Below are 53,982 nucleotides of genomic sequence, written 5' to 3'. Positions count from 1 at the left end.
CTTTAACCCATTTACATGTCCAAATCATTCTTGACCCATTTGAACTCAAAGTTGACCCAAAACCCTAGTTTTTGGCTTAGAATTCGATTGAGGAGTTCTTGGCCCCGTTTTTACACATAACCAACTCATTTGAACATAACCCACTCAATAATTTCACTTCATAACATCACTTTTGACCCAAAATGATTTTTGACCTAATTTTGAAGACTTGAAACCCTAATTTCTGAATTTTGGAGCTAAGAGACCAAGAGTGTTTAGATTTAGTTGATATACATGTTTAACAACTTGAAAAGATGAATTTGAGCTAGTAAACACTTACCAAAACCTCCACAAGCAATCAAACCCGAATATGACCTAATTGAAGCCTTTTTCTTGCACTTTGAAACTTGAATTCTTGATATGTAGTAAGAATAATGATATAGATTATGATTTTGTTAATATTTTAGCTTGAATCTTCATTAAATGTGTTTAGATCTTAGAGAGAGTGAAGAGATTGAGAATGTGTGTGTGTTTGCATTAACTAGAGAAAGAAAAAGGGAGGAAGAGAAGTAAATGAATGGATGAAATGAATGGGAGGGGATTGAATAGGGTTGGGTGAACCCACATGGGTCATGGGTTTGGGTAAGACCCATGGATAAGTTTCATTTTTTCCATTTGCTAGATAATTTAAATGTTTTCCAATTGTAAGCATCGATTAGCACGACTAATGACCTCGACTAGCACATAAGTCCAACATTTGAATGACGAATTGATCTATATGAACACATTACACTTAAATGAACTCCAATTTACACTTGAACTATATTGGCCTACTCAATAATTATTAAAATTGTACATGTGGTCAAACGGTCAAAGTTACAATTGTTATATCATTCCCCCGTTAAGGGAATTTCGTCCCGAAATTCGATAGAACCCTAATCACTAAACAAATGCGTGTAATTAGACCTCATTTGGTCTTCCCGCTCCCAAGTGAATTCGGCTCCACGTTTAGTTTGCCCTCGGACCTTGTCTATCGTATAACGTTTGTCCTCCAGTTTCTTGTCCTCACGCTCTAATATCTCTATCGGCTTTGCAACAAAATTGAGCTTCTTGTCCACTTGAATCTCGTTTATAGGTACGTGTAATGTAGGACCCGCCAAGCACTTCCCTAAGTTACAAATTTGGAACACATCATGCACACTGTTATGTTCTTGAGGTAGCTTTAATCGGTAAACCCCCCTTTTTTTTCCAATTGTAAGCATCGATTAGCATGACTAATGACCTCGACTAGCACATAAGTCCAACATTTGAACGACGAATTGATCTATATGAACACATTGCACTTAAATAAACTCCAATTTGCACTTGAACTATATTGGCCTACTCAATAATTATTAAAATAGTACATGTGGTCAAACGGTCAAAGTTACAATTATTACATTAGGCCTCATGTCACATTTATATCTAGCCTCTACTTAGGCTTAACGCCAAATCGATTACAACATACAGAATCCACCATCATATGATAACCGACCCAACACTTATATAAAGGTATGCAAATATACTCACCTCCTTCGTGAATCGAATCAACAACTCATAACAACAGCAAATGCACAATTTCAAGCTTTCAACCTATCATTATATCATAATTCGCATATAAGGCAATATTCATATTATTGACTAACTCAACTTAATCATTCTAACTTTTCACTGGCATTCCTAACTCAAAACCCATCTTGTTTTGTCATTGAGTTGTTTTCTTTTTCATTGTTTCAATAGATAACTCAACTCATCATTTTCATCATCATTTAAATCAACTAGTGAAAATCATCAATTTTTCAAATATTAAATTTGTATGCCAACACATACATATACTTAGTTAAACTCATGAAGCAACTCAATACAACTAGGTTTTTACAAGAATTTGGGGAAAATTATAAATTATTTAATTTCTAGCAAAAATCCCCAAATTGGGTTACTTCAAGAACCCTAAATTATCACAATAATCAACACTAGATTATAAAGATTGTTTCTTCTTGATTTCTTCTACTATTTTCCGTTTCTTCGTTGAATTGGTGTTCTTCCATACTATATAAAAGGAGATAAAATGGTTCAAACACATAACCTATCTCTACCTTATGAACTTTAAGCCAAAATCTACAACTTTATACTAGACAATTCCAAGTTTGATGCGGTTAAATTATTAAGATGTTAGTATTTCAATCACAATAATGACGGCCTTATTGTGCTTCCATACTAACAAGTTTATAAGTTAACGCTCCATCAACACTCTTTCGGGTCTCATATAAAATTACTAAACACCTAAGGTCAAGTCATGTTTAAGGTTTAAGTCTAGGCATTCACTCAACAAGGGAATACCTAAATCCCTTAAACATCGGCTCTGATACCACTTGAAAGGACTCAACCCAAGTGAAAGCGTAATTGTTGAAAACCAAATCTTTGTATCTTATACTTGGAAAAATACGGTCATTTTTCGCGAAAAATCAAAATGTTGCAATTCAAGAAAAGACACTTGGAATGTTTTTAAAATGATGTAAATAGACTACTATATAAGTTTCAGGACCCAAAATGGTCAAACGAAGGCTCGGAAAAAATTAAGGTTCGAAGACAGTAGAGCACGACCTTTGCATTTTGCAAGAGTCGTGCTTTGTGCATAGGCCGTTCTCTACTGTCTTCGAACCTTGATTTTTCTCGAACCTTCGTTTGACCTTTTTGGGTCCTGAAACTTATATAGTAGACTATTTACATCATTTTAAGAATATTCCAAGTGTCTTTTCTTGAATTGCAACATTTGAATTTTTCACAAAAAGTTGGCCGTATTTTTCTAAGTATAAGATATAAAGATTTGGTTTTCAATAATTACTCTTTCATTTGGGTTGAGTCTTTTCAACAAGTCATACGCCTGCACAATGCGACGGCGATGGTGGTAGTGGCACGGGGTGGTGGTGGGGGGCGATAGCAGCAACAGGTGGCGGCGGTGACGGGTGGAGGGACGGAAATGGTGGTAGAATGTAAAAGTAATTGACGTTATATGAGGTAGTGTAATTATTTTAAGAATTTAAAGATTTATGTTGTAAATTATTTCATTAAGGGTATTATAGATATATTAGGTAAAGATGTTTAAATTAATGAATAAATAAGGGGGTATTTTGGGTAGTTTAAATTGTAATTTGAGAAAAGGGAAGGAGGTTGATGTTTTATATAGTACTATAGATTATAGATATATATTAGAGATTTAGACAATGTTTTCGCGACCAGACCGGCCAGTTAGACTGATGTGGCCGGGAACCAGTAAGCATAATGGTCCAGTTATGATGTAAAAACGGTTCTGTACTCGAACAAGTGGTCGAACCGGAAACCGGCGGTCGAACCAGAAAACTAGTCGAACCGGTCATTGACTTTTAGTTAACTTTGGCTAAAAAGAGATTATAACTTGCGATGATGTCTACGGAATTGCACCACGTTACTCATACCTTTGACGGAGATGGAACACGTTGCGGGTGATGTATTTATATTCATATATTATAACTTTTTATATGTAGTATAGCTTATTAAACTTATAATGTCATTCGATTCTCTAATCCGGTCCAACCGATCCGACTGATCCAACCAGTGACCAATAAGGAGACCGGTTTGCATTTCGGTCCGGTTCTGGAAACATTGGATTTAGATATAGCAGATTTTCTATACTATTATATAAAAATTATACCACTTTTGTTGAAAAGTTAGAAAAAAAAATGCAACATGACCATTATATCCTATATGAAAAAATTTAAATTCTTAGTCCCTTATCTTTTAAAATATCTCTACTAGACCTAGATCAATTATTTAACATAATTTACATTTACATCAACATACATCACTCAACACTGCTACCATTACCAAGAGTCGCGCCATCACCACATGTCAACGACACCATCATACCGTGGTCACAAATACCATCGTCGCATTGCACAGATACCATGCTAATTATTATTAAAAAAAATTAAGTTAATAATGACTAAATGGTCATCTTTATGTTATGAGTCGAAATTTAAACGGTTTTATTTTTATGGTAGAGATGATGTTTTATATTTCTATTTATGAAAAGAATTTTCAGACTTATAAGAAGTTAATTAGAATCCAAGACATTTGTTTTTAAAAACAAAAATGTTAACCAAGTTTCAAACCTTGCTTGTTATATTATATTAGTATATTATAGTATATTAAATACATTATTATTATATATACTACAATAAAAATAAGTTACAATGTATAAGTTTTTTAAGCATGAAATGTACAAGCTCTTATAATACATACTAATTTTAATCAAATTTCGTTTTAACCCCTAAAATTTTATTTTTTTTTAACTTTTACCCGCATCAACTTTTTCGTTTTCATTTTCGTGACACAAAAGTTTAGGTTCTCACGTTTTTATAAAACGACTTTCACACAATTACGTTTTTACTTTTAAACATTTCGTCTTTGATTATTCTTCATCCGTCTTTTTATACATATAACATTTTCAATATACAATAACTTTTATCATCGTTACGTCTTATGTTCATGTTACATTTAAAACATTACTACAGTTATTGTTTATGTTTTTATACATCATAATATTCATTTACATTTTTTTTTACTATTATTGTTGCACGTTTAGTTGTTTTTTAAACAAATAAATTTCTATCTTTTAACTTTTACCCCACATAAAAATTTTTGTTTTCATTTTTCCTGACACTAAACTTTTGGGTTCTCATGTTTTCATCAAACAAATCGCACACAGTCACCGATTTACTTTTATGGATTTTGTTTTTGATCATTTTCTTCTGTCTTTATATATATATATATATAATGTTTTTAATATATAATAACTTTAATCATACTTACGTCTTACGTTCATGTTACATTTAAAACATTAATATACTTATTGTTTATGTTTTTATACAACTCATTATTTCTTTACAATATTTTTATTGGTATTATTACATGCTTAGTTGTCATTTCTAAAGTTTGAGTTCGAATATTTGATGTAATTTGCCAAAACTTAATTTTCTAAAAAATATCCTCCGCGGCAACGCACGGGTTCAATAAGTAGTTATATACTATGGCTATATTATTCTTATATTATATTTTATTATATTATATTAAATATATTATATTATATACCCTATATTAACTTAATTGGAATCATAAACAGTAGCCACTGATGAACAGTAACTCCCATTAATTGCTTTATATAGTAGTTTTAAAAAAATATAAATAAAAGCTACTTGATAGAATTGGCTAAAGCCTTTACTTATTTAGGTGAGGTTTTTAGTTTGAAACTGGCGGACGACATTAGTAATTTTTTACCTTTGCTTTTGACTTCTTTTTTTTAATAGAATAGACTTTTTAACTTTTAACTTTTTTTTTTCTAATATAAACTTTTGATATTTTATTTTATTCTTTTGCTTTTTAACTTTTAAAATATTTTGTTTATCTTTTAAAGTTTAACTACTTTACTTTTAAAAGGAAAATTGGTTTATCTTTTTAATTATATATGACAAATTTTTAAGCGTGACTTTCAAATAACACATATCTATGATTTGGTCTTGGTATTTTTCTGTTTTTAAAAACGCATCGTAACATACACATACAAGATAATTGAAGTCTTGTTAATGCGGGACATGTAAATTACTAGTTGTTATACAATATATTTAAGTTATATCGTATATGACATCAGATTAAATTATAGCGTATAGTATTATGTTATTTTACTAGTCTAATATCTATGCAGTATATATGTCATACAATTGAATATTTGTAAAGATTTTTTTTAGAAAAATATGATTCTCTTAAAATTATATGCATTTGGTATCTCCAACTTCTATATTATAATTTGATGTGCATATGTTAATCGTTCATATATGAACAATCAAGTTATACTTATAATTACCTACCTTCGTATGTGAATAGTTTCCACATGAACCTTACCCTATATATACCATATATATATATATATATATGGGAAAAGTAAAAATAAGGGGCAGAGAGTGGAATCATCAACAGTAGCCACTGAACCGTAACTCCTATTAGTTGCTTTATATAGTAGTTTTGAAAAACTTTAAACAAAAGCTACCTGATAGAATTGGCTAAAGCCCTTACTTATGTAGGTGAGGTCTTTAGTTCAAAACCAGCGGACGACATTAGTAAACTTTTACCTTCGTTTTTACTGAATTTCTTTTGTTGTAGCCATACAGCTTCCTCTATTGTTTTTATTTTTGTAGACTTTTTTGCTTTTGAATTCTTTTTTTTTTCTAATAAAATAGACTTTTTAACTTTTAACTTTTTTTTTTCTAACAGAAACTTTTGATATTTTATTTTATTTTTTTGCTTTTTAACTTTTAACATATTTTGTTTATCTTTTAAAGTTTAACTACTTTAATTTTAAAAGAAAAATTGGTTTATCTTTTTAATTATATATGAATCATGACTTTCGAATAACACATATCATAATTTGGCAATTATGATAATTAGTGACCAAATTTGGAGTGGTCACTTTTCGTCACTAAAGCTCCATCACTAATTATGTTTAGAGACCAAAAAATGTTAATTTTTTGGCCACTAATTTTGTTTAGTGACCATTTTTTTCTTAATGATAACTAAATAAAGTTATTAGTGACCAAATTTTAGTTGTCACTAAGCAAAATGGTCACTAATTTACATTTTTCTTGTAGTGTAATTTTCATCATAACATAATTAGATTTATAGAGAAAAGACATGTTAAAATATAACTGAAGCGTGCATGGTTTTAACATAGTACATACATATAGGGTAATGTTTAAATGAGAATGTGACTTAAAGAAAAAAAAAGTAGTTTATAATATTTTTTCACTTTTTTTTTTGCATCTTTTATTTTTAATAAAATTTATTTTTGAAAAAAATAGTAAAAAATACATACATGTTTAGTTATATACATTATACATGTGTAAATTGCATACCTTACATATTTATAAGATATAGATTGGTGTCCACGCAATGCGGCGGTGGTGAGGCGGCGACGGTGTGATTATTAACGTAAAAATAATTTCATTGCGGTCGGCGATGTGATAAATTTTTACGGTGGAATGTGAAAGGGGGAAGGAAGGAACGAATTCTGAATTAGTGTTTTTTTTGTTTGCTTCTACGTGAGGGAGAGATAGAGGTTGAGTTAATTTTAAGGGCATTTTAGTCATAGTCTATAAAATATAAATAAGTATGTATTAAGATGGAGGGTAAATTAGACATATCAGGTTTTTAAATTTAAGGGAGGGGATTGGGTTTGTTTTGTAAGGAAATATAGATATACACACATGAAAATAAATATAAAAAAAATTATACACGTGTAAGGAATTATATTGGCTTATAGCTTGTAATGTTCATTGACATAGATGATTTATACGGGTGAAACCTCGGTGGCAAGACAATTCTTTAATGAAGGGACTTGGGTTTGGTAACCCCAGGTTCAAATCTTGGAGGAGGCAAGGGTTACCTCTTTTAATCGTTGTGCCTTCAGGCGGATTAGTATGAGGTTTTCCTCTCACCGGGTATTTGATATAGGCATTTCTACTTTGAAAGAGCTTTCTAACGCGGACCCAGTTAAATCAACGTATGCTAGATCCCTCGCTGTCGAATCTCGACACAAAATTTCAAGCAAAATTCATTTTAAGAAAAAAGTATAAACTGGACGAAGTACATCATAGTAAATACTTGTTAGTGATATATCTTTTGCTATAATTATTATTATTATTATTATTTTACTATATTACTTCTCCTACTTTTCTTATATATACAATGATTATTTATTCATATAAACTATAATTAATGTGATATTCATCATATGTATTTTGATATTTATTTACGTATAATTGATCTAAAAAATAATGTCATATAATTATTTATTAATTAAAATAATTTATTAAATGAATGGATTTTTAAATTTATTAAATATCTACCAAAAAGTACTAAAAGTAGAACTTATCTCTTAATTGAAAATCACAATAATAAATTAAAGTACCACATATAATACGTAACTTTTATATATGGTATTAATATTAATTATTAATTTATAATAATATAAGTAAAAGAGGAAGTTGAGTTACACTTGTCACCCCTAAAATCTCTTTATAGGTCTAATACTTTCTCCTAATTACTCTAGAATTTATATTAATATTTGTAGAAAAAGTATTATTAATTTACACTTTTTTGTTTTCCATCAATAATAATTACACTTTTTAGCCTTGAGTTTTTATTTTATATTTATTTTTAGCCATCAACTTGAGACGATTTTAATCATTTAATTCATCATTTAATTTATTAAAAAAATTTCAACATATGAAATATTTTCTACAAAAAGTTATTTCAAAGATGAAATACAATATATGTATTCAATGTAATTTTGACTTTTATTGACTTTATAGATTTTTTAAATAAATCCTTTTTTTTAATCAAAACAGATCTTTTTAGATTTTAAAGATATATAATATTCTTAAAACTATTTCAATAAAGTATTATATATACAAGTTAAATTTTTATTAATTATCCTCATTCATATTATTCTTTTCCATCCTATCTTTAATAAACAAATCAAGTTAAGTAAATTTCTCAACAAAAGAAACATACGGGTTTCTTTTTTTGTTCGTGTTTATTTATTATTTGATATTTGTTATGTTATTGTTATTTTTCATTTTCTTTAATTTAGTTTGTTGTCAATTATAGTTTGATTGTGACTTCTTCTTCTACTACAAAAGAGTTTATTATTTTAAGTCTGTTTTGTTCATGTTATTTTTTTTTTTACCTGTTTTGTTGCTAATTATTTTGATATATATGTTGAAACTATCCGTTCAACAGACAGAGTTGAAAACTAGTATATTAATATATGTTGATTAACAAATAAGGTACATAATGTCACCATTTGATTTAAAGTCACAATTCAATATTTGTTTTCATCCACTAATTTAGGCTTTTTCAAAAAATATTTTCATGTCCTTTTTTATAATTATTGGTAGATGGTGTATATAAGGTATGTTAATCATATGTATAATGTCTAATATGTCTAATCATGAATAAACTCATAGTATCTCCAACTATTACTTATGACCATGTGCATACAAAACATGTGCATACAAAACATTAACTGCTTTCCATATATACTTGGAAAATACTAGGGGAATGAAAATACGGCAAGTTCGTGTGAATTTGACAGTTTAGTTATGACTAGTTAACATGTAATTTCTTAACCAAATGCTTAGGATATTAATCAATTCTACACAGTTTTATTCTACACAATAAATGCGTATAAATTTAAAAATTTCACATTTAAAAGTGTGGAAAATTAAAAGTGTTCACACTAATAAGTGTGTACAAAATTTACATTTTATACACTTATAAGTGTGAAGATCATTTCTCCGCGGGCGATTTCCTTGCACTTGTGTAAAAATCACCCGCGAAAAAATTATTTTTATAGTGCGTACAAATCATCTGCGAAGAAATGATCTTTACATTAATTAAAAGCGTGTACAAATCTAAGATTTTACACACTTATTAGTGTGTAAAAATTTTCTTCGCACTTTAAATGTGAAACTTGTAACTTTTTTCTCACTTTTTAGTGTACGTAGACTATTTGTATACATTTTTAAAGTGCGAATAACTGAGCAAATATTTTCGTATTTTTAAAAAGTGGTGCGTACAAACGATAAATTTTTTTGTAGTGATACAAATTTCAAGCGTTGCTATTTACGCAGGAACACGAGGAGCTGTTTGATGATCTTCCAAGCTCTACTATCATCGGTCGATCGTGATTGTTTGAGTGGTTGGGGAGGACATGTCATTTCATGTCTCTTCAATTGTAACGTGTGTTCTCCAGATCGCAGTTTTGTTATAAGTATTTGTTTCATTCAGTATCGTTTTACTTGTGCATGCAAACTACATTAATTATGGAGTTTAGATCTTGTCTAATAAAGAACTTCTTTCAGATATCTTATTTAAAATATGAAGAATATATATAAGCTGGTATAGGGTCAAATGCAAGAGGTTTGACTTTTTCATACCACGAAGCTTTCAATCTCTTTTGGTCCCGTTTCAAGTTCTTTGATAGTTTTGTTATATGAGGTTGGCGGTATATATTATTGTCATACAGTAGAAAATTTCCTTACAAGGAAATTATGGTAGACAAATTCATTATGGTAGAACAGTAATGTTACATGAAAACTGTCAAAAGCTATCCATTTAGCCTGGATTATTTTGGTGCAAAAGTTATACGTCTTTAAGCATCATCGTCGTGAGAGGCAAAACTTTTTTGTTTCTTTTGTGATCTTTAGGAGTTGAAAGTTACTTATCATGATGAATACCCTGGAAATGTGTTTTCCCTCTTCTTGTCATTCACGAGTTTTCTTGTGTTGAGGTATTTTCTGTAAAACCCGGAGTAAGTACATGCTAATCGGCTAACTGACTTATTGGTCCAATGTTCAACATGGCCGTATATGGACAAACATAAAAAATCACGACGTCAAAATCTCCATGATCAAAAATCTATTTCAATCCATGTTTTGCTCTTGAAGGCAACTCTATTTGAATAAATTAGTTGCAATTTTGGATCCACTGAGACTTGTTAGACACATATATGTTAACTTAAGTTGTAATTACTAAATTGAAATTTCATGATAAACTAGAGATTATGAAGAATGATATATAGACGGCATACAAACAAGGGACAACACCAACTTTTGATTTCAGAACTTAACAAATAATGAATAAATCAAATAGATTTAAGAATTAAGCAACAAATTTTTAAGCTATAACTGAGCTTTTACGACACACTTGTAAATGGATATATCTCATATCTAATGTTACAACTTCCACTAATAACTCTCCCACCTTGCTTCCCATCACAACAGCTCGGAAGTTCACTGATTGCAGAATCTAAACAATTCTTGCACTCATCTGGTGACAGGTCCCTAGTGCACTGAACCAGTCCATAAATCTTGTGTGAACCTTTTAGGTTGGTTTCACCAGCAGCGTACATTAACTTTGGGTCAGTGTAAGCCGTGACTGACAAATTGCTCAACAAGTTCTTGGTTGCCAAGTTAAATGATGTCGGGTCACTCACATTGTTCAAGTTCCACATGTATAACTTGACCTGATTATCTATTTGACCAAAGAAGTTAGTATTGGAATATTTCAAGAGACATTGGTCGTACCATATAGTCGCAGCCTTGTTGTTTGGACAACGCTTGCGAATTTCAGCACTAGCATTAACAACACAAGCCATGCAGTCTTTGCTTGATACGTCACCACGACACATAGAAAGACCAAATGCTTGAGCTTGGTATTGACCCACTGAGCTCATTCCAAAGCCGTTTGAAGGAGTTTTGTAGTACAAGTCACCAAGGAGTTTGGTGAGGCTTTGATCATATGGACTATAATGCGTAAAATTACCAGAATCGTTAGAACACAAATGGTAAAGAGGGTCAGCCCCTATAACCATTTGGACAAATAGAAAAAAGAAAAGGACACAGATGGTGAAGGATGACATCTTAATTGGATTGTTGAATGGAGATTGAGTATGATTTGTGAGTATGATTTTTGATACATCAGTGGTATTTATAAATATGGGGAGATAGAAATGAACCTATAAGCCAATACATGGTCAAATGTTACAGGTTTGACTTTTTCATATTATGGTTTGATTTTTTCATATTATGAAGGTTTCAGCCCTCTTTTGGTTCCATTTTCGAATTATAATATCATATGAATTAAGCCATAAGATTAAGTCAATTAGGTAGAAAAGTTTAACGCAAGTAACGCTATAATTATTATCTCATAGTTGGTTTGAAATTTACCAATAAAGGAATTTTTATACATAAAATTTTCCTTATTGTGATTACATTAATGCATGATAATAGTACCTGAAATTCAGAGACATTAAACTATGAAAACTGCACTAATGTCGATCATAACGTTGCATCATGAGAATGAACTAATGTGAAGAATAGCCAACAATTACAAAGGATCTTACTAAACTCAATCAACCAAATAGGAGAATCAATCGGCCCGATTAGGTGTTCCTTTTTATTATTAATTATTATTAAGAGTTCTTTTCATACATTGATCAAGATGAATTAAAGGAAAGGTACAATAAATTGTTCTCTTTCTACAACGGTAAAATTAGATACGAAAAATATATTGAGAGAATTTCTTGAGGAAAAAGATAAGCATAGCCACACATCTGTATATCTTCAACCTTAGTTGTGTATAAGCAAGAGCAAACCAGAACCTCCTTTCACATTATCTTTGTCCATCTTTAGTCCCTCTAGAATCTAGAAAGACATACTTGCACAACTCTTAACCCAGAAGTAAGAGGACTTATACAAATATAACCCAAAGTTTATATTAACCTTTTTAACACCCTCCCTTAATATAAACTTTGGTAAAAGAAAGAAGAAAGAAAAAACGATTACTGAAACAAATTTATAAGATTAAATTTGGAAAGTAGATATTCATGTTGAGCAACACACAAACTCTTTGTGAAAATGTCAGCAGCCTGCTCAGTGGTATCAATTTTAACAAGATTAATCATCCCTGAAGCAATCTTTTCCCTTACAACATGAATATCAATTTCAATGTGTTTTGTTCTTTCATGAAGAATAGGATTGTTTGCAATAAGAATTGCAGATTTGTTATCACATAAAACATCAACAGGTAGCAAGTTCTTTACTTTTAAGTCATGCAAAATACTCAAAATCCATATCACTTCACAAGTTACAGTGGCCAAGGCCCTATATTCAGCTTCAGTGGAAGACCTAGACACAGTATTTTGCTTTTTACTCTTCCATGATATTAAGGAATCTCCCAAAAAAATGCAAAATCCAGTAACAGACCTTCTAGAGGTGATACATTTACCCCAATCAGAATCTACATAAGCTTTGAGAGATAAAGTATTACCTTTAATTACATGAACACCTTTACCTGGATTCTTTTTCAAGTATCTCAGAATTCTGAATGCAAGTTTCAAGTGAGAAACCTTAGGAGCATGCATGTACTGACTAAGGCAGTGAACAGAATAACTAATGTCTGGTCTTGTAATAGTAAGATAGATAAGCTTGCCAATTAATTTCTGATAAATAGAAATGTTTTCAATAAAAGGATCATCAACATTCTCTCTATCAGAAAGAAGCAAGTTCATATCCATTGGAGTCTTCATAGGTTTAGAACCTAGTAATCCATATTCAAATAAAAGATCCATGCAATACTTCCTTTGTGTTAAACAAACACCTTTAGAAGTGTCAATTACTTCTATTCCCAAAAAATATTTCAATTTTCCTAAGTCTTTTATCATAAACTTAGAACTTAAAAACTGTTTAACATTGGTAACTTTATTAATATCATTGCCAGTGATAACAATGTCATCAACATAGATAAGTAAGGCAATAAACAAGGTATCATGACTTAAAGTAAAAAGTGAGTAATCACTCTTACTTTTTATGAATCCATATTCAATAAGAGCACTAGTAAGCTTATGATTCCATTGTCTAGGAGCTTGTTTCAATCCATAAAGAGACTTAACAAGCTTACAAACCCTAGTATCATCTTTAGAAAAATAACTAGGAGGCAATTCCATATAAGCATCTTCATTTAACTCACCATATAAGAATGCATTATTGATATCTAATTGAAACAAGGTCCAATTATTATGTACAACAATATTCACAAGACATCTAATAATTACCATTTTAACTACGGGAGAGAAAGTTTCTTCATAATCAACACCAGGCTTTTGGTTATAGCCTTTAGCTACCAGTCTGGCTTTATACCTTTCTACTTCCCCTGTAGATTTATATTTAACTTTATATACCCATTTACATCCAATAGGATTTCTACCAGAAGGTAACTCAGTTAAAAACCAAGTGTTATTCCTATATAATGCTTCCATTTCTAAATTCATTGCTTCAACCCATTTCTGATTTTTAGCAGCCTCATTATAAGAGGTAGGTTCTTTATGTTTGTTAATTTCAGATAGAAAGCAATATATTTCAGAACTCAAGTTAGAATAGTTTAAAACTCTTTCTATCCCATATTTCACTTTCCCATCTAACACATAATCATTAAGATTCCTAGGAACATTAGACTGTCTATTAGACCTCCTAGGTTGATGAGTGTTGTCCATACTTAAAGGTTCATTAGGAAAATCAGGATTACCTAAGAACCCTCCCTCAGGAATATCAAGGTTATCCCCACCATTAGACACCTCATTGATACATTCATTAGGTATTGCTGTGCCACCCAAATCTCTGGCAGCATCATTGCTACCAGTATCAATGGCTGCACTGCCATCACCTTCTATAATTCTTCAAGGTTATCCCAACCATTAGACACCTCATTGATACATTCATTAAGTATTGCTGTGCCACCCAAATCTCTGGCAGCATCATTGCTACCAGTATCAATGGCTGCACTGCCATCACCTTCTATAATTCTGTGATTGATGTCATCATTGGGACCAATGGAACCAACACTTCATCAACCCTGTCAAAGAAGGTAGTATAATCAATATCATAGCTTTCATTAAGAGTATTTAACTTAAAAGGAAACACATGTTCACAAAACTTTACATCCCTAGAGTAAAACATACTTTTATCTTCAAGACTAAAGAGTTTATACCCTTTCTTTGAATTTGAATAACCAATCAACACACACTTTTCTGCCCTTTTTGAAAATTTATCATCATTGTTCAAGACAGTTGCATAACATAAACAACCAAAGCTTCTTAAATGAGACAGAGATGGTTCAAAACCAAAAATAAGTTCATATGGACTTTTTCCATTAAGAACAGAAGATGGAGTTCTGTTAATCAAATAAGCAGCAGTCAACACACATTCAGGCCACATATACAAGGGAATACCTCCCTGAAACAAAAGGGATCTTGCCACATTTAAAAGGTGCCTGTGTTTTCTTTCAGCTATTCCATTTTGTTGTGGAGTGTAAGCACAAGATGTCTGATGTATTATACCATAAGAATTAAACAATGCAGTCAACTTTGCATTAACAAATTCAGTACCATTATCAGACCTAAATACTTTAACCACCTTTCCAAACTGAGTTTTAATAAAATTCATGAAGTATAAAATGTTTTCATATACTTCAGTTTTATTTTTGAGTAAAAAAACCCAAATTGCCTTAGAATAGTCATCAACCACAGTTAGAAAATATTTGAACCCTTCTCTGCTAACTTTCTTATATGGACCCCAAACATCAAGGTGAATTAAATCACCAATACACATAGATTTATGATCACTTATAGAAAAAGGTTCCCTAGTTTGTTTGGCTTTATGACAAGTATCACAATTATCAATTATATAATTATCAAGTTTCAGTTTATCTTTCAAAACCTTTAAAACACCATTTGCAGGGTGTCCAAGTCTAGAATGCCAAAGATCAGAAGACACATTGTAACACATTCCAAGGAAATTACTGCAGTTATTAACAAAAGTATCACTTACATCAAGCAAATATAGCCCTCCATGAACTCTACCAGTCCCCAAGTTTTTCATTGTTCTCAAGTCCTGAATATAACACATTTTTTCAGTAAATCCTACAAACAACTTACTATCTTTATTTGCCTTATGCACAGAAAACAAGTTCACAAAATAATCAGGAATGTATAAGACATCAAACAAAGTAATTTTATCTGTCAGTCTTACATCACCAATTTTTCTTATTAAAGCAGAAGTTCCATTTGGATGATTTACCCTTAAATTAAGAGATGTGACACAACAGAATTAATAAGTTTAGAATCACAACACATATGCTGATTTGCACCTGAATCATTAATCCAATCCTTTTTACTGGGTATATGATTAAATTGAATGTTTGAATTAAAAAAGGTAGAGGACATAAAAGCACCTGCCATATGTGCCTGCATACTTGCCCTTGATTCTTGACTATCAATAAAACTCATTAGTTTAGCAATTTGTTCATTAGTGAGAGGTAAACCAGTAGAGGAAGCATTAGCATTGCAAGTATTATTATCAGAAACTGCATGAGGTTTTTCATTCCAAGATCCATTTTTATCATTATAAGCATTGTTATTAGAGAAATTTTTATTTTGACTTTGAAAGACATTTTTCTTTTTATAATAGTTAGGATAACCAACAATTTTAAAGCATTTATCTATAGTATGACCTTTTAAACGACAAACAGGGTTAGCACATATCAAGTTATCATTTCTAACAAACTTCTTCTTCTGGTCATTATACTTAGAAACAAAAGCAGAATGCACAGGTTTAGCATGATTCATAGAAGTAGAATTTCTATGTGATTCTTCCCTAGACAACAAGGCATAAGCAGATTTCACATCAGGTAATGGATCTTTAGTGAGAATAGTACTTCTAACAGGCATATATGTTTCATCAAGACCCATAAGAAACTGCATTAACCTTATTAAGTCATGATGTGTTTTAAATTCTTTAGCAGCCTTACAAGTACACACAGGTAACTTCACCATAGCATCAAATTGTTTCCAGAATGTGTTTAACTTGTGATAATATTCTGACAAAGAAGAACCATTCTGACTTAGTGTGTTAATTTTGTGATGCAGATTGAACATAACAGAACTATCAACCTTGTCATAAGTTTCTTTTAAATCTCTCCAAACTTCACTAGCAACTCTTGAAAAAATCTGTCCCATATACAATTCTTGACTAACAGATCCTAAAATCCAAGAAAGAACCACAGAGTTGCATCTATCCCATTGTTTAGCAAGAACAGGATCACCATCATTTTTCTCACATGAACCATCTATGAAACCTACTTAATTTTTAGTTTCTAAAGCAAGCATCATAGCACATGACCACACATTGTAATTTTCAGTACCGGTCAATTTAAAAGACAAAATAGGAGCACCACTAGTATCAGTAGGATGAAGGTATAAAGGGTCACCAAAATCAAGAGCACTCACAGCAGTGGTCTTAGAACCACTACCAGTAGCAGTTTCATGAGCCATAATCAATCAGATAACAATCAAGTAAAGAACAAAAAATCACTTGATGAATCAAGTGTCTTACGTAGGTTCAATACTTTCTAGGAATTGCACTTGTAATGCAATTACTGCTCGTCACTTACCTTTTGAGTGCAATCATTTCTAGCAGATCAACTGATGAAATGGTTGCATGTCAATTGGATCCTAGCCATAATGAAATTAATTGTTTATTTTGTAAACGTTGGGTAATTAATTTCTTAAGGATTTATTATCGAAAATACCGATATATGAACTTAAATCGGTTTTGTAAATGGCAATAAATCCTTCACAAAACATACACCAATCGGCTTTCAGGTCGATGCTAGAAAGAGAAAACTTTCTGAAACCAATTTCAATGACTGTTTTGTCAATAGAGAATTGTTCTAAGAGTTGAAAAGAAAACCGATGTCATTTGAAACTCAGATACCGCTATTCCTGATGCGAATGCCACTGCTTTGCAGTTGGAAGCATAAACTACTCGGTACAATCGACATATTGAGGTTGCTTATTTGATGCTAGAAGCATGTCTCTTGAGCTTCAAAAAGCAATTCGGATTGCAAAATCCGTGATATGATCAAATAACTCAAGTCTATGTACGGAAAACAAGTTGGAGAAGAACTTACTTGAGCTAATTGAGTCAGTCCATAACTTGAACACGAGTATGGGAAACCGGTAAATGCTCATGTACTCAAGATGAAGAGTCACTTTGAGCATTATGGAAAGGTTTAAACTATGCGTACCTTCTGCCGATTCTTATTGGCATAAGAGATAATTGCATATTTTCATAGCATAGTTAGACTTCATATCAAGTTGATTGAGTATGAAGAAAACCTTTCAAGAAATCTGAGATACCCCAAGTTCTTATGATCAAGGGGGGAATGGTTTAGAAAGCAAAGCAACCATAAAGCTAAAGGCAAGAACTTAGGAAAGAGAAAACAAAGTGTTTAGTCTCAAAACCTTAAAAGACCCTTTAGAAAAAGGAGCATACGGCTAAAGACCAGGCTTGTCATCACTATGCTATAGTGAGACACTAGAAGAGGAATTGTCCTAAGTATCTAGTTGAGTTGAACAAGAAGAAGAAGCAAGTTGGTTTAACCAATTCTTCAAGTATCTTCTTAACTGAATTATAAGTGTTGATGAGATTCAAATGATGATTCAATAGCAAAAGAGTCAAGTTAACTTGGACTCTATCTGTCTTTGACATTGTCATCTTGTTTAATTTTGTCAAGAAACGCATTTAAAGACTTCCATGTGAAGATATCTTACTAATCAAATGATGAATCATTTGATAAATGTGTGTCTTTGGCATTATCATTAGCAAGAAACGCATTAAAAGTCTTCAATGTGAATAGATCTTACAAATCAAATGATGAATCGTTTGATAAATTCGTGTCTTACGAATTACCGTTAGCAAGAAAAGCATTGAAAAACTTCAACGTGAAGGGATCTTACAATCAAATGATGAATCATTTGACAAATGCATATCTTGTATTTTCGGAAAGATGACAAGTATATCTTTTCTGCATAAAACCGGAGAGGGCTAAGGAACTACTTGGACTAATACATATCGATGTATGTAGCCCTTTTAGACATATGTCAAGGAAAAATACTAGCTACTTCATTATTCTATGAATAATTTCAGTCGTCATGGTTATGTTTACTTGCTTAAACATAAACATGAAGTCTTTGAAACATTCAAAGAGTTTAAAAATGAAGTAGAAAATCAACTCGGTAAAACCATCAAGATTCTTCGTTCGGATCGAGGTGGTGAATACTTAAGCCAAGAGTTTAAGGGTTATCTTAAAGCATGTGGAATTGTCCAACAGCTTACTCCTCCATATACTCCTCAGCATAATGAAGTGTCTGAAAGGAGAAATCGAACCTTGTTAGACATGGTAAGATCAATGATGACTCGTATAACTCTCCCATTTTTGTTTTGGGATTATGCTCTAAAGACTGCTGTACGCATTCTCATTATGGTTCTAACCAAAAAGGTTGACAAGACATCATACGAATTATGGCATGGTGATGTCCCTAATTTGTCTTACTTAAGAGTCTGGGGATGTGAGGCACTTGTGAAACGCGATATGCCTGACAAACTTGAACCCAGAACTACTAAGTGCATCTTTGTCGGATACCCTAAGGAAACGATGGGTTACGACTTCTATGATCCCGCCAAAAACACTGTTCGTGTTACTCGATATGCTGAATTCTTTGAAAAAAAGTTAGTTCAAGAGAACAGTGGGAGGGTTGTAGAACTTGATGAGACTCAAGAGGAAGATGTGTCACCTTCTGAAGATACTAGAAATCATCAACTTGGGGGGGGGAGTGTTCAAAGTGATGAACCTCAAGTCGATGATAATGAAGCGATTCCACTTCGTAGGTCCGAAAGGACAAGACGTCCTACCGAAAGACTATGTCTGATGGTAGAAGAAGACGTTGTTGGAGATCTCGATGAACTTCTAAATTTCAAAGCTGCATTATCAGATCCAGAATCTGACAAATGGCTTGAAGCTACGAATGTGGAAATGAAATCCATGAAAGACAATCAAGTTTGGTGCTTGGTTGATCTTCCACAAAATGCTCAAACTGTTGGGTGTCAGTGGATCTTCAAGAAGAAAACTGACATGGATGAAAATGTACACACCTATAAAGCTCATCTCGTGGTGAAAGGTTATACTCAACATTTCGGTGTTGATTATGATGAAACCTTTTCTCCAGTCGCGGACATTAGAGCTATTAGGATTCTCTTAGCCATAGCTGCGTACTATGACTTTGAGATATGGCAAATGCATGTTAAGACGACCTTCTTAAATGGTTACTTAGATGAAGAAGTTTATATGGATCAACCGGAAGGCTTTATTGATCCAAAACATTCCAACAAAGTATGCAAGCTTCAAAGGTCCATTTATAGACTAAAGCAAGCATCAAGATGTTGGAATAAATGGTTTGATGAAGAAATCAAAAAGTTTGGTTTTGTTCAAAATCCCGATGAGCCATGTGTATATCGCAAAGCTAGTGGGAGTAATGTTACTTTCCTTGTCTTATATGTCAATGACATATTAATCATAGGAAAACACATTCCAATGTTGCAAGATGTTAAATCCCATCTTGGAAAGTGTTTTGCCATGAAAGATTTAGGTAAAACAGCATTTATTCTTGGAATCAAGATCTACCGAGATAGATTAAAGCGGTTGTTTAGACTAAGTCAAAGTGCTTATATTGATAAGGTCTTGAAGCGATTCAAGATGTAGGATTCTAAGCATGGTGTCGTTCCCATGCAAGAAAGACTTAACTTATCTAGCAAGAACAGTGCTTCTACACCTAATGAGGTGGAGCATATGCGAAAAATCCCTTATGTTTCGGTTGTGGGATCTGTTATGTATGCGATAAGATGCACTAGACCTGATATTGCGTTCACGCAAAATATAGTTAGCCACTATCAGCAAAATCCCACATAGGATCATTGAATTGCTGTAAAGAATATTCTTAAGTACATGTGTGCTACTAAAGAATTATTGTTGGTGTTTGGTTGAAATCCCGATCAAAAATTCAAATGGTAATAGAATTTGTGATGTTGGATTTCAGACTGATAAATGTGATTCAATGTATCAGTCGGGATACGTCTTCATTGTTTAAATGAAGGCACGGTGGAATGCTATGAGCTAAAAACCACAGTTGCCGTGTCTACAACAGAGTCTGAGTACATTGCCGCCTCAGAAGCCGCAATGGAAGCAGTCTGGATAAGGAAATTCATTAGCGGGCTTGACGTGATCCCCGCAAATGAATTACCCACTGATTTGTACTGAGATAATACCGGTGCATTAATCATTGCCAACGAACCCGGAGTTCAGAAAGGTGCTAGACATTATGCTAGACGATATCACTATGTTCGTGAGCAGATCGAACTAGGGGAGATCAATTTACTCAAAGTTCACACAGATTTTAACTTAGTTGATCCTTTCACAAAAGCTTTGTCTAGGCCTAAGCTTGAAAGGCATGCCGAGGGCATAGGACTTAAATTAGCTAGTTATTTCATGTAAATCTGTTGTTTCGGTATTTGGATAAGGGATGTTAAACAATTTATATTTTCATAATGAAATAAAGTATTTGATATGTTTGATTTCATTCAATATTAAATTGTGTCCTATATTTGCATGTTTAATCCTTGAATATTTTATTATTAAATATTCTAAATTATCCATTGTCGATTAATTATATGGGAATATAATTAAACAAAGACAAATGTGAGTGATTGGTTATATTCTTGAAATATGTAATGGATGGTTCCCACCAGACTCACATGATATCCATAGCGGATGCATATCGGACTACCTCACTAACGAATTATCACTTTATGGATCGACGTCATTAAGTGAAATTCGTAAATGGTTACTTTTATTGATCCTTTGACTTGAGATACAAGTAGGTCAGCATGTATGAATCGCACTTACTAGATGTAGTTCTAACTCACCTGAATAAGGGGGTACATAAAGGGCTATTTTCAGAAAGTGTCGTGAAGTATGATGACTGACACGTGTAGTCAATACAGGATTTGTTCCTTCAATTTAAAAGTTGAAGTATGATACCATTGGCGCCCTCATTAGGACTAATTAAAGATGTTTGCATGGCCGTGCCCAAATAAATCCAGATGGTTCTCGATTATATTTGGTAATCATTAATTAGTTATAAAATGAGAAACATAATCGTTAAATTATGAAATGACCTTGATCCATATTCATATTTAACAAAGGTATCGGAACAAAGGGATAATAAATGCCTTAACCGTTTAAAACTATACTTAAATGTTTTCGGGAGCATTGGCGTGTTGCTAGACGCTAACCAATGTTATTACCTTCATTCGTTACGAGCTCAAGTGGGAGCTGTTAGAATATGATCACGTAAAATGAATGTATGTCCGAAAAGTATTTAAGCCTACAGGATCACACCTCAACGTGAATGTAACTATAAATTTATTAATATATTAAATGTAATTTATTAATTAATTTGATCACAAAAAACTAACGGATGTCCGTTAAAAGAGTTAAAAGTTAACAGTACTTAACTAACGGACTTAACGGAGAAGAGTTGGAATTAGGAAACAATTAGGAGGCCCTCTAGAATGTTCCTAGAGGGGCTGGTCGAAATTGGACTAGGAGAGGGTTTTACAAACCCTAAACTTGGTCATCAAGTTTCCTAAGTCTATAAATAGATGCCCAATCTAATTGTTTTCTACACACAATTCATTAGGTTTTCTAAAACCCTAAAAATCTCTTCTCTCTCTCTCTTGGTTCGGTCGACTACAACAAAAGGAAAAGGGTTTTAGGTTTTTGTTTGGGTCGAAAATCAACGCTAGGAACAATGGGTTGTTCGGTTCGTGATCAAGTACTAGCATACATACATTCCAACGTTGTGTGTGCAATCGTAGAGTGGTTTAATTCAAACCTTCTTATTAAGGTTTCTTGCTTAACTATCTCCAATTTAAGGTACATATTCTATACTTTGGTTAATTAATTAAACTACATAGATTTTATCATCCGTTGCGCGCTTTGTGATTTGATTTGATAATAGTTATATAACCCAACATTACTCGTACAAAATTTGTAAACTAACATCAGCTCATGACTTAACTAGCTTCTATTAATTGTATATGAATTTTCTTTACGATTTTTTTCTCAGTTTTGTTGAAAATTCTATAAAAAAATTATAATTGTAGAAGGTACATACAGTTAAGGACTTCTCAATGTGTAGAGGGGGAAAATTTCATTCTGTACATATATTCAAATATTGGAGTTCAAAAAGATGGATATGTTTCCGAATGTTTTACGTACTTGCGTGTAAGATCTTGTCAGTCATTCAATATAGAGATACCTTGAGTATCGAAAGTACCTTTTTAGCTAATGTTGACTATGTATTATCTTCAAAGCTTATGAATAAAAGACAACATTCTTAATTAATATGTACTATGTTAGCTCACGTACAGTCAGCCTGCTTGACGAGAGCATGGGTTCTTTCACAAATACTACAATGCTAGCGTGGAGAATCTGTATTTGGCCTACATTTTATGTGATTTGGACCAAGAAACATAAAAGTGTTTAAGGCTAACTAATGTTGTCTTCCGGATTTAATAAACTAAAGAAGTACAAGTGCGGACCTATGGATGGTCCAGTTTTAATTTTCCGTCGTCAAGTAAAATAGTACACATGTTATGTCATATCCACATTTATATGTGATTGTCACATTAACTTGTTAGAAGTTTTGTCATTAATTGTTTTGGTACACACTGCGAAAGGTCTTGTGGTCATTATCTTCCAGATACACTTCACCTTGGTACTTTTAGGTAACGATAATGCTTCTCGTACCTACTTTTCTCCTTGTATGGAGGGACGATTTTTACATGCTTCTGCATTCTGCTATATGCTGCCATCAAAGGAATGAAAAACATGTTTTGGCTGTCTTTTTGCTCTCTAAAGTCAATATACTTTTCGTTTCATGTGTATCATGTGGATCATTATTGTTAATTAGCTAGGCCAAGTTTTTTTAGTTTTAGTCAGCTGTATATCAGTTTATACTTTGTGAAGTGATAGAGTCTGGTAGCGACTTTGTATTTATGATCTTTTGGTAACAAATTCTGCCTTTTATATATGAATAAAAACAAAAACAAATATAGTTGATTAATTACATACTTGAAAAGAAAATTAAAGCTTTTGTTACAATTAAGTATTTTAATAAACTTTTAATTATTATATGTTATAACTAGGTCTTTTACCTTGCGCGATGCGCGAAATATTATAAGTTATTGTTAGATTAGTTTAATTTAAACCCTTTGACGTAGACACACACGGTAACTAATATTTTGTTTAATTAGTTCAATGCGATTATTATCTATTTTGCAAACACATTAATAAAAACAAAACAATGTTAAATATGAATATAATAAATATATCAAATTATCAAAATGTTTTGAAGATACATACGAAGATGAGAAATAATGTTTACATGTAAATATAATTTAGATAAAAACGGAAAAAAGAAAATTAGATGATGCAAAATATACATAATTTAATATAAGCAAATAAATAAAGCTACATATATTTAAGAATGACTTTTTACTGAAACAAAAATATCCATATACATTTTTGTAGCAAAAACATAATTGCATATCAACGAAAAACCCATTTACACCAAATACTACATAACATTTACATTCTTCAATGTTTATGAAGCTAAAGGGATCATCTTACAACTTATCAAAGAAACAACTACCCTCATAAAAAGCTTCAAACTAAAATACTAAATCCATAAAAATTTGAAATAGTAAACCTTCTTTTCTTGTAGTTGTGCAACCCGAATTTACTCAAAATTCACTTAGAGGAAAATAAATAAATTATGAATCACGTAACAAAAGAGTTTTATATATGATATTAAAATATTAATATTATTAAAAGAGCTCACATAAAAATCAAAACATTTTATTAAAGAAAATGATGACAAAATTTATTGTTTTATGCATTAGTATACAAAATAAACTTTGTGCTAGTTGATCAATGGGAAACAATAATGTGTATGGCAAATCTTTTTTTAATATAATGAAAGAGTATACTTACCTTATAAAATTGAATCTAAATAATGAAATAAATATAGTTTCTTCTTTTTCACATATAAATATTGTGGAAAATTTATGGAGACGCCACGTAACATAAATCTTACGTGACAAATTTTTTAGAATAACTTTGAGTTTGAAGAATGCTTTAGAAGACTCGGTTTCCTATGGTTTTAATAATTATATAGATAGATGTGCACTCAGTTATTGAATTTAACGACAGCTATCGATTAAGACCTGTGTCTTTCGTACTTAAAAATAAGGATCTTGCTAAGACCACGTAATCGGCTGTTAGCTAGGTACCCAGGAAATACCAAACAAAAGCTCCTAGGAGCTAGAAAATAATTAACAGAACCTGTTAACATGGATCGGACCTTGTTGTATGAGTAGAACCTGTGTTTCACCGATTGAAGCGTGGATTGTTCATTTTGAATTTATTGAATTGGAAACCAAATTATAATATTGCAACAAACAAAGTCCATGATTCATATAAAATAGTCAGCTTTGAGAATAGTAAGCAGCAAAGGTTAATTAATAGCAAAAGATTACTTATTAAACTCTACTAGTGGAGATTTAAGTATCTTTTATGATATAAAACAAGATCGCTATCTAATTATATATGCATTTACCTCACTATCAACCTAGCTGCAATTATTTTTTAGATAGAAAAAGTTCTTCATTAATTAAGTATACATAGCACTAATTATTGTTATTAGTAATAAACTAATAATAATTAAATCTAATCACCCCATGTGAAAATAAAAAGTCAATACTATACAGTGAATAGTCGATCACTTTTATTTTATAAGTAGCCATGCCCAATGGCCTAGCTTGTGAATACAAACTCTCTTTGTGTCACATTTTCTATACCTTAATTAGTCTTGGGAGATTTCAGTTTTAAGATGGAGACGAAAATGGTGGTGGAGAAAGCTGATCAAACAGCATTTGAGGGAGATAGTGGAGGATATTATGTATGGTCAAGCTCAAAATCACCTTTGCTGAGCGATTTCAAGCTCGGAGCAGGAAAACTTCTTCTACGCCCTCTTGGCTTTGCTCTTCCTCACTATGCTGATTCCTCCAAAATCGGATTCGTTATCAAAGGTAAGGTTTTCACTTCAAGGCATAGTGTAACTTATACGAATGCTCTTAATTATTATCGAAAGATATGCGTAATTAACTTAAGGGTTGGATCAACTTGAAAACGTCTTGACTTTGAAGACAGATGTCAAGCATTCGATCTTCACTACCTATGTAAACATTATCTCTATCTTAGGATAGAGGTAAGACTACTATACATCGAGAGGCGGTGCCAAAAGGGGGCAAAGAGACCCTCTTATATGAATATTTAATTAAATTTTTTTTCTCTATCATGTGATAGAGGTAAGACTATTTTTGTATGTATGTTTGAATTTTTTTCTATGAATTTTAAATCTTGCTCCATGGATCTACCTCTTGGTTTCGTATCAACCTTGTCTACATCTCACCTTCTTATACCTCTATCAGAGAGGATCGGAACGCTTGTTACTTTACTTTTCTATAACTTGCGTAAGTAGTATCTGAACTTTCACGAATAATCATTTCTTTTTTTTGAATCTCAAACACAAATTCTACGTACGTATAGTAGTTGCTAAGTTAAGCTAGCATATATTTTGATACATACAAGTCAGATCATAATTACCATGAAATGAAAGATGAAATTTAGTTATTGAAAATAAATTTCTTAGCATTACTCATTTAAGTTTATCTAATAGGTACTTGCACAGTTGGGTTAGTGGCACCAAATAGTCCAGAAGAAAAAGTTTTGTTGATCAAAGAAGGGGATGCAATTCCACTTTCATCAGGGGTAATTTCATGGTGGTTTAACAGTGGCGATACTGATGTTGTCATTGTATTCTTGGGTGAAACCAACAAAGCTCTAGTCCCTGGTCAATTCACATACTATTTTGTTTCGGGAGTTCTAGGAATTTTAGCTGGATTTGGATCTGATATCGTAGGTAAAACTTTCGATCTTGACCCAAAAGAGTCAGAAAATGTTGTAAGCAGCCAACCCGGAGCATTACTTGTTAAACTAAAAAGCGGAATTAAATTTCCTGAACCAAGTAAACACACAAAAGAAAAACTATTCGCGACCCTTAATGAACCATTGTGTCACACTTCTTACATAGACGGCGGATCTGTGAATTCCTTGACAGGAAATAACTTTCCAATGCTTGGGACGATCGGTCTTAGTGCAAGGTTTGTGAAGTTAATTTACAATTCTATGTTGGCACCAAGTTATGTAGCAGATGGATCGGTCCAGATGAATTATGTTGTTAAGGGAAGCGGTAAGATTCGGGTTGTGGGAAGTGAAGGAAAGCCTATATTGGACAGTAAAGTTGAAGAAGGAGACTTGTTCATTGTTCCTCAGTTTTTTCCTAGTGCTTATACCGCAGATGATTGTGGAATGGAAGTATTTTCTATCATAACTTCTTCAAAGTGAGTCATATTTTTCCCTGCCACCCTTTCTAAACGGGAAGTGATATTCGTACAATTATATTTACCACATCGTATGAGTTATATAGCTAACTGTACAAGTTTATACTGCACAGTTTTGACAGATGTATCAAAATAAGTGGTACGAATATCACTTCCCTTTCTAAACAAGGGACAAAAGGGCCAATATCTCCCGAGATATTTAAATTTTGTCATGGTTTAATATTTTTGTTACATAAATTAGTTATATTTTTACCATAAAATTCAAAGAGTGATTTTTTGATATGAAATTATAAAAGATTTTTATGTAAGTGAATAACAGCCCTAAGAGTTGTTATAGAAAAATCCTTTTTAATTTATACTTCAATCATAATGAAATAACAAACACCTTTCTATGAATTAACAAATCTAGAAATTAAATATAAAAATTATATATGATCACCACGCGGATTTCACATTTATTTACTTCTTGTAATTAGTTATAAACTAAATTAAGTTCGTGTGCCTAATTATTTATATATCATTTTTCTAATATTGTAGACCTATTTTTGGACAACTGGCTGGAAATACTTCAATTTGGAAAGCATTAGCTCCGATAGTTTTACAGTCTACTTTAAACATTAATCAAAAATTAGAACATTTGAAGTGGAAGAACACAGTATCCATCATAATTGTTCCTGGATCCAAGTTAATAGATGAAAATGCATAAGGTTGGTCTTGCATATGTTGTGATCAACACTGATCAATAAGTCGAGAGCCAATATAACAAGCTCTATGTTGCTTTAACTTGGTATTAATTTGTTTATGTCTGTCACTCAACGTTTTGAGATCTTATTCTTATATATATTGTAAACTTGTGAAGTAAATTGATATGTTTTGTATTAACGTAAGTGTATTAATTTTATTAATTGTGCTTCTTTTTCTTTTGGGTAACAAAAGTATAGGCATATGAGTATTGATAGTTTGATACATACGGTTAAAATATGTAGAAGCCTAAACATGTCTAATTAAGATTCATATATGTTTTGGTTAATGAAAAAATAAAATAAAATAATAAACAACGTTGTATGTGAGAGGGACCTATTCACCTAGCAAATTATTGGTGATGTTGTAAAACTTTAGATAGACATGCTTTACTCTTTAGGTTAACTTCTCAACTTCATATAAGTCACTTTTTGGGACTAAATGAGTGTATACTTATTTAAACTTACGGTGCCATATATAGCACTACGCATGGAGCAACATCTACACGTTAAGGTTTCGATATTTAGGAGCTTGAGACAATATTAATATCTTTATACTATGTGATTGTAACATTCGTGATTTTTGACCTTATTTGACTTGTAATTAAACGTGATTAAATGTAAACGCTTTCTTGAATTTATACGAATTATGGAACGTTTTGACGTGTTTTAATATAACGTTGAGTTAATTGGGGAAACGGTTTCGTTTTAGCATTTAAATGTTTAACGAATAGCTATTGGTCGGAATTAGCGAAGCGGGAGCCTCCTTTTTGGACACCAAGGCCGGCCCCCTACTCCCACACCCACACACTCTTCTCTTCTCTTTTCCTTATCCTTCCCATATCTCTCCCTCTCCCCTATCATTCATTTCCTTCTCCTTCTTCATTTTTCCAAAATGCTCCATCACAAATTCATAATAAATACTAGTAATTTTGATTGTTGGTGGTTGAAATAACAAGATTTGGTAATGATAACATTAATAAACCTCAAAAATCCAAGACTTTCCTTGTGTTTCAAGAGTTCATCCACTTTTAGGGCTCTAAATCCGAAATTGAAGATGTAGGACGAATTGGTAAGTGTTTCATAGCTCAAAACATTCCTTTTACATTGTAGGTTACTTCCTTATTGTCAATCTAAACGTTTGGTGGTCCATATTGGCAAAATTTATGTGTTTTAGCTTAAAAACGTGTTTTTAATCAAATCGTTAGAAATTAGAAGTGGGTTTGTGAATTGGTGTGTTTTTATGTCATGGTTATACTTGAATTTGGTTGTGTTGAAGTTTAGTAACCGTATTTAGCTTCTAAGGTTGTCGATTTTTAGGTCAAAACCCGTTTTCTTGTTTTTCTTAACCTGCGGACGATGTTGATGAACTGACGGATGATCCGTGTTCATCTCATCATCCGGTGGATCATCCGCCAAATCGTCCGCCAATCCCCTGTCCTCCCTTAGCGTTTTCGTTCGGTTATCGGTCGACTTTCAATGATCCAAAGCTTGTTTATTAGTCTTATATCATCATTTTAAGGTCAACAAAACTGGTTAAACACATTTCTAAACACTTTGATTCTCAAGTCAAATTTTGGTGCTAAGTCATCGAACCGAATTTAACTAATACATTTCCCCTTGTCGCTTAAACGTTCTTGAATCACTTTTAAAGCATCCTCAGGATTGTGGCATAGTTTAGCTAGCTAAACCTTATCGATTGCGGATACCTTGCGATGATAAATTGTTGATTTAATAGGTTGTGATCGTTGTGCTCCCCGCTCACCCGCTTAAGCTCATTCTAATGACTTCTAGAGGCCAAGGTGAGTTTCGTAAACCCTCCCTACTCAATTGAGATTCGGGCTGAAAAGTGTACGTGCTTGTTATTGTTGTTTACTCGATTGATTGATTGTTTGATTAACGTATGGACTTGTTGCTCGATTAATTATGCTTCCGTTTATGAATACTTGTAGTTTGGGTAGTTATACATACATGGAAGACGGTTATACTTTCAATGAATAGGAGATGTGGTAGGAAGGCTGCGGGTGACCCTATATATAAGCATCAATGATTCCTTGAAATTAGAATCGTAAGAAGTGTATGTGCATTGTGTTGTTGATTGCTGGAAAACGTTTTGATAAGGATCAGGACATAGGATCTCGCATGATAACTTTTTCCCCTTAACGTATTATAGATTTGTATTTGTATGCATGTGATTGAGATAACGTGATTCCGCCATGTTGATGGCATATTCCCGCCATGTCGATGGCATAACGAGTAAGTCCACGATTAGTGGCATAACGTGATTCCGCCATGTCGATGGCATAATGAGTAAGTCCACGATTAGTGGCATAACGTGATTCCGCCATGTCGATGGCATAACGAGTAAGTCCACATTTGTGGCATAACGTTGTTGTTAACGATATTGTTTAACGTGTTTATTGTGTGTGATTGTTTAGTTGTAACGTAACGTTGATTGTAATGTTTTGTGATCATGCATTTGGAATATATGTAAGTCATGTCGTTGAAATATACGTAAGTCATGTCGTTATGATCACGCCTTTGAAATATGTGTAAGTCGTGCCGATATGTGTTAATTGAATGTAAACGTTGACTTGTTTTGATTTGTGATATCGTGAAACCTTCTAGGTTTTCCTTGGACGTGATTAGGTATTCTAATCCTCGTATATCATTAACGGTTGTTATCCCAACACACTTGATTCCTATTACTTACCCCTACGAACTCACCAACTTTATGTTGACGCGTGTTAGTACACTTTTCAGGTGACAGGTTAGCTCAAAGATGTATTGGATGATTGATTGCCTGATTTTGCTAGAATTGGATTTGGACTTGGACTTCTTGGATCCGTGATTCATTATTCCTGATTAGGGTTTATGCTTAGATGTGATCCGGTTGCTTGCACTACTAAATGGTTCGTATGGATTTACTTGATCCTTTTGTGCATTTAGTTTACTCTACATAACTTCCATGTCATGTTGTGCTTTTCTTGTGATACCCCATGATTCCGCCTTGTTGGGGTGTTACAGTGATATTGTAGTATAATAATTTCTATAATTTGTTGTACACGTAAAATATTTTGTGGCACACGTAAAATTATATTTTTATACTATATGTGAATTTACCTACATTTTATATGTAGAACATTTGGTTGGACATTGGTTGGATTGTTGGGTTGATACAAGAAGTCACAATTTGCTATCGATTTGTCGAAGTATTTACAGTTACTTTTGTGATCATCACCTCATGTACTCAGATTTTGATTCTATGGATCACTATATATATTCGGTATAACTTGTTTTGTTGTACTAGAAATGTTCTAAGCCTATGTATTTCATAATAGTAATTAATTATACATTTTAAACGACTCACATGTATTTATGTATGTAGTTTGTGTAATATGTGACTATAATGTGTCATTAATAGTGTTAAGGCGAGTTCCAACTTATAACTCTCCTGATATGTTTACGGAGAAAATTTGCAAACTCCATGATAGATAACCTTAAGAGAGAGTCAAGCTCTAATTAGAACAAAAGAGAAGAAGAGAGACATAAGTTTCCTTTAGTTTTTCTGCATACTAAGACTATCTTGAATGTTAAGGACGTCCTTAGGTGTTCTTTAGTTGTCACATCATATATTTACAAATCTTTAAAATCATTTAATTTTGATTTCAATCATACAAATGTCCTTGCATATTCTTATTTTATATACAAACAAAACAATAGTACTATGAATATCCTAAAGATATCTAAAAATATGTCATTAACTATGAACAAATAACCTTTACAAACAAGGACGAACATACTCAATAATATGAAATAGAAATGACAAGGAAGGATATGAAAATATATGCTCCCATTGAAAATAGCATAACAATATAAACTTACAATACAATTTAACAAACAATGCTACGTGCTCAACTAATTAGAAAAGGAAACACGAATAACTAATCTTAAGTGTAGGAGAACATGCGACATGAAAATAAAGTAAAGGTCTTTTGGACTGACTGGAATAATGATAGAATGCAATGAACGTTGGTTATGGAATGACAATGGTAATGGAATATGTAACCATTCCATCTACATGTTTGGTTGGTTATTGGAATGTAAAATTTAGGGGGAAAGGAATGGAATTCGTGGCAAATGACAAAAATACATATCTTTAATAAACAATCATCACTAAAAGAAATATTTAAACATGGAATACACTCGGATCAACATCAACAACATTATAGGCAATTGAATAAGTGATTAAACCAAAAAATACCCACTAGATACAGTTAGAGTAACCTCAAAAAACATTAAGGCAAATTAATATAAGATTAAATAAGAAAGTTTCATAAGATTCAAAAGACATATTTCAACAAAGTCATCATGTAAAAACAAACTCAAAACATTCCATCTAAACACGCAAAGTGACAAGCATTTAGGAAATACACATAGAGGCATATTACTTAAAATTAAAAATTAGTAAACACTTTTAAAACTTTAAGATGTCAAACATCATTGTTAAGCACGTCTTGTACCCATGCATGTTTGTCTTCATCATGAACCGTGTAAAAGATCACAATCAAGTCCTCATCCCGTGAAAGCATGCGCACAACTTTGTTTTATTCACGGGAACTCAAGCTATCTACTTTTTTCATCTTCGCGTGAAGCTTTTTACAAAGCTCCTCACGATCCTTATCGATTCCTAACAATGTTGTTAAACTTTTTGTTGCTTCCTCTATCTTGGAACCTACTATGTCAGCTGAATCTTTGAGGCTGTTAACTAGAGGTTCCCATGTATTGCTTCTTTTTCTCTTTCGGAGAATGCTAGACTCTTTTGTTAAAGGAGGACGAGTATAAGAAGTATTGTTTAGTGGTCAGTAATTATAGTTCATCCTTCATGACTTTCTTCTTATTCATTGTCCATTTCTGCTACAATATCAACAGCTGTTTGAGCAGCTGTTGCATTTGCACGATCCTTTCCAAACACCACAGTACCACACAAAGACGTGCTTGTGTGCCTATTGAGCTCGCTGATGATGGAATGGACTTGTGTGCTATGTGGGCTTTCTAATTGGACCATTTCCTGTCCCAACACTAGTCGTCTAGTCATATTTTCAAACAATCTTGGACTAAATTTCCCCCAACTTTGCAAAAGTGTATAGTTCCACTTCCAAATTAAGCAATACTTTAAACATCACTTCATGTCCATCCTGAAATTAACCTTGCCTACGAATTCCTTTATCTATTTAGGATTTATATATATATATATATCTATAAACCCTTAGGCCCGTCCTTATAAGGAACGGCGTCTAACCCACGTCTAACACTATTAATCAGTTTCTCTCTCCTCTAGACACACCCCTACTTATAACCCCCACTTCTTACCCATATCTAACACAATTCATCCACTATTATATTATTTCATTTTCATTTTTCACAAAACTAAACAAAGTCATTTTATTAAAATTAAAACACATTTTATTATTAAAAAACACATTACACGGATTAAAAAAAAAAACATTAGACAATGAAAATTCTGGAAACAAACATTAAACACATAAACCTAAGAATTAAAACACATTGAATTAAAAATACAAAGTAAAACTAGATATCCTTAAAATACGGCCCGTACTTCTCGATGAGGTTTTTGCGCGTAGCCCGTATTTGCTCCAGCTCGTCTTCATCTATGCCGGTAGGGATTGGCTGCTGCAAAAGTGCGAAAGCCACCCTGACCTTCTTGCGGAAGCGCTCATCCGCTCTCAGCTGACGTTCCTCCTCCACCTTCCTCCTATCCTCATCAATTTTTCTGGCCTGCTCTTCTTGCAACAGGAGCATTCGATCAAGGGTGTGCAAGGCCTGTTCTGACCCACTTGATCCACCACGGCTAGAAGTGGCATCCGAACCACTTGACATTTTCCGGCTAACATTACGACCTGGTGGTCTACGAATTGGGTCGTCTCCAAACAACCGGTCTTGAGCCACATCCGGGTTTCCACTCGACTGCCCCAAATCAACAAAATCACCCAAATCAACAAAATCATTCACGCCTCTTCTGGGAACACTATGATCTTGCCAAAAGGCGGGACAGTCTTTCAGCACATCATAACACGGCTCAAACTGATACTTGGGCGGTCCATAAACCGCCAAGTACTGAAGGTGAGCTTCGTTGTACACTTGCTTCTCATCTGCACCGCTCTGCCTTCCCTGTTCTTGCAGCCTCTTCATAATTGATCCAAATTTCTTAGTGGTACTTTTGATCTTGTTCCACTTCCTTGTAACTGGCTTTTGTTTCGTTCTCCATAAGGGGGGTTTTGGTTGTACCATTCGACCACTTTACGCCAAAACATACCCTCGTCTTGGCTAATACCAACTTGGGAGTCTTGTGAAGCATGTGTCTATGCCATGGACAACAAAACACATTCCTCTATTTTCCACTTCGCCTTCTCAGCTATAGCCACCCCTTTCTTTGTCACTCGTCTGGGCGGTGCAGGAACTTCTTCAACTTCTTCTTCTTCTTCCTCTGCAGATGCGACACTAGTTCGTGCCGGTTGTGAGGAAGTCTCACCTATAGGCCTCTGGTAGGACGAACCAGCAGCCTGAAATTGGTTAAATTGTTGCATCAACATGAACGCTTGAAGCTGTTCGTTAAACATGGGTGTACCTAATAAACTCGTAAATGATTGGTTTATTGGACCTAAGTTGCTAGAGCCCCCCCCCCCCCCCATATTAGACGACGACATGGAGGGGGAGATCCTACTGGTGGAACGGATCCCAAACCTAGCAGCGCATCAAATTCATCTAGTATATTTTGGGATGGGCCAGGGTTTTGGTTTTGGTTTGCAAGATTCTTATTTCTCCTAAGCATTTTGATTGATGAAGTGTGAAATGTTGAGAGAAAGATGTGTTTTTGATTGATGAAGTTTGAAGTAGTGATGAAATGGTAGTGGAATGGTGGTGTTTAAATAGAGGAAAAAAATATAAAAAAAATTTAAAAAGAAGGGGAGCGGGCTAGCAACGGCTAGTAGTTTACAAAATTCAAAAAAAAAGTTTGTTTTTTTTTTATTTTGGCTGCAATTGCAACTCGGGCCCCACACCAGACGTTCGACTGTGTTCGATTTCAGACGCACGCACCAGACGCCGAGCCAGACGCACTCCGTGCTAATAGCGTCGGACGCGTCTGGCTCCTAGTAGACGCCGGACGAAGCTCCTATAAGGACCGGTCTTATAAAGCATTTTGGGTTTAAGACATTAAGTAATTTTGCATTATCCCAAAAATACCCCTACCCTACACGCTCCTTTCTGCTAAACCATAACACACACAAAGACACATATTTCACACTATCCACCCACCGCCCTCCATCACCACGACCTTCCATCTCCACCACCGCTAGCAAGACCATGATCGCCACCGCTATCAAGACCATATTCGTCGTCCATCACCACCGCTTTCCCCCTTTACTGGTGATTCGTCTTTCTTCATAATCTTCTAATTTTGTTAACTATTTCAAAGTTCCTAATACAAGCTTTACTGGTGATTTTTCTTTCTTTTGAAATTTTTTTACATGTTTGAATATTCTGTGTGAAATGTTATTATCTTAAGACAAATCGATGAGGTTATTTCAACTCTTGGTTTTGGTACATTTAATTTTCAAATGTTTTTCTTGATTAATTATCTTAGGACAAATGTTGCTTATTGAAATCTAGAATTCAAGGTTACATGTCGCCTCCTTTATTTGATTATTAAAAGCCAACATATCATATCTTCTTTAGTTATGCCTTGCCTAACCATTATTGGGAATCAATATAAACATGGTGTCCCTATGAAAATCTCAATCTGTTGCATTGCATGGTTGTATCCCTAATGTGTGCCATTCCAAGGTTTTAATGAGATGAAACGTCACCGTTTCAGTTATTTCACCTTCTATTTCTTCTTTGCTTGATTGCATTTTGATTTCTTTTGTTAATGCTAGATTATAGTTTTAATTTGTTTCAGTGATATGTATGCAGCGTCAGTTGGGTTTTTAAAAAGTGGTGGTGTTATTGGGTGTATGCTTCATTGCTATTGTTGCACACGCAGATACGGGATATTCTAATAGTTCATTATAACGAGAGTCATAATGGCAAAGCTCAACCCAAGTACCTCTACGGACGGGGACATTGAAAACAGGGCTCATGGGGTGATGTTTTTGACTTTTTTAATAATTAGATACATAATTACATAGCTTTACATGATCGTTCTTCCCGCTAAGTAATAATATAGTTGTATAAATCTTAATGATATTTTGAAAATCTCTCCTATAATTCTATAAAGAAGTTAACGATTAATGAGAATTTATTGGGTGCAGATTACATCAGGGTTATACTTTATTTGGTGCCTTAGTGGGAATGAAAACACTATTGATTCTTCTTCACTACCAGTCATTATCATACAACCTCAAGCATTTGAAAGAATGGTGGGCTACATGTTGTTATATTGTTTCTCATTATAAGGATGCAATTAACGTTATGGAAATCGGGCTATTGTATACTTTTGTACAATATTGGGAGTCAGGTATATTTGTGTTTCATTTATTGTTTTTAGGATAGATATATAGATGGCAACTACCATGATCTATGTATTTTTTGGATTGATATATGCATGAACTACAATTGGTTATTATAAACTCTGATAATATTGTTATTTGGATGTCACTTATCATTCTTTTACATGTTGCTTATATGTCAACTAAATGGAACTAACATTATATGTAATGGTTGTGCAGTCAAGATTGGTCGACCTAAATGTCGTGTAACAAAGCGGTTTCATCCAGAGACGAAGCAAAGGTCTTTGTTATTTCTGGTACTTATGTTTCCGGTTTTGAAACAAACATTATTCCTCTATTTATACCTTCTAAAGTGAATTACTTAGCAGATATGATACATACATGGTGGCTTCTCTGAAACAATGTAACTAATAGAAATAGTGGTCATGCCTTATGGGACAAAAAATCTATTTAATCTGTTAAATATGATTGGTTTAGTTGTGCTTAAGGCCAAGTTGCTATAAATATTATTAACCAAATCTTATTTTGTCATGGAGTGTATTTGTTAGGCAGAATAAGTAGGGAAAATAATGTTTGGACCTTGGTGTATTAAAGGTATTATTAGTTTTACTCCATATGTTATAACCGCTATAGAGCTCGACATATTCCCTTTAGGCTATATAGATTTTATCTGCTTGACCTCCTAACAATGAGGCATAAAGTATGGTGATACCATTTCAACGATAAGCTACTTACTTTTAGGGGTTCTTTTTATAAGATATTTGTGTGTTGGGCAAGGTTATAAATTCAGGGTAACTTGTGAAATTTGTCGATGTGGTGAAACTGAAAGATTAAATGTTCAATATCTTTCAGTTTGTCTAAGTGAAATATGAGTTGATTTGGTAACGGGTCAGTGCATGTTTTGGCCAAAATGCTTTGTTTTTGCTACCATAAAAGGTAAAGGTAGAACATGTATATCATAATTATATATGCACCATACTTTATAACAAGCTATAGGCCTATAGTGAAAGGTTCACCTTATTGTTTTTTTCTCGATACATTTTAAGTATTTTGTTCTCTATAGATTTTTGATAATATATTGGCCGGTGGTCATATCTACTCATTTAGGCCGATACGAAATGCAGGTTATATTTTATGAGCCAGATTGGAATCCTCATGTGGACAAGCAGGCTCTATGGTGGGCACATATAATTGGTGTAGCAAACCCGAATTTCAGCATGGGTCGTCAAGGTAGAAATTACATACAAGTGATATGCTTGCTCTGTTTCTATATTGCTTGAGTGTAAAATTCCTTTATGTACAATGATGCAAATGTTGTCTAATAGAGGTAAACAGAGGTAGCCTCTTTTACAACTATAAGTGATCTTTCAAATTGATAAGCATGTAAAAATTCTGTTTCATAAAAGTATTGATCTTTTATTTGAGTTGAAAAGTGGAAATACATATTGAAATTTTATTCCCAGGCTATAGTGTAATGAATATCATCAAACACTTGATATGACTCAATATGGAATTAACTTCATTATCTCATAAGAACTTCAATTTCTACACTTGCATCTCAACTCTAAACTACTAACTCAACTCTCTTGAGTTGCGGGTGAGTTATAACTCCATAAGTTCACATATTGCTAAAGCCATCCATTTTTACTTTGAACTATTTATTTATTTACTTATTTCCTTCAATAAAATATATATAACATGATGAATGTTTGAAATATTTGTGAAGTTTAGAGGATCCATTTTATTTGGAAGTCTCTTTTTTTCCTTGACGGTAGACATCACCTACGTGAGTTTAGATTGTGATTTATAAACTTTGAAAGTAAGTCATGTAATGAGCTCACGAGAAGATAAATAAACTATAATATATCACGAAACGGTGGATGAACTACACGAAGATGAGTATTATGTTGTAACTAATCACCGTCAAGGTATCTCGCACGTTGTTAACTGTCGGCATTTTAGAGGTACCGCTGCAACGTGCGGGTACCCATCTAGTATATATATATATATATATAATATATATATATATATATATATATATATATTGTACGTGCCAAGGGAGGGTTGAATAAAGAACAAGCAATCAAAACAGTAAAGGGGATCAATCTCGATCATCCGATCAAGGCTCAGACCAAGCATCTTCCTCCTCCTTCTTCCTTCTTTTCCGGCAAGACGACGAACGCCGCCACCACCTCCTTCTCTGGCGACCGTCACCACCTCCTCCTTCCTTCTTCTTCAACAAGAAAACCGCTGCTACCACCTCTGGCGACATCTCCGGCAATCCTCAGTTTCGTTTTCCAGTGGATCCATAAGGGCGTTTCCCTCGTCCGTTCTTAAATGGTTGTCACCAGACGCATATGAGAATCGTATAGAAATGATTGACGGTGATGAAGTGATGGTGGCGGTTTGATATAGTACTGGCTCCGCCCTTGCTGCAGGCGCCGGCGCCGTGGTTGGAGTGCTCGGAGATGATGTTGGTGGCGGCAGTTGTCTCGCCGAAGAAGAAGGAAGGAGGAGGAAGATGCTTGATTTGTTCCGTCGAAAATACAAGATTGGGCGGTTGTAAAGCGTCCCCTGGTACTTTTTTTCTTCTCATCCCCAATTTATCTTTCCTCTCTTGTGCTATCTTCATATATTCACGACTCCGGGCTTTAATTTGTTCCTTTGGCATATTTTGGAATTGAGATTTCCGGATATATCCATTTTAAAAAGTAGTCCATATCCATCGCTTTACCATACGCGTGCTTTGAATTCTTCTTTTTAATACATACTTGTAATCCAAAATTTTCTTATTTTCTTTCGTATTATATGATTTATATCATGAAATTAACCTTCAAACTAATCAAAAAACTGACATAATACAGCTATAAAATATGCATATGTATTAAATAATTCTCAATAAATCATGGGAGTAGAAAGGACAATGAGTTATATCTTCCAAAGGGGATTAACATAATCTCTAGACGACACCATATATAGTTGAACATACTCCACGAGTATTAATTCTGTTCTATATATATCTGGCCCCTATTCGTGTCCGGCCTCATTCGAAACTAAAAGTTAACATGCGAGAAATAAGTATGACCAACTTTAAAATCCATTGGAACAGCATTATAAGCAAAAACAACGCTGTTTGTTGGAGAAGTAAGCCTGAACGAGAATGGACCGTGGGTCGATGGGTTTGTATCGACTACCCAAACAGCACCCCAAAGATTTCTCATTGGAATAAATCGATCCGAGCCAGTCCATGCTATCTCCACTGCCTTAAGTCCACCATCTTTATCAGTATAAGTTATCACGGTTGAAAACCAGGAAGGGCTTGTACTCTTGTCAATCTTGAAAGCAATCTTTGTTGTTCCATAGTTGCATGGAACTCTATATATACAAAGAACTCTAGTTAGACATTTCGGTCTAATTAATTATATTAATTTAAAAAAAAAAAAAACAATCTAATTTGACAACCCATGCATATACCATATAGTTATCTTCAACATGTATACCTAAAAATCAAACACTAAGGGGTGTTTGTTATTGAGATTGCAAAACAGATTTTGTGTTATCAAAATAGATTATGCGTTTTCAAAACTGCGTTTTGAAAAAGCAGGTAGGTACATGCTTCTTTAAAACTGCGTTTTCATAGCAGATAATTACTTTTTTTACACAAACACTTTTTTCAGATTATCTGCGTTTTACGAACGTAATAATCAGATAATCAATTCAAAACGTATTCCCAAACACCCTCTAAAAATGTAAAAGAGACAAATGGTTTTCAGATTTACAACTAGCATATGAATTTGGAAAACATTTTCTTTAGATTCGGGTTGGGCTAATGGGCCATTTGAAAAAATGTACACCATTTGAAACATTTTCTTTTCCTTTTTTCAATATTCCTATTATGCTTTAAATTATTTGTAAATTAATTCTTTTTAAAATATTTACATAAATGCCATCAATTTATCTTAGCCATTGATCTATTTAATCTAAAAGGTGAAAAATGATTCTCGCAGTTCTCGACAATTTATTGGTTCTCATTTTATCTTTTTAATATATATATATATATATATATATATCTTTAATATATACTAAAAGAGAACCCTTAATTCAAAAATAAAGTAATCTAGACCCTTTATTAAATTTCTTTCTTAATTTTCCACCCTTAGATCAAAATGATGACATCATCATTGATTCAATCTTTAATCAAATACTCTTTTAGTCATTCAACTATGAATAAAATGTTCCAACAATACATATTATTAATTAATATTCTACTAATCACATCAAAATTAATATTTTTAACTTTTTGGATACCCTTTAATATGTCTAATTTTTATAATACCCTTTTTGATCCACATCATAGTCTATCATTCTTTTAATTTTCTTTTGATTTTCTTATAAATCTTCTTACAGATTAGTATTATTAAAAGAAAAACGTTATCTAGATTTGTTAACAAAGAATGATTGTTTCAAAAAGCTATGTCGATCCATTTTATAACTTTTTTAATATTTGATTTTTTTAATAACTGTTAGCATTTATATCTACAGTCGTTAAATTTGTGTCAAGTAATATTATGATCTATGTTCCATTATAACTTATTTTCCGTATATGATTTTCTTACAAATAATTAATAACAAATAATATTGTATTGAATTATGGTTTAAATTAACCTTATGTTATGAAGTATAACTATACACTTGATGATATATAATTAAGGTTGAAGAATGGGGTTTTTATTGTTTATAGTGAATCATATGAATGAGCTCATAGGAAATATTGTGACAAACAACCATTATCGTGATATGAAAAATATATGAATGTTTTACATCAACTAAAAATTAGCATAATAATAATTACATCTTTGCTTCCATATCGCTATATACAATATCATAGCACATCAAATTGTGTTAGATAGGATGAGTTACATCGATGCAATCAAGGAATCTTGGAACATATGTGTTAAAATTATATATGAGTTAAAATTGTCTTAATTTGGAATCAGAAGTATAAGTACAACCCAAAAATTGTTCCATTCGAGTCCCTCTTCAATGAAGGAAGCGTTAGGGAAATCAATAACTTCGCTATGGCTTCAATGAAGGTGATTACATGCTTGTGGATCATAGGCATAAAATCAGCTTTTACAAAACCACTACTATTTGTGTATTTAATTATCTTGTGGATACCGTGAATCCTTATAACTTTTTATATTATACGTAGTTAACTACATCCATGCATTGGACCAACCGTTTTAGCTTTCAATTCACTGGAAAAAAACATATGTTGTAATCTTTAAAAATATAACCATTGGTGATACTACATAAATCTATAAAACATTTGTAAGGTGGATGAGAAATAATTGTCAAACCATAGTCTTTGAAATTATATTTATACCATGGTTGGTTTATGAAAAAAACAACCTGTGTTTTCATTATTTTATTTTATTTATTATTCTGTCATTGTTTAATAGCTTTTAAGTATTTATTATACCATTGTGTTAACTTTTTTATACGTCTAAATGTAATTTCTATTATATGTTTATTTCACGTTTCTAACAATAATTGGGCCAACTTGAGGATGGACATAAAACCACCCTAGTATAAAGCTGGATCCGCCAATGGATCATTAAGACTGTAACTAGCAAAATTCATATACAGTAGTATATAACACAAATATATGCAAACAGTTAATAAAAACATATATGAACGTACCTTTGAAAATGAATATCAACTTGGCCAAGATCACGTAGATTTGCAGCTTGTCCTGGATGTGCCATTGCACCGAAAGCATGACTGCTTAGATCAAAGTGATAAGGAACATCGTTACATTTACCAGCGCATTCATACGTTATCGTAACAGTGATCGGTCTACCAGAGCAATAAGGCTCACGATTGCATTTGATCTAATTAAGCACAATCAACCTCAATAGAGTTACATATATATAATATATATATGAAGCATATACTGTATATAAACTACAACACCTATATCTATACTTATTTTTATGTATATAACTTTATATGGATAATGAATGAAATTTACTACTCGTATATTTAATTACCTGAAAACAATCACCGCATCCTTTACCTTGCAAAAAAATCCTAGAATTTCCAGCTGCTATCATGCTTAAGAATGGAGGTAATCTAATTACATTATCATCCAATCCACAAGCTTCTCCTATATGTGTATTGCCGTACATGATGATTACAAGTAGATAATAATAATAATAATAATAATAATAATAATAATAATAATATAATAATAATAATAATAATAATAATAATAATAATAATAATAATTGAATGAAATATTTTACGCAATCATAATTGAATGAAATATTTTACATTGAATGAAAATTATTATTAATAACAAAAATTAAAAATAATAACAATAATAACACCAGCTAATTGTTTTTAACAACTAAATTTTAATTAAACTTTGAGAACACCGGAAAAAACGCTAGAATTTGAGAAAATATTATTACATTGATAAAAGTACAATAAATAAACATCATAAAATTAATGTATGTATATGTAATTAATTACCACATCCAACACCATTGGGTGCTCCATACAATGTCCCTAAAGCAGGTGTAAAACCATTATTTCTATTAACAAATAATTCATCGTCATTCGAACATAAAGAATGGCTTACAAAAAGAGCAGAAATTAAACAAACAGATGCGAAGATGGAAAAAGGGTTTCGAATGTTAAATGCCATTTTGCCTTGAATATAATTGGTGGGATTCATTTGGAATTTATATTGGTGATTAGAATGGTGTTACTAATAATTTCCAGTTACAATTAAACTAAATTATATTGTGGTAGAATACTTTCTTAATATCTATAATATTTTTCTAACTCTATCTTTGATTGAAAATGGTAAGTAATTTTTTTTGTATACGAGGTTAATTATGCAGAATTATATAATTATAATAATTTGTTTACTGTTTACTACATACTTGCTATACCCAACCCCTACTTACTATAACGAAGTCAAGCATTTCAAAAGTTTCATGCAATTAAGGTAATTTCAACTCTAGATAATTACTTTCTAGATTAGGTATATTTTTTTAAAATTATAATGATTGGGTCAACGATATCACATATTTATATTCTTAAAATGTTCTTTAATCAGTAATATTTTCATCTAACACCTTTTAAAATATTTTCACATACATTATGTGACTTAACATTAACTAGCACGGTACCCGCACAATGCGGCGGTGGTTGTGGCGGTGACGGTGTGGTAGTAGGGGGGACTATTGGTGTCGGAAGCGTCGAGTGGTGTTGATAACTAATGTAAAAATAATTGATATAATTTATATATTAATTATTGTTAAAGGGATAACGTATGTAAAAGTATTTTAAGAGGTGATAAATGAAAATATTACATACTTTCAACACTTCCAAACATATTACATATTTAAATTACACTATATATATATATACATATATATATACTTTAAATTACACTATATATACTTTAAATTACATATTTAAATTACACTATATATATATATATATATTTAAAATATCTCCATTAACACTTTAAATCAATTACTTTTATATCAATTACTTACAACAATCGACGTCTGCCACCAACAGTTGCGCCACCACCACACCACCGCCCCCACGACCACCGTCGTATTTTGCAGTTAGGTTGATGGGCAACATAACGGTTTAATACATAAATGTATATAAAATGTAACACCTAATGCCATTAATTTACGGATTTTGGCTTCTAATATCTATAAGGTGTTTAGGGAAGTGGAAATTTAAAAAGTCTTAACTCTACCAAGATAGAAAGACAACTCTCATTTTTTATCTTAATGATAAATTAAGACATCCAGCCTTTGCATAGGGCGAGGATTAAAAATGCATAAAGAACCTACTCTAGAATATTAAAATTATAAATTAATTTTTTTTATTTAGGTCAATCTAAATAATTATTATATTAGTTTTAATATTTAATCATTATTTAAATATATTTATATATTAGTATTTATATTTATTAAAAATATCTCACTAAAATACTTAATTTATAACTAGCATCGTATTCGAGTGTGAACTCGTTTAAACCGAGTTCGAGTTTAACTATATCGAGTTTGAGTCGAACCCGAACCAAAAAACGAGCTCGAGTAGTTAGACGATCCGAGCTTTAGACGAAAAAATTGGGCTCGTCTCGCTCGAAAGATCGTTCACTGCCGAACGAGCTTTACGAGCTACTCGAGCCTTACTATACATGGTTAAAAATATCACTTATATGTTACTAAGGAGACTTGAACCCATGACTTTAAAATTTAATGGATAACACTTTAACGACTAAGAACAACCATCTTTTTATTATTATCTTTGTATATTATGTTATATAAATGATCAATTATTTAATTAAGTCTTTAACTATTACTATTCATTTCGCTTATGTATTACTTAAATAAAAAAAATCGAGACTTAATACTTTAATTGTGTATCAAACTTAATATTTTTTCAATTTATGTCAACTTTCAAGTAATGTGATATGTGTCGCTTGCTCTTAACATATTAACTTTTTTTAACTTATTTTTTGATAACTAATACATATTCTTTAAAAAAAGTAAATATAATATGTTTTATCTAAATCTTATATATATTCTTTAAAAAAGGTAAATATAATATGTTTTATCTAAATCTTATATATATATATATTTAAAATAACATCTTATTATTCATTTTAATTTTTATGAGATAACTTATTTTAGGATAAATGCAAAAATACAAACAAACTTTCATCATATTACCATGAATAAAAATGATCTATCAAAATTATGATTGGTATTATATATATATATATAGGGGTTGGGTATTGTAAAACAAGTATTAAAGTAAAAAAAAAATAGGACAAAATCTTGACCCTTAGATCATGGTAAATTTGATGCACGAAGATTCACGAGACAATTTATGCATGATACTTTTTATGATGCACAGTGATTTTCAGTGAAAAGAAACCTATTGTTTTATTTGTTTTACTTTAATACTTGTTTTACTTACCTAAAACTTATATATATATACTAGCCTTGTACCCGCGCGATGCGGCGGGGCATAGGAAAAAAACGTTGGTTAAGTAGCGGTACCGTGTCATTATATGAATGTATGATTCAACTCAGGTGTTTCTTTGTCCGGCTGAAAGTGCAAACCGCCATTGTTGTTTCAAGGAAAAGAAGGGATATGCCTAAGGTTTTTCTTTTAAGGGTATTTTTGATATTTCAGGGATAAAGTGTTTGATAGGAGTATAGATTAAAAGGGTAAATTGAACCTTTAATCGATCATGTGGCGTGCAAATAAAAACATGTGATATAAAAAAACGATACACACAAGATAATACCAGATTTACTAATATGATCACTAATACAAACAAAATGATTCAAATCAAGACACAACAACTAAATAAAAAATTTAATAAAACTCTCATGCTTTATAAAACCTATGGCAGCAAGAAAGAGTGTTTGTTCATCAGAAAAACTATACGCAACCCTTGATGAACCATTGCGCCACACTTCTTTCATAGACTGCGGATCTGTGAATTCTTTGACAGAAAATAACTTTCCAATGCTTGAGGCGATCGGTCTAGTGCAAAGTTTGTGAAGTTAATTGACAATTCTATCTTGGCACCAAGTTATGTAGCAGATGGATCGGTCCAGATGAATTATGTTGTTAAGGGAAGCGGTCAGATTATGGTAGTGGGAAGTGAAGGAGAGCCTATATTGGATGTTAAAGTTGAAGGAGATTTCATTCCTTCATTGTTCCTCGGTTCTTTGCTAGTGCTTACACTGCAGATCGATGATTGTGGAATGGAAGTTTTTTCCATCATAACTTCTTCAAAGTAAGTCATATTATTTACATACAATGAATCGGATCGAAGATTTTTTACAGAAAATAAAAAAACTGTACAAGTTAATATATCTCAAGATACTTATCCGGCCCATTATATTATAGTTGCATAAAATAGTAAGGAACTTTCTATATTTTAACAAATCTTGAAATTAAGTACTATAAAAATAGTACCCACATATGCACGAAAAAAAATTTAAAAAATAGTTACAGATTTAATCCGAAAGTATTATGAATATTTAAAAATGTCCCCTGAAAATGCCCTTGTGGTACCCAAACATATGTACAGCAACAACAATATATATGTTAACCCCAAAAATTATATACGATCACCACGTGGATATCATATTCATATATATACTTCTTATAATTAGTTGTAAACTAAAGTTCGTGTGCCTAATAATTTATAAATAATGTTTCTAATATCACAGGCCTATTTCGGACAACTGGCTGGAAATACTTCAGTATGGAAGGCATTATCTCCTTTGGTTTTACAGTCCATTTTAAACCGTAATAAAAAATGAGAACAAGATTTGAAGAGGAAGAACACAGAAATCATCATAACTGTTACTGGCTCTAAGTTATTAAATGAATATGCATAATTGTTAAGCTTTATAATTCATGGTGTTTAATTGTAAAATTATATTAATGGAAAGAGTGTTAATGTTAATTAGTGAAATGTATAAATATCCCCTTCCACCCATTTGTAATTAACTCTTACATATAATAAAATCATTCTAAATATCAAGTCTATACTAATACCGGTATTCCCTCAAAACACACACTAAAACACACTTTTTCACACACTACACATAATCTACCATTTATCCATAATTAAGCCTAAATCTACTATTTACAATTGGCATCAGAGCCTATGGGAAAAATCCGACCTGTTCCTCGACTTGATTCCTTCATATTATTCTGATTCGATCCGATTCAACGGTGATCACTTTTCCGGCAAACTTTCCGGCAAAGTGTTTTGACCGTAAAATTGGTTGGGGTTTGTGCGCATTTTCTTTCTAAGCATTTTCGTTCTGATTTTCTATCCTGATTCAAAGTAACGAAAAAGAGATCGTGAATTTTAATTTAATATAAGAATATAGTTATAAAATCGGTTTTCTATTTTTTTTTCTGTTCATTTACCGGTATTCAAAACTCGGTATTAGTGAAGTAATTATCTTTTGATTTACCGGCTTTCAAAACCGGTATTCAAAACCTATGCCTGGTTTACACCAAAACCGGCATTAGTACATGATTTCGTGTATTTTCTAAACTATACTCTGCCCAAATTTTTTTCCCGAAAACTGGTATTTGTTCTTTTCTCTAATAACCGGTATATGTTCATCATTTCTTCTCATACCCAAACCCAACTCAAACCCATTCCATTACAGTAAAGATTGAACTTGAACCATACCGGTATATGTATTTTCTTGTATGTTTGATTGAACTTGAACCATTTCTTCATTCACCATCTTGATTTACTATCTGTGTGAATAAGTCTTTTCGGGTGTGTTTGTTTAAAGAAATATAGAAAGATTGTGATTTTTCTATTAAAGAAGAGAGTTTTTGTTTTGTGTCTTGTATAAAGTGAAAGGTTGTCAAAGAGAGAGATAATGTGTCACGGGTATTTACAGAAAACGTATATTGAATAGAGTGTATCATCTCTTTCAAAGTAAAACGTGTTGCAGTATCTCATTGAGTTGTCAAAGTGTAATTGGTCAAAATCATGAGTGCTTAATAGTTGTCTACCATTTCCATCTTACACGCGTAAGAAGTTAGGTTTGGCCTCCAAATTTATTTATTTTTAATTCATGTGTTGGAGAAACAAATAATATGGTGTTTGGTCCAAACTGTGTCACCACGTGACCAACTTGTAGCACGTCATCCTTTTTCAAAAGGCTAGAAAAAAAAAAAACAAAGTTCCATTTTTCAAAATTCTTTCACGTGTCATCCGTTTTTTTTTATTCCTTTTAGTTTAAAATTTGAGTTACATTTTCTTTTGGGCTACATTTATAGTATTTTGGGCTAGTAATTTGTGTTGAACTAAAATTTAAATTTGGGCTTAATCTTTATTTTTTCTTTTTGGGCTGTTATTTTTTTTTCTTTCTTGATCAGTTGGGCTATTATTGGTTGTTGGGCTAAGAAGTTTCTTGGGCTAAATTTTCAGTTCTTGTCTTAGGTTGTTCTTTTATTTGGTTGTCATTAAGTTTTGATTCAAAATGACTATTCAAATAACAGACGAGTTTGTTGCAAAGGTGTTAGATTTTTTAATGGATGAAGAGCCAAGTTGGGAAGAAATACGTCGTCATGATAATCACATTTGTTGGTGTATCAATTCGTATCCATGTGCAGTGGTTTGTTTTGAGGAAAAGAAAGTCGATGTGAATACATTTAAAAAAATTTCAATTTCAAATTGACCAACTCAAATCTGAAAACAAAGAGCTTAAATCTGCAAATGATGTCATTTTGTCAAAAAAGGAAAGTCTTCAAAAAGAAAATGATCAGTTGCAATCAAAGATTTCCAAATTAACAAATGAGTTGGACAATTCTCTCCAAGAGCTCAATATAACCATTTTGGACAGTCAATCGAAAGAACTTGTTTTGCAACAACAAAATTCTAAGCTTCATCATGAGGTGCAAAATAAGTCCGCCATTTTTGAGAGCAAAGTTGAAAAAGAAAGAACAAATTTTTGTGCTCAAATCAAGTGTCTTAAAGACAAGTGTTTGCAACTTCAGTCTAACGAAACTCTTTTGACAAAAAGAAACTCCGACCTTGAGATTGAATTGTAAACACAAACCAAGTCTTTTCAAACTCAAACTCATTCTTCTGACTTTCTTGGCCCACCCAATGACGTTAATAAAACTTGCACTCAACTTGATTGTCCTATGTGTGAAGTTGTGAATTCCCCTGTGCAACCTAAATTTGATGTTGTTAAGACCAGTAAGACCTCAATTCAGACTGATCCTGATTTTGTATCTGACAAGATTGAGTTATTTAAAAGTTTTCCAAAATTTGAGTCACCCAAACCAAAAGTTGATGTTCCAAAGAGGATTTACACGGGTAAATCTTCAAAACCTTTTGAAAGAAAGGTCTCCCAGTTTTCTAATTACTCCTTGCAAAAGGGTAAGAAGTACTCTAAGAAACTTATTTTTGATGGAACAAATACTTTTGTCTCTTTTCTATCATTCGAGGATGATTCTGAACATTTGTTACAAGCAAAATCTCAGTTGACAAAATTAAAATGGAAACCGATTTTAAAAGCTAAGTCAACTGAGTCAAAATCATTCAAATACTCATTTTCTGAACTTTTTAATCTTGCACCAAAACCTGTAAAAACTGTTGTGCAAAAAGTGAATGATTTTGTTCCGAAAAATCATTTTTCAACTCAATCTCTAAAGATTGCTTCTCTTTCTAAGAAAAAGAATGATTTTTCACCGTTGCTTCCACGAAAGATCTTTTCAACTAAAACACCGGGTTTTAGTTCACCGTGGAATGCAACGTCAATTCATCAAATCGATGAGACTTACATTTGGTCATTAAACAAACAAAAAACCGTTGGGCCTATTCTCAAATGGGTTCCAAAGGTAATTTCGAAGTGATTTGATGAAAAGTGGCTTATACACAATTCAGTGTATAACCCGTGCTAAAAAGTAATTTCCTCATTTTTAAGAAAACTCCAAAAAGATTTTCATTTTCTTATTTTTGAAAAATCCAAAAAGATTTTCTCTTTTCATTACCTTTATTTACTTTGTCTTTTAGCTTCTCACAAAGTATTAGGATGAGATGCAAGGTATCGAACGCCTTTGTGTACTACCTTTGTAGTCTTATTTTTAATATTTGTGCGAAACTTCCAAACTTTTTCTCACCCTTTATATGCAAAAACTTTGTTCAAATCTTGCATATATTTAGGGGGAGTATGTTTTCCAAAACAAAACTTCCAAGTGTTCAAACCCATTTGCCATTTTTGAACACTTTGGATGATTCTCTAACCATTTTCTATCATCTATATTGAAGTTCGGTGTTAAATTTGCACATGAGAGTTTAGGCCACTCATAAAAACTCCATGATCATGTCATCACTGATGAGATCTAACCCTGCAGTTAAATTCTTAATTCTAGATTGTGAGGGTTTTTGAGTGTGAAGATGTTTGTGCAAATAGGACAAGAGGGAGTAGTCGAAAAGTGAGAGGTTATGGTGAAATGATAATGTGAGAAAGGGCTAAAAGAATTAAAAGCCCTCCCCAAAATTCTTAAAAAGCTGGGTCAACACGTTTCTATCGGATTTCATTTGTTGATTTCTTGATATTGAATAAGACTTCATGGACCCAGTGAAGCAATACACATATTTTCCTAACCACTCAAGTATTTCTTAACAAATACTTGCTTTATTCTCACGGAGATTTTCACATTACTATCGACTCTTCATTTGGAAGACGTTGATATTGAAAAAGGGAGACACTCTGCTCCGGTCCCCGACTTCGAACATGCACTTATTGAGTATAGAGCTTATTGCTATATCATTATATGATTGAATCTTTTCTTAGGACACATCGAGTAATTATATGTCTTTGTGACATTGCATATCTTTGTGATATTGCCGGAACATTCGTAGTGATATCATATTTTTGATATTCCACGATGATCGAATGGAAATCCTACCAATGCTAACATCTTTTCCAACGTTGAACGTAGGTCTCACATTTTCATTTTATGAATTTGTTGAGTTAACGAGAAGTCTAAGTGACCTCGTATTTATTTCCCAAAGTCTTTGAGGAAAGCTAAACATGGTTATCGATACGCTTTTGTGACACTGGCCATGTTCAACATTCTTTAAAGCAATCTATTGGTTGTAAAGCCATAGACCGAACCATTTAGAGGTAAGCTTTGTGCATTTCTCGATGATAATGGGAAGTCCTTAAAATAGTCATTATATTTTTAGGCCACACCATTAATCCTTTTGATTTTTGGTTGTGTTAACGGATCATTCTTATCCGGTTTTCATTTCTCTTTACACAAACACAAAGAACACAAACACCATATACCGTTTATGCTATCAATCATTATTTTATGATGAACAAGTTTCACATATTCATCATAAGGGGGAGAAATGGGCAAATGATTGATAGATTGATAGATAGAATTCAAGGTTATAGGTAGAGTTTGATTTATAGATATTGATTGATGATAATCGTTTTGATTGGTTGTTCGAAAGATCATTAGTTTAAGTGAAGAGGGTGAATAATTAACTTGATATGTTGAAAGATGTAAGATTGTTTCAATACAGTAGAAAGATTGTTTCGAGAACATTCAAAATGAATTTAGTTTGTGAAAGTATGTGGTCGATAAAGGAAAGATTTATTGGGAGAATGATCATTGTTCGATGATAAGAATGTTTGAGATTGGATGGAAGTTGTCCTTTTGTTGAATATTAACTTAGATAGTTAAGTTCTCTCATAGTTTGAAAAGATTGTTAAATTGAGGGGGAGCAAAAGTAAATTCATATATAAATTGATTAATTGTTAAAGATGCTCCGAAATGATTGTTTGTTTAAGGGGGAGCAAGAAATTGAAGATCAATCATTTATTTGATAAAGTTGCTCCGAGAGAGTTGTTTATTTGAGGGGGAGCAAAAATTTATTGATCAAAGGATCAAATGCTCCAAGATGATTGTTGATTTAAAGACAAGTTAGATCAAGAGCTGAAGTTTCATAGTCAAACCAAATTTTCACATTCCAAAACCAAGTTTCCGCAATGCCAAAAGAAGTTAAAGATATCCAAGCTTCCGCAATGCCAACAGAATTCAAAGTCAAAACCAAGCTTCCGTACGTTATTCAAAATTCAAATTACTTCTCCAAGCAAGATCAAGTTGAAATCAACACTCAAAAGTTCTAGTTGTCAAAGCTAAAAAGTTACAAAGATTTCAAAGATACACCCCAAGTACTCAAAAGTTGCAAGAGAAGATTAAGATTTAGAAAGTTATCGTCAAATATATATGATTGTTAAGAAGATTCAAAGTCAAGGTTGATACAAGACGTTGAAGACAATGAGAAAGCTTCAAAGTCTACTCAACATTGAAGATTTTCAACAAATGGGCTCATCATGTTTATTTAAAGACCGATGACGATGCATCATTTACAATTCAACACCAAGGGGGAGATTGATAGCTTTATAATTTATGGTGTTTAATTGTAAAATTATATTAGTGGAAGGGGTGTTAATGTTAATTAGTGAAATGTATAAATATCCCCTTGCACCCCCATTTGTAATTAACTCTTACATATAATAAAATCATTCTAAATATCAAGTCTATACTAATACCAGTATTCCCTCAAAACACACATTAAAACACACTTTTTCACACACTACACATAATCTACCATTTATCCATAATTAAGCCTAAATCTACTATTTACAATATTGTTAGCTTTATAATTTGTAGTGCGTGTTTTGTATATTAATATTTGTCTTGTCCTTTATGTTTATTATGTTATGGTGAAGGGTTTATCATGTAATTAGACTTGTACTTGTTTGTAACTATCCAAGGGGTTTAATAGCAATTTATGTGGCTATATAAACCTCGACATGTAATGAAAAGTTAACCTTTTGACCAATTAATCTTTCATAGTTATAATACCTACTTTCTCTCTAAATACCTACTTTCTCTCTAAATACCTACTTTCCCATTTCACTTAAAGGTTCAATACACATTTTAGCATAGTTTACAATAATGTTGGTCTTGGATCTGTTGTGATCAACACTCAATAAGTCGCGAGCCAATTTATTTAACAAGCTCTATGTTGATTTAATTTGGTATTAACTTATTTATTTATTTATTTTTTGGACTGCAGTGGTGATTGGACTCAGCGGCATGCCACTTCATCGTCCGATAGAGATCGACCATATCACCAACATAGTCAATCCGAGGGCATGACTGGCGGTGGAAGTCCCATTACCGTTCTGAAGGAAACCAGCTAAATTAATATGTTTTGTGCTAACGTAAGTTTATTATTTTCATAGTGCTTCTTTTTTTTCTTCTCTTTTTCTTTTTAGTAACATATGTATAAAAGAGACAGTTAAATGGCTGGGAATATGTGATCCTATGCACCATCTTCCCAGCACACCTTATATAACTAATGTCAAATGAGCATCATCTTCAGACATGGAACACAATATTTTCTACACTTGCCTTTGGCAACGTTTAAAATTTAACTTTATAGTAATCATTTTGTAAACTCATATGATCACATGATAACATTACCAGATACAAAAGCAACATATGAGTGTCGATAGATATGCTTAGAATTTAGAAGCATAAACATGTCTCATCAATATTGCACATTTTTTTTGTCATTCTAATATTAAATTAGAGTAAATTACACAGATGGTGTCTGAACAATCTTTTGTATCTTTAGTCGGACTATATCTAAAATTTCAAAATCATATTGTGTAACACCCGTCATTTTAGAACCTGGATTTCAAAAAACTTTTGCCAAACGGCGTTTAAAACGTAGCAGAAAAGGATAACTTAAAAACTGCCCCATCCGTAACGGATGGTACCTTTCATAAAATGGTGTTACTAAAGTATATCATCAAAACAATATAAATGAAATCCAAGTATTGGCACCAACATAAATGACATTCATTATTACATGTATCATAAACGTAAATATCATAAACGTAAATAATGATGATCTTCTTTTATTCTTCTAGCCATCTCACTAGCTACACACATCTCTAGCTCATACCTGCTTATCCTGAA

At 32.5% G+C, this 53,982-nt stretch overlaps 4 protein-coding genes and 1 long non-coding RNA gene across 7 annotated transcripts; 2 read left to right on the top strand and 3 right to left on the bottom strand.

The window, feature by feature from the left end:
- Positions 1 to 10,654: 10,654 nt before the first annotated feature.
- LOC122602196 (cysteine-rich repeat secretory protein 38-like) lies at positions 10,655 to 12,160 on the bottom strand. Its single transcript, XM_043774910.1, has 2 exons — positions 11,907 to 12,160; positions 10,655 to 11,417 (listed from the first exon to the last, which is right to left on the bottom strand). The coding sequence occupies exons 1-2, from the start codon at positions 11,921 to 11,923 to the stop codon at positions 10,808 to 10,810; spliced, it is 627 nt and encodes a 208-aa protein (XP_043630845.1). The 5' UTR covers positions 11,924 to 12,160; the 3' UTR covers positions 10,655 to 10,807.
- A 13,350-nt stretch (positions 12,161 to 25,510) lies between these two features.
- LOC122602402 (13S globulin seed storage protein 2-like) lies at positions 25,511 to 27,943 on the top strand. Its single transcript, XM_043775091.1, has 3 exons — positions 25,511 to 25,718; positions 26,369 to 27,092; positions 27,630 to 27,943. The coding sequence occupies exons 1-3, from the start codon at positions 25,520 to 25,522 to the stop codon at positions 27,796 to 27,798; spliced, it is 1,092 nt and encodes a 363-aa protein (XP_043631026.1). The 5' UTR covers positions 25,511 to 25,519; the 3' UTR covers positions 27,799 to 27,943.
- Positions 27,944 to 35,156: 7,213 nt separating this feature from the next.
- Positions 35,157 to 37,823, top strand: LOC122601992. Of its 3 annotated transcripts, none has more exons than XM_043774726.1 (5): positions 35,157 to 35,281; positions 35,898 to 35,997; positions 36,166 to 36,371; positions 36,583 to 36,659; positions 37,488 to 37,823. In XM_043774726.1, the coding sequence occupies exons 2-5, from the start codon at positions 35,993 to 35,995 to the stop codon at positions 37,641 to 37,643; spliced, it is 444 nt and encodes a 147-aa protein (XP_043630661.1). In that variant the 5' UTR covers positions 35,157 to 35,281; positions 35,898 to 35,992; the 3' UTR covers positions 37,644 to 37,823. The 3 variants fall into 3 exon arrangements, with proteins under 3 accessions (XP_043630661.1, XP_043630662.1, XP_043630660.1); XM_043774727.1 differs by having other exon boundaries at positions 35,828 to 35,997; positions 36,583 to 36,643; XM_043774725.1 differs by having other exon boundaries at positions 35,828 to 35,997.
- Positions 37,824 to 39,391: 1,568 nt separating this feature from the next.
- On the bottom strand, positions 39,392 to 43,075 carry LOC122601341 (expansin-B6-like). The gene is made up of 4 exons (XM_043774109.1): positions 42,901 to 43,075; positions 42,417 to 42,532; positions 42,067 to 42,257; positions 39,392 to 39,738 (listed from the first exon to the last, which is right to left on the bottom strand). Exons 1-4 carry the CDS (start codon positions 43,073 to 43,075, stop codon positions 39,417 to 39,419), a joined length of 804 nt encoding a protein of 267 aa, XP_043630044.1. The 3' UTR covers positions 39,392 to 39,416.
- A 2,615-nt stretch (positions 43,076 to 45,690) lies between these two features.
- Positions 45,691 to 47,882, bottom strand: LOC122600362. The gene is made up of 2 exons (XR_006324039.1): positions 47,639 to 47,882; positions 45,691 to 47,271 (listed from the first exon to the last, which is right to left on the bottom strand). It is a non-coding gene; the product is annotated as an uncharacterized LOC122600362 (long non-coding RNA).
- Between the last annotated feature and the right edge of the window lie 6,100 nt (positions 47,883 to 53,982).

This window comes from Erigeron canadensis, chromosome 5, assembly GCF_010389155.1.
Source record: "Erigeron canadensis isolate Cc75 chromosome 5, C_canadensis_v1, whole genome shotgun sequence".
NCBI classification, from domain to species: domain Eukaryota; kingdom Viridiplantae; phylum Streptophyta; class Magnoliopsida; order Asterales; family Asteraceae; genus Erigeron; species Erigeron canadensis.
This window is presented reverse-complemented; position numbering and strand designations above follow the sequence as displayed.

Excerpts from the sequence above, each read along its gene's own strand:
- LOC122602402 (XM_043775091.1), top strand. The coding sequence starts at position 25,520 with ATGGAGACGAAAATGGTGGTGGAGAAAGCTGATCAAACAGCATTTGAG. Across the intron at positions 25,719-26,368 it reads AATCGGATTCGTTATCAAAG|GTACTTGCACAGTTGGGTTA; the intron begins GTAAGGTTTTCA and ends TTTATCTAATAG. Across the intron at positions 27,093-27,629 it reads TCTATCATAACTTCTTCAAA|ACCTATTTTTGGACAACTGG; the intron begins GTGAGTCATATT and ends CTAATATTGTAG.
- LOC122601992 (XM_043774726.1), top strand. Across the intron at positions 36,372-36,582 it reads TGTACAATATTGGGAGTCAG|TCAAGATTGGTCGACCTAAA; the intron begins GTATATTTGTGT and ends ATGGTTGTGCAG. Across the intron at positions 36,660-37,487 it reads AAAGGTCTTTGTTATTTCTG|GTTATATTTTATGAGCCAGA; the intron begins GTACTTATGTTT and ends TACGAAATGCAG.
- LOC122601341 (XM_043774109.1), bottom strand. The coding sequence starts at position 43,075 with ATGGCATTTAACATTCGAAACCCTTTTTCCATCTTCGCATCTGTTTGT. Across the intron at positions 42,533-42,900 it reads ACCCAATGGTGTTGGATGTG|GAGAAGCTTGTGGATTGGAT; the intron begins GTAATTAATTAC and ends ATACACATATAG. Across the intron at positions 42,258-42,416 it reads GATGCGGTGATTGTTTTCAG|ATCAAATGCAATCGTGAGCC; the intron begins GTAATTAAATAT and ends GTGCTTAATTAG.